Raw genomic sequence first — 72,089 nt, forward strand, 5'->3', positions numbered from 1 at the left:
TATCAGGAAAGTGGATTGTATCAGCACGCCTTCTGAAGTCAGCTGAAGGCTCTGGTTCTGCCTTTTCCCCTTCCATGACCCCCGTCTCAAATATCACTAATCACCACTGCAGAGGGAAAGAGCTTTGGAGAGTCTCCTCCAGCAATTAAACCCTTCACCCACAAGAGACTATGGTTCTGCCCACTCACACTGATTGGCCAGAACTAATCACCTGACCCAACTGCATAGGAGTCAGAAAGCCCAACTACATGCACCGCGTTCTGAGCAGCAGCCGGAGATAGGACCACAAGGCTTATACTGTGTAAAGTGCAATGGGCCTGGCACCGCTGTACCTTGGCTTCATTTGGATTAATATTATTGTGAGTTATTTACGCATCCTTTTCTTTGGCTGCCTGTGAGCTCCTTAAGGGCCAAGAACGTGACTCACTCCTCTCTGTAGTAGCCAAGTCTTGCATTGATCTGGGTGCCCGTTGCATAGGCAGGAAATTCATCAAGCAGTGCACTTTTGCTATGTGTACACTGTATTTCTTTTGTGTGTGTGTCTTTATTTTTTATTGATATATAATCAACATATAACATTGTATTAGTTTGCACTATAATATGTAATGACTTGATATCTATGTATATATTGTAAAATGATCACCACCATAAGTTTAGCTGTATTTCAATTAAAAACTTAATTTTTAAAAAGTCAGGACTCACTTGCTCCAACAAGGTTGTTCTTGTTCAGTCCCCAAGTCGTGTCCGACTCTTTATGACCCCATGAGCTGCAGCATGCCAGGCTTCCCTGTCCTTCACTAATTTCCAGAGTTTGCCCAAGTTCATGTTCATTGAATTGGGGATGCCATCCAACCATTTCAACCTCTCTCAGCCTCTTCTCATTCTGCCTTCAATCTTTCCCAGCATCAGGGTCTTTTCCAATGAGTTGGCTGTCACTAAAGCTAATGCAGATGATGGGATTCCAGCAGAGGTATTTCAAATCCTAAAAGATGATGCTAATAAAGTGTTGCACTCAATATGCCAGCAAATTTGGAAAACCCGGGAGTAGCCACAGAACTGGAAAAGGTCAATCTTCATCCCAATTCCCAAGAAGGTTAGTATTAAAGAATGTTCAAACTACTGGACAATTGCACTCATTTTCCATGCTAGTAAGGTTATGCTCAAAATCCAACAGAGTAGAAACCCTCTTATGCCAGATTCTCAGAAACTCGGGATGCCCCACTCACCCCTCATCACCATCTCTCAGGGGATCAGAAAGCTGATCTTCAGGCTAACAGCCATCAGTCAAGAGAACTGAATCAGACCAGCCCCCACCCTCATTCATCCTCCCTGGGGGTCTCTCTGCTTTCCAGCTAAGGTCAAACAGAGGCATCGAGGGGTTTAAATGTGTGCATAGGCAGCATGAGCCTCTCGGATGTACAGAGTCCATTAGCTGGAAACCTGGGCGAGGAGATACTGCTGGTCTCCCGGCCCGCGCTCTTGGGACCTGGCAAACATCTGACCCGTCCTGGATGACTTTTCCAGGGTCAGCTTATTAGGAACGAATCCTGATTAATTCGGTCACCCTCCCATTTCTCAAGTATGATTTGTGGCTTAATTGCAGCAGGAAAAAAATAATGAAAAGTGCACAGCCCAGGCCGTATCCATAATTCATAACTGCAATAAAACCTTCGACGTGCCGTCGTGACTTATGGCAGTCTCAGGGGTGTGCACCCTGGGGCCAGCAGAGGGCCCAGATGTTTCCGTTACAGAACTTTTTAGAGTTCACAGGCTGGAGAATCCAGGCTTCCCAACTATTACCGCCAAGCTCAGCCTAGATGGAGGCGAAAGCCAGAGCCTCGGCCCTGCGTCCTGGGGCCCAGGTAGGGGTCCGTGTTCAGGCTTCCCTGGCAAGCGGAGTGTATCACAGTCTCAGAGGTTGCAGCCAGCATCTTGGAGGAAACTTCAAAACATCTCAAGCTTCCAGAAGGCTCTCATCATGCAGGAGGCTGGCCTGTGTGGGCCCCAAGAGAGCATGTATCAGATAGGGGATTAGACTATGAGTGACAGAAGACCCAGGTCAAACAGCTTAAGCCATAAAGGGAATTTATTGGGTCACATAAATGGAAAGTCCAAAGGTTGTCAGGCTTCAGGACAGGTTTGATCCAGAGGCTCAAATGAAGTCACCAGGAGGAAGGGGTCCTCCATCATTTTTCTCTGCCTTCCACTTTAGGCCCACTAGAATTTTTCCCTCAAGAAGCAAAACAGCTGCACCTGCTCCAGACCTCACAGCCTCAGGGGAAGAAAGATCATCTCTGTTCCCCAAGCACTGAACAAAAGCTGCGACTCTCACTGCCTCCATTGGGTCAGGTTTTCATTCTTGAACTAACTGGTATTTGAGGGGTAAGGAAGAGGGCAGAACATGCGGATCAACTTGAGTCAAGTGGACAACGGTAGGCCAAGCTCACATACTCCATACTTTTGAAAATGAGAGAAGAGTAGCTTTCAAAGGGGAGAAGTGTTTTTACCCACAGAATCAGCAATAGATATGCAGGGCAGGCAAAGGACAGATGTCTGCTCTGTAGAGCAGGGGTGGATAAATGAGACCTGGGAGCCCCACATGCGGGGCCCTAGCCCAACATGCGTTTTAGTAAATAAAGGGTTATTGAGCACAACCACATGCATACATGTATCTGAGACTGCTTGCACACCAGCAACAGCTGATTAATTGCAGCAGAGCCTGACTGGCTTGTAAAGCCCAAAGAAGTTACTAACTGGCCCTTGACAGAAAATGTTTTCTGACCCTTGACATAGAGGAAGGTTCATTTTAACAGGAGACTACTGAAGCGATGGCTAAACACAAACAGTGGACATTTCCAGCGTCCAGACACTTTGAAATAATAGTTGGCGCCCACTCCTGCCTTCTGCTGGCACTCTGGCTGGGGCAGGAGGTGGGGGAAGGAGAGACGGGGGCCAGGTGAGGTGTGAGGTGGTGAGCACAGCAAGGTCGTGAGAAGGGCGCCTGGCACAGATCCCCTGGCTGATGCCCAGGTGGCTTTGGTCAGGCAGACACGATGGCCCTGAGGATCTCACATCTAACAGTCCATGTCCTTTAGGGGTATGACTAGGGGGAGAACCTCTCCCCTGCTCTTTCCCAAACCCGTCCTCAGGAGGGGGAACCCTTCAACAGGGGGTGCTAAGAGGAACCTGGTGATCCTCCTAGGGCTTCCCTGGTGGCTCAGATGGTAAAGAATCTGCCTGCAATGCGGGAGGCCTGAGTTCAATCCCTGGGTTGGGAAGATCCCCTGGAGGAGGGCATGGCAACCCACTCCAGTATTCTTGCCTGGAGAATCCCCACGGACAGAGAGCTACAGTCCATGGGGTCGCAAAGAGTCAGACACAACTGAGCGACTTAGCACACACACCTCCTGCAGGCCTTAGTTCCCAGCTGTAACGGTAATTACCTGCTGGAACAATCCTCTTGCCTCTCTCTCCGTTATGTTCATCCTTTATTGGCTGATCGGAAGCTTCAGATCTTCCCAGTCCCAGCAGTCTGGAACACCCAGTTCTGGCAGGATGAGATGGCCGATGCTCATTTACCACCGTTATCTTCATGTTCAAGACTACATCCGTGTTCCCTGGTCCCTGTGTTTGGACTAGAGCATGAATGAGGCTGAACACAAACCTTTAGAATCTTTTAACACATTCTAATAATTCAGTTCTTGCCTTTTTACTCTGGCAGCTAAAAGATGGTGGCTGAGTTATAAAAGATTTCTTCATTATAGGCAGAAAAGCATGTATCCACATGTGTGTGTGTGTGTGTGTGTGTGTGTGTGTGTGTGTGTGCGCTAAGTCACTTCAGCCATGTCCAAATCTTTGGGACCCTATGGACTATAGCCCTCCAGGTTCCTCTGTCCATGGGGTCCCTCAGGCAAAAATACTGGAGTGTGTAGCTGTGCCCTCCTCCAGGGGATCTTCCTGACCCAGGGATCAAACCTGCGTCTCTTTTTGTCTCCTGAATTGGCAGGCGGGCTTCCCAGGAGGCACTAGTGGTAAAGAACCTAGCTGCCAATGCAGGAGACATAAGAGATGCAGGTTCAATGCCATGGCAACCCACGCCAGTATTCTTGCCTGGAGAATCCCATGGACAGATGAGCCTCGTGGGCCCCAGTCCACGGGATCACACGGAGTCAGACATGACTGAAGCAACTTAGCACGCACACGCATTGGCAGGCAGCTTCCTTACCACTAGCACCATCTGGGAAGTCCCACATTTATCCACAAAAATCCCATCAGTGCCTTCAGGGATGTCCAGGTAAACACAGCCATACATAGGAGCCCTTGCGTCTGCCTGTACCACATGTGTGCACACGCATGCACACCCACCCAACTGCATGCACAGATTCCTGCAGACAGAAACCCATGGCAGCCCCTTAAACGTACATCGCATGCATTCACTGCAGCCTCAGGTATTAGCACCTGGGTGTGCCAAGATCTCCTTTAAGAGGCTCTTGACACAGAAAAGCTCATGGAATTACGGCATGGAATTTAAAAGAAAAAGTTATGCTTTAGAAATGTCAGAAAACAAAATGTGCCCTCAAAATGAAGTGGATTCTTTTATAACTTTTCCGATTAGAATTTTAAACTATTTTCTCTGCACCTACTTGTTGGTTCATTTATTCACTCACCATTTATTTCAGTTCCGCTGTTTTGTTGGATTCCCCAGACATGTGTGTGCATAACTCTGCCTTCGGGATGACCCGGCACGGTTGTGTACACACATTCACACGGCTGCAAACCCTGACGCCTGGTGAGTACTCATCCGTGGTCACACCAGTGCTCCCCACACGTGCACTTAGGCACGCACACACACACACAGACACACACACAGAGCCCATTGGAGCTCCGAGCCAGAAGCCCCAAGAAGGAATCGGGGCTGGCAGCCGCGCGGTCAGACACAGCCAGCGCTTCTGTAAGACCCCTCCCCTCCCCCTTGGTGTTTTGACCACCGAGGGTTCCAAGCCCAGCAGGAAACCTCAGCATGTGTTCGCAGAGAGTGAGCCCTGCAGTCCTCGGAGGTGGGCAGGAGTCTGGTTCAGGGGGGAGAGAAAGAGGGCAGGGGGTTGGGTGGAAGGAGGGCACACTCCATCGGGGATGGCCCCGGGGACGGCCCAGGAGGGCCAAAGGACCCCAGACAGGGGCCAACGCGTGCCCCGGGTGTCTGGATGTCAGGGAAGGACCCATAGACGCCAGTCCGACCCTCTTCAAATTAAGAGATCACCCAGCCCCCAGACTCAGACTTTAGTCCAATTCAGGATTTCCATTTATAGCTTTCATAACTGTTGGGTGGGCCCCACTCCCAAAGTTCTGATTTAGTTGGCCTGGGGTGGGATCTGGGCATCCAGATGTATAAAACCTTCCCAGGTGATTCTAACGTGCAGCCAAGGTTGGGAACCTTTAGTCTACAGGAGCCCAGGTGAGTTCCTGGGACCGGTAATTCACTACCTGTCCTGGGAGCCTCCTTGCTTTGGAGGCAAGTTGAGAGTTAAGAATATCCTCCACAGTTCACTCGATACCAAATTCCCAGAAAAGTGATAGCAAGCTACCACCATCACCATGGTTCTTGCGTCCACCTCTCTGGAGGTCCATTTCCAGTAAGACCTGCCTCCTCCAGAAAGCCTGCCATGACTGCTGGTTCCTGCACGTCCCTCTCCAGGCTCTGAGCACCAGAGCCCACGTGCGGAGTCCTAGCTTCCTGTCCCAAGTGTCCAGCTCATGAAGGCACGTTGGAGGCTGCAGGATGGGGCCGAGGGAGCACAGGGCATCGTCTGACAGATGATTGCATGATGCGTGATGCCCAGCAGTTCCCTCCACTTTTCAGAGACTGCTTGCTTGGCCACAAGGCAGCCGGGGGATCAACTGCCCGAGATAGAGCTGAGAGAGTTTGTGGACCATGAAAGCGCCCACAGGGGTCCTCCCCGAATCCCCGCCTGGAGCACCTCCCACCTGGAGCAGATGTCTGTTGGGCAGGACCAACCTCTCTGCTTGGCAGACTCAGTGCCTGGAGCCCGCCATACATTTTAGAAAGTCACCAAAAAAGTCTTCATTTCTATTAAAATCAGAAGAAAAAAAGCTTGAATATCATCCAGGCTGGGTCATATTTTTTTTCTCACCAATGCCATTGTAACATATAATTTTAAATTTTTATGGAGGAAGGAGGCCCTCAAAAACCATCCTGCAACCCCATCGATGGGGGTGATATTCAGCCCTAAAAGAGTAACCTGGGGTGGTGGGGGTGGGGGGACTCCCCCACTGCCCAGGGCACCCATGTCAGTGTCTCAGAAAGCAAAGCCTGCACCCAGCAAAGCCAAATTCAATCAGCTGAGCTTCTCCTGGAAACCAAGACAGGCTCTGGGGTTATATGGTTCAAACGCAAGCTGTGTGTCTTAGGCAAGTTACTTTACCTCTCTGTGCCTCCATTTCTGCTTCTGTAAAACGGGAGTGCTGAGACCCTTGGAAGGTTGTCCTAGGGATTTGGGGAATGATGTATTTGGAGACCCAGGCACCTGGAAGATCTGAGTTTCAGCTTCAGAGAAAATGGGAATCTTGTGCAGGGGGTCTTCTCAACCTGCTCCCCCTTCTCCTGCTCACTTCCAGATGATCTTGGATCAGCCACTTCCCCACTGTCTCCTCTGTCAGACATTCATCTGAAGACGCCTGGGGCGCTAAGCCGCCTCCTTTCTTTCAGTTTTAATCAAAGAATAGGCACCCTGGAGGGAGGGTCTAGATCAATTCCCCTGTCCCAGCTGATCTGCAGTCAAGCCAAAAGGGTGAGCCTGTGGGAGGGCCCTTGCCTGGGGGACCCAAGAGCCCTGGGATGAGGTTGACCTTCAGCGCTGTTTTGGTGTGAGAGGTGATGAGGCTTAGCGCACTGGCTCTGAGCGTGTGGGTCGTGGCTATCCGCTTACAGCCACATGGCCCTGCGTGGGCCTCGGTCTGTGAAATGGCCACGTCCATCTTCCAGGGCTGTGTGAGGACGCATTAGCTCTCACTTGGCTCCTGGCTCCTGTGGGTGCTCAGCCAACCAGGAGACGCCCCTCTGCTGTTCCTACTTCTGGTCCTGGCTGAAACCCAGAAATCCCAGCAAGTGGCTCTGCTCCCCTATGGCCACCGGCCCTCGATAGGTGCCCAGTGAACGCTCACACAGAGAACCTTCCCGAAGCACACCTCGAACCTGATAGCTTTCAGAACGCTCTGCGCCTTACAAAGCGCAGAGACTCATACTGTTTGTGTCTCCTAAGCCCTGAGATGAGACATCTTTTTTAAAGATGATTTTTCTGATCATAAACAGAGCATCCAAAAGAAGGAAACACAGCACCATACACAAAGAAGGAAGGTGACCCACAAGCCCTCTCCCCAGAAGCACCTACCTTGATTAACATGTTGGCAGGTTTTTTCTAATAATATTTCCTTTGCTACTTTTTAAAAGACTTTCTGTCGGAGAAGAGCATCCAAAATCTGTGTCCAGGGCTTGCCTCCATCCCTGTGGACGACTATCCGAGAACCCTGCAGACCGGGCAGCTCATAGACCACAGAACCTTACTTCTCACAGGCAGCCCTGGGGCTGGAGGTCCGAGCTGACGGGGCTGCAGCTGGACATCTCCCCTGCCTGCTCACGGGGCAGGAAGAGGGAGAACCCTCTGGGGTCCCTTTTATAAGGGCACAGATAAATCTCATTGACTTCGCCTCAAGGCCTTATCACTTCCCCAAGGCCCCACCTCCGGATACCCTCACCTTGATTTCAAACAGGACTTTGAGGGGGATACACACATTCAGCCCATGACAGTGCGTCATGCGACGTGTTGTGTGTGCCGGTATGGGCTCAGTCGCTCAGTCGTGTCTGACTCTTTGCGACCCCATGGACTGTAGCCCACCAGCTCCTCCATCCATGAGATTCTTCAGGCAAGAATACTGGAGTGGGTGGGTTGCCGTCCATCTACCCCCCGTCTAAGAGAGGGGCGATTCTAACCTCTATCTCCATAGATGAGTGTTGCTTGTTTTAGGATTTTATATGCATGACGTTGTTTGTAGCTCCCTTCTTTCAGTATAACAACTGGGAGGCCTTTGTGTTTCTGCCTGTCTGGGTTTGTGCCTTTTCATGCACAGTTGTTAGTTTATCCATTTTCTGTGGATGGACATTTGAGCTGTTTCTAGTCTGGGGCTATTATGAGTAAAGCTGCTGGAACATTCACACCCTTTGGTGAATTTCACACAATACGTTATCATTATCATCATGTATATTATACTTGCATATTACTTGGCATATCACATAAATAATAAATGCATTAAATAATAGTAATACATTAATGAAAACTAATATGTTTGCCACAGTCAAGATTTAACTACGTGGTCCCTAAGGTTACAACATGAGTTTTTCCCCACATCATTAAGACACCTCTATAGTCATTATGCTTCAAGGTTATTTTTTTTTTTTTTTAAAGAGAGAAACCTCGATTTTACTTTTCTATTTTATAGATGGGGAAACTGAGGCTCAGAGAGACTGGCAGTGAACTCACCCCTCAAACACTGGCCCTGAGCTCCTTCCCCTCATTAGAGTTTGACTGTGAGGAAGGAAAACACATACAACAGAGAAACGAAACGTTTGGGGATGATGAAAGGAGTTTGGTGGGCTGGCTTGTACAAACAGGAAGCAGAAAGAACTGAGAGCGCCTGGGAAGACCCCTCCACCCGACCCCGGTGGGTCCCCCAGGGGGAGTCCAGGGCGCCTCCACAACAGGATTTAATGGGGCGCTCGCCGCGCCCACCGCCCACCACTAGGCGGCGCCAGAGCAGCGTCTATGCCCCGCTGGCCGGGCCAGGCTGGAACCTCAGAAGCGGCCCAGGGATGCAACCCAGGGCCTCTGACCAAGATTTCTGGGAACCACCAGGAAGCAGAATGCTCTGACCAGTGGACTGGAAGCTTTTCAGAGGACACCCTGCCTCCGCATCCCGAAGAGTCCGGAGTTACTTTCAGCACCCTGAACTTTCCTGACATCATTTGTCAGCCAGGAAGATGGAATGAGGCGGTGGGGAGGCACGATCAGACACAAAGGAGGGAAAGGGGCGATTCCTGCTGTCCCCCGCACCTGTTCCCCGAAACCCTCACCAGCTTGGGCTTTGGATGTAGACCCTCCCTGCCAGGCAGGAGCCAGAGCCCAGCCCTTCACCTTTGCCCCGCACCCCAGCTCAGAGGCCATCAGTTGAGCCCGAAACCACACAATCACGGGTCTGCAGTCTTCACCCGGCTCCTCTGCACCTTGCTGCCACCGTGGTCTGGGGTTTGGAGGGGAGGGCAAACAGAGAGACGGCCAGTCCTGGAGCGGAGGTTTCCTTCTGCACAGATTCCACCCGCTCCCACTGCCAAACACTTAGAATAACTGGAGTCTCCTGCGGCATGTACGAAGTGACTTTTCCAGCTACTCTTCTAGACGCGTGTATGCCTCGGGGTGAAAGAGGGACTGAAAAAGCTTTAAGCCAAGAGTCATGCGGATGTCAGACGTGTATGTGGGTCATCTCCCCTCGGAGACACCCGGCCCTACAGTTCATTCTGTAGGGATGCAAGAGGTGTGACTGCTCAGGGCCACACGGCGGACCTGGGGTCACTTAGCGCTGAAACTCCCCTGGGGTGGGGTGGGGGCGTCTCTCAGTCCAGGGTCTGTGCTGTGGGGTTGCAGGAAGGACTCGAGCCACCCTTTCCCTACCAAGAAGCCTGAGAGACAAAATGATGGAAAATAGAGGAGTGAATTCAATGGGGCATAAGCAAGACCCTCCTCCCCAGGCCAGAGGAGCCACATTTCAGAAGGGAGGGCCACCTCTCTGGTGCCCGCTCCACCTGGGTCCAGTCCCTTCTCACATGTGAGCAGTGAACCAAGGCTGATACACACACACCTGTGCGTGTAGAACACTGATTCTGTGCTCAGCCCCTCAGCCATGCCCGACTCTTTGTGACCCCATGGACTGTAGCCCACCAGGCTCCTCTGTCCATGGGATTCTCCAGGCAAGAACACTAGAGTGGGTAGCCATCTCCTCCTCTAGGGGATCTTCCCAACCCAGGGATCTAACCCAGGTCTCCTGCATTGCAGGCAGATTCTTTACCAGCTGAGCCACAAGGGAAACCCAAGAATGCTGGAGTGGGTAGCCCTTCTCCAGCAGATCTTCCTTGACCCAAGAATCAAACTGGAGTCTCCTGCATTGCAGGTGGATTCTTTACTAACTGAGCTATCTTGAGTGGCTGGAAATTCTCAGTCTCCCCTGGCTCACTGACATGATCCCTGGCCAGCCTTCTTTCAGTGACCCCCCACACTGGGTCTGTCTGTCTGTCTTTCTGCTGGGCTCCATGATCCTTAAGGGCAGGACTGACATTTATCTTCCATCCCCAGCATCAGTCCTAGGCTTGGCACAGGAGAGAGGGCCCATACCTCTGACTCAGGAAGCCCTCAAACATGTCTCTGTTGCATGGTAGAGGTCTCAGAAATAGAGATGGCCTCATCTAAGCTATGATGCCAAGTTTGGACAATAAACTTCTTATATTTTTCTAGAATCTCCAACACTACCTACTATTACAGACTCATGGTTACCCCAGACTCTGAGCTGTGGATCTCCTAAGTGAAAAGACTATATATCACATGACTAAACACACCTCATATTATGCATCAAAACAAACTCCAAGTGCAACAAATATTTAGGTGCAAAACAAAAATAAAACACCAAATTCTAAAAATGTTAGAAGAAAGCATAGCATTTTATACAAACTTCCAGAATGGACAAGTGCTTTCTCTAAGCATGACATGCAACTCAAACACCTTAAAATTCCTTTGAATTCTCATAAATAAAATTTTTGAAAGTGCAGGGGGAAAAATCAAATAAGCAAAATCAAAAGGAAAGCAACAAACAGAGGGGAGATTTTGCAACTCATGTCACAGGTAAAGAGACCCTTTCTTTGGTATTTAAAGATCTCTTGCAAATCAGTAAGACTGAAAGTCCAGTAAAAAAAGAATTGGACCCGGGACACGAACTGTCTGGGTTCAAATTCCAGCTCTGTCAGTTACTAGCTGTGTGTCTGTGGGCAACTTACTCGACCTCTCTGAATCTTGGTTTTCTAGTCTGTATAAGCATCCTTTCCTTGTGCAGATTATTATGAACATTAAATACCATACATGACCGTTCCCTAGAATTGCTACTGTTTTCTTGTCTGCCGCCTCTAAGATTTGGAGCTCCCTGGGGCCAGGGGCTGTGACAGGCACGGACTCTCTGGTCACGTAGCTCAGTTTGATGAATCAGAGGCTGTCTGCCTCGAACTTGCCAGGAATAGCAAGGTGAGTCAGAATATCAAGGGTCCAATCTCTGGTTTTAGCCTAAGACTCAGATAACCCTGCTAAGGTCCCCATTCTGCATTCACATTAAAAGAAAGGGAGAAAAAAATACACCGTGGACCTTGAATGGCAAATGCAGGCCTCCACCAAACAACAGTTAGAGCTACGCGGGCCCTGGGTGAAAGTTAAAATTCATAGACTGTTAATTAGCACGTGAAACAGGAAGTTTCTAAATAGCTGTGCAGCCAGGCAATTCAGCAGGCTGAGGGCCAGAGCTTAAAAGCCTGGTTTAAAAGAGGGAGAGGGGGAAAGGGAGGGTGAAACCCCAAGACATCCTGGTTCATTTTACATCACAGCAACCCACGTGGTCATTTCTGCCAGCACCTCTGGGAAACACAGCCGCCTGTCCTCCTGGTAGGCTTCGGAAGGACTGAGGGACCCACGGGCTGGGAGGGAGGAGAGGAGAGTGAGGAGTGTGTGTATGTGTGTGTCCACCTTCACAGGCCCCAAAAGGCTGTTCCTGCCTGCTTTTCAAGCCACCCCTGCAGTCTTGATGAACCAGGATTCAGTGTCAGGCGTCATGGTGACATGACACCATGAGATCTGGAGATGATGGCTGCCTTGATTCAGTGAAATTGAATGCCTTTGCATTGAAGGGAACATTTCTGGGGACCTTGAGTCCCCAGTTTGCAGCTGAGTGATCCCCTTCCCTCCCTGGGCCTCAGTTTCCCCCAGGGAGGCCCAGACTGCATAGCCTGCCAAGGCCAGGTAGCCCCTCAGGTGGGGCTCAGACCCTGAGTCCCTCCCCATGGGGCTAGCTGCTCTGCAAGTGACTCTAGTTCCAGAGGGCAGCATCCCCCAGGCATCCTGGTTAGTGAGCTGACTCTGTCGGCACCAGCCTGCTTGTGGGCCAGGCCAGCCCCCTGCCCAGTACCCTCAGCGAACTGCCCTCGGTGTCTGCCAGGGCATCGGGCATCTGAGCCCACTTTGCTTGGAGAGATCCCCGGAAGTGTCCACTGCTCTCGATGCCATGTACCCGCAGGGCTCCTATCCTGTATCTCAGCCTGTGGAATAGGATCGTCCCAGCAAGGGTCCAAGAAATGACCTTTGTTGAGTCTGACAGATTCTCAAGGAACCTGTCTCCTGGCGTTGAAGCTGTTTCCAGTCTGTCCCAGCCCCTCGAGGTCTAGCCAATAGGTGCTGCCTCCAGGAAGCCCTCCCTGAATTTACCAGCCTTTGCAGGCTCCTCCTGACCAGCGCTGGCTGATCATCTACACCACGGCAGTCTCTTTAGAGAGCCAGGGGACTGTGAAATTTCCCTCTCCGATCGCTGACTTCATTGCCCTATGGCTTCTCTTAGATCGCTGTCTACGCTTTCTCATCTTCGTCTCACCCTTAGAATACACCTAGCTTAGTGCTCAAGAGACAGATGGCCTGGGTCCAAACCCTGCCTCTGACGCTTCTGTGTGGCCTTGGACAACTTATCAACCTTTCTGCCCTTCAATTTCCTCCTTTTGTAAAGCTCTTAGAACAGCATCTGACCCGGAGCAAGCACCATGTAAGGGTTTTGTTTTAAGTGAATAAGGCATTAGTAGGATCGTATCCTCAGGGTCACAAACTCACATACCCTGAGACATCAGACGAGCGAGAGGGCTGGGTGAGGAGTGGGGAAAAAGGGAACCCCAATGCTGCCAGAGGGCGGGCAGCAGCTGTTCATCTCCTGTACTTGCTCTTCTGCAGGAAGGAGACACCAGGGCTTTTCATTTTCAAGAGAAGCTAGAAGTTCTGTTTGAGTGTTGGTTTTTTAAATGTAGAATCTCTCAAAGTTTAAGTATTGGCAGTTACTTTAGGAAAAAACTGTCAAAGCATTGAAAACTTCTGTCCACACAAAAACACACAGAGAGATGTTTACAGCAGGTTTACGCATATTGCTAAAAACCAAGATGCCCTTTAGTAGGTGATGGATAAAAAACTGGGGCACATCTAGATGATGGAGTATTATTCAGTGCTAAAATGAGCTATCGAGATGTGAGAAGATGCGGAGACATCTTGAATGCATATAACTAAGGTGAAAGAAGCCAATCTGAAAAGGCTACATATGTAGAATCCCAACTATGTGACATTCTGGAAAAGGCAAAACTATGGAGACAGTTAAAAAAAAAATCAGTTTCCAGAGATGGAGGGAAGGGAGAAGGACAAGCAGGCAGAGCACAGAGGATTTTGTCATACAAACTACTCTGTATGACACTGTAACAGTGGATACATGCCATGATCCGTTTGTACAGGCCCATAGAATACATAGGGTTTCCCTGGTGGCTCAGATGGTAAAGAATCTGCCTGCACTGCGGGAGACCCAGATTCAATCCCTGGGTCAGGAAGATCCCCTGGTGAAGAGAATGGCAACCCACTCTGGTATTCTTGCCTGGAGAATTCCATGTACAGCAGCAGGCTACAGTCCATGGGATCAGAAAGGATCGGACACGACTAAGTGATTAACACTTTCAATTTCTTTCACAGAATACACAACATGAAGGGTGAACTCTAATGCAGCTATCGACTTTGGGTGATCATGACATGGCAGTGCAGGTTTGTTGATTATAACACACGTGCCACGTGCTGGGGGATGCTGGTGGTGGAGGAGGCTGTGGGTGTGTTGGGGCAGGAGGTCGAGGGGAGCTCTGTACCTTCTGCTCAGTGGTGCTATGAACCTTAAACTGCCATAAAAACAGAGTCTGTTTTGTGAAAAAGTCAGTACATTGCTGACCAAGCAAAACACATATACAGGCTGGATAAAGAAGACCCATCTGTTATCTTAGACATGTTTTTGTTCAACAACCAGATTGTAAACTCCATGAAGGCAGGGCCCTGCTGTTCTTGTTCACTGCTGTGCCCCAGGCAGGCAGGGTAGGCAGAGGGGTGACTAGCACAATGCTGGCCAAGAGTGAATGAAGGAAAGAATGAATGAATTGCCTGTACTTAACAATAAACTTCAATCATGAAATTAAAAGACGCTTACTCCTTGGAAGGAAAGTTATGACCAACCTAGACAGCATATTAAAAAGCAGAGACATTATTTTGCCAAAAAAGGTCCATCTGGTCAAGGCTATGGTTTTTCCAGTGGTCATGTATGGATATGAGAGTTGGACTGTGAAGAAAGATGAGAGCCGAAAAATTGATGCTTTTGAACTATGGTGTTGGAGAAGACTCTTGAGAGTCCCTTGGACTGCAAGAAGATCCAGCCAGTTCATCCTAAAGGAGATGAGTCCTGGCTGTTTATTGGAAGGACTGATGCTGAAGCTGAAACTCCAATACTTTGGCGACCTCATGAGAAGAGTTAAGTCATTGGAAAAGACCCTGATGCTGGGAGGGACTCGGGGCAGGAGGAGAAGGGGACGACAGAGGATGAGATGGCTGGATGACATCACTGACTCGATGGGCATGAGTTTGAGTAAACTCCCGGAGTTTGTGATGGACAGGGAGGCCTGGTGTGCTGCGATTCATGGGGTCGCAAAGAGTCAGACACGACTGAGCGACTGAACTGAACTGAACTAAACTGAACAAGAAGGATGATGGAAAACAAGGTTTACTAAGTGTCAACTATGTAGCAAGCACCACACCAGGCATATAATGAACTTTGCCACGTACATGTCACTTTAACACTCTCATGATGGAGGTGTTATCAGCTCTGCTTTGCAGGTGTGGAAACAGAGGCTCAGGTGGGTTATACTGTTTGCCCGGTATCACACAGCCGAGCCTGGAAAAGTTCCCAGGACTTCCAGAATCCAGTGATGAAAGCTCCTTCTACAACCAGCCTTGGTAGGGGTGGAGGTTAGATGGATGGTTAGATGGTAGATGAATGGATGGATGGAGGGACAAATGGATGGGTGCTGGATGGATGGATGATGGATAGATGGATAGATAAATGACTGGCTAGATGGCTAAAAAAAATAATCTGTTCAGTCACGTCCGACTCTTTGTGACCCCATGGACTGTAGCCCGCCAGGCTCCTCTGTCCATGGGATTCTCCAGGCAAGAATGCTGGAGTGGGTTGCCATTTCATACTCTAGGGGGATCTTTCCCACCCAGGGATCGAACCCATGTCTCCTTTGTCTTCTGCACTGCAGGTGGATTCTTTACCGCTGAGCCATTGGGGAATCCCAGTGGGTGGATGGATTGAAGAATGGATGAACTGATGGGGAGATGGATGAATGGACAGACAGATGGTGACTGGATCTGAAGGACCCTGTCCTTCATGAAACTTTCAGCTTTATCATTCTTCCCTTTCCCACTTCCCATCCTTGCACAGACTCCAGATGTTTCCATTAAGCAGTTAAATGAGATGCCCAAACAGGGTTAGTTTAGAAGTTAGCAACAAAACCAGTTTAAACTGGTTGTGTGTGCTGGGAAAGGGGAGTGGGGGGGAGTTACCTTTCTTTTCCCCTCACACCTTGGCCACGTATAGACATTGTAATTAAGTTAATCACAGGGCCATCCCCCAAGTCCTGCTGCAGAATCCACATTTCCTAAATGACAACCTCCCTTCCCCTGTGAGGATCAGGAAGGGCTACCTCCCTCCTTCCCTCTCTCCTCCACCGCCTCTAACTCCCACGATAATGGGAACATACTGGGGGAAGGGGCTGAGATGCACCCGTTCCACTCCTATGTGTTATCTGGGGCAAGGGACTGATCCTAGCTGACCCTCTGTCTTCTCAACTGCCCAAAGAGGTATGATCATGCCTGTATAGTACCTAGCACAGAGTAGGTGCTCAATTTTGGTTTCCTTCCGCCCCCATTGCTCAGTCCCTTTGTCGTGTCCAATTCTTTGCAACCCCATGGACTGCAGTACGCCAGGCTTCCTATCCTTCACCATCTCCTGAAGCTTACTCAAACTCATGTCCATTGAGTCAGTGATGCCATCCAACCGTCTCATCCTCTGTCGTCTGCTTCTCCTTCTGCCCTCAAACTTTCCCAGCATCAGGGTCTTTTCCAGTGAGTTGGCTGGAAAAGGTGGCTAAAGTACTGAAGCTTCAGTTTCAACATCAGTCCTTCTAATGCTAATCAGTCTATCCCCATGCTCAGCCCTTTATCACACGGTTCATCCAGGTCCAGGCTAAGAAACTGCAGGGACTGGACCGTTTCCTTTGATAAAGCTGGGCATTTATGCACTCTCCTTGCACGAGGTGGGTAAGTACCCCACTTGGGTCTTGTACTCCTGACCTCCTGGCTTGAATGGCAGGGATCTGGAATACTCCTTTCAGGCCGAGCCAAGCCGTGTGCTTAAGACTCTTTATGCCTCCCCAGGTGCCCACTTCATTGCAAGCACAGGTTCTAACCTCAGACACTCAGGATCAGTATTCATTCCCCGCTTAGGTGCCTGAACCAAGGGCTCGGCTAGTGTCAAGTGAAAGGGACATTTTGTTTGTCCCTAGGCCCTCCCTTCCAGGGCCTGCCTCTGCATTTTATGTGCCCGAGTAAAACCCCAAGCTCTTCTCCAGTTAATACGGTAATTATGGCTCCCAAGCCGGTGGAAAGACCAAGTTTTCCCAGAGTCTCCGAAAGGAAAATCTGAAACCTGGGCCATAAAAACCAGACCCCAGGGCCGTCAACTGGAATCCAGGAAGCAGTGTGGCATCATGGGGAAAGCCCGAGGCCCGGAGACCAGGAAGAACCTCGACTCTGGCTCCCGCCCGCGGCGTGACCCCGGGCAAAGCACCCTCACTCCGTGAGACGGGGTCTCGGCGTCCTCATCCATGTGAGGGGGTCGCCGCTCACGAGGGCAGGGAGCCGGAGACCCTGGGGGCACCGTGTTCACATCTGCCTTCATTCAACCTGCGTTTGTTAGAGATCTGCTCTGAGCTAAGTGGCCTGGGAACTTATTTACTTCTCAAACAGATCTCCTGAGGAAGGTACCTTTATCTCCGTTAGAAAACATGAGGCTCGAAGAACCATGGGCGACTTAACCAAGGCCAATAGGAAACAGCAGGGGTCAAACCTATGTCTCTGGGGTGCTAAAATCTGTGTGCCCGCCGCTAAGCCACAGAGGGCCCCACCAGATGCCGGGGTCAGAGCTGGAGTGGTGTCAGGGGCATCCAAGGAGAAAGCTAAAGGCTCAGAGAGACGAACTAGCCCTGGGCCCTAACTATCGCATTTCTGATCACTCCAAAGTGAGAGCCCAGCATTGCCACAGACGAGTCCCTGGTCTCCTGTAAGACACCCCTTTGCCAGTGAAATGCTCAAGGTACCCAGGACCGTCCAGGACAGAGTTACCCAGAGGCGGGACCTGACACCACCTTAAAGAACAGAGGGTCACACAGTGGGACAGTTACTCCCTCCACAATTCTTTTCCAGTCTTGCTGATGATGTCAAGGGCAAGAAAGGCTCGATTCGGTGGCTGATGTTCTGACGCCTCCCTACACCCTGCTTTCCAACTGGGAGAAAGCATATCCTTCAACACATAAAAGACAAAAGTACACAGCTAGGACGATAAGTCTTGCTTTCCTTTTGTTTGTTTTGAAGATTACTTTCTACTTATTGCAGGGGATATGATTTTCTGTTTCTATAGGCAGTTTCCTCTGGAAGGAAATTTACTTGACTAAAAAGAGGATTGAGTTAAGAGCAAATATTAGTAACTGTGGATTTAAAATTACAATTTTTCCTACTGTGTAGCACAGAGAACTATATTCAGTATCTATGATAAACTATAATGGAAAAGAAGCTTAAAAAATGAATATATATATATATATATATATTTATATGTGTAAGTGGGGCTTCCCTGGTGGATCAGTGATAGAGAATCTGCCTGCAATGCAGGAGACCCAGGTTCAATCCCTGTATCTATGATAAACTATAATGGAAAAGAAGCTTAAAAAATGAATATATATATATATATATATATATATATATATATATATATATATATATTTATATGTGTAAGTGGGGCTTCCCTGGTGGATCAGCGGTAGAGAATCTGCCTGCAATGCAGGAGACCCAGGTTCAATCCCTGGGTCGGGAAGATCCTGCGGAGGAGGGCACGGCGATCCATTCCAGGATTCTTGCCTGGAGAATCCCATGAAGGGAGGAGCCTGGTGGGCTACAGTCCTTGGGTCACAGAGTCGGACACAACTGAAGCAATGGAGCACACATGCATGTCTAAGTGAATCATTTTGCTACAAGCAGAGATTAACACAACATTGTAAATCAACCATACTCAATTAGAAAATAAAGTAAAATTTTAATTTTAATTTATTTAAATGCAATTTTACCTATTTTTAAACATTTTTTTAAATTCATTTATTTTAATTGGAGGCTAATTACTTTACAATATTGTGGTGGTTTTCGCCATTCATCAACATGAATCAGCCACGGGTGTCCTTTTAAATTGTTAAACAACAGCTCAGGGACTTTGCAGCCGCGGCTCCTGCCGGCATCGTGGTGAGCGAGTCCGGTTCAGCCGCACAGCTCTGGTTCAGACCGCACTGGATCCAGGCGAGGGAGGCACGCGCTGGGGCCACCACTGCATGTCCTGCTGTCCCCACACCGATGCTGCCTTGTGATGAATCCGAGGACCAGCGCCTCCTCTTTACCGCATTCCTAGCACATGCACAGTCAAAGCAAGTCTCCGGTGTCTCATGATTCTGCGGTTGGACAGGAAGGGGTACCCGACCCTCCAGTCCTCTCAGCCAAGGACCTGGGGGCAGGAACCCCATGCTGACTTCTCTGTCCATCCAGGAGAACATAGCTGATCCCTCTGACCTCTCTGCTGTGTCGTGACAGTGCTGACGTCCCCCTGTATGAGGGGTACCCAAACTCCAGGAGACTCACTTTCTGGGTCTGGGTCTGGCCTCTCCTCCAGATGAGCTACCATGTATTTATTCAATAAACAGTAACGGAATGCTTCGTATGTGTCCCGGGGTTCTTCAGGTACATGACTCAGTTAATCCTCACCACCCCAGGGGGAGGTCCTATTGGTCTACCCATTTTACAGATGTGGAGACTGAGGAAGGGTGAGCCACACGGGACAACTAGAAGCAGTAGATCAGGATTTGATTGCTGTCGGAGTCAGTCCCACTCCAGCCAGGGCGCCCTTCTCTGTTAATGGCATAACAACACCTTCCTCTCAGAAGCAGACTTACAAGAAACATATCACAACCGGTGCTGGGGTGGGAATCCAACTTCTGGCTGAACTGCTTGCCCTGGCTCCCCCACTGCCTGCTGTGTTACATTGGTCTAGTCCCTGCCTTCTCTTGGCCCCAGTATTTTCATCAGTAAACACGTAGATGCTATTCCAGATCAGGGGTCAGACTACTACAGCCTTGGGACTGAATCCGGACACTTTGCTAAAGACTTTTAGGAACAGAGCCGCACCTCTTCACTCGTATATCATCCGTGGCCACCTGAGCCCTGCGGCGGCACAGATGAATACTTGTGATAACCTAAAGCATGGTGGCTCAGAGGTTAAAGTGTCTAACTGCAATGTGGGAGCCCTGGGTTCGATCCCTGGGTCAGGAAGACCTCCTGGAGAAGGAAATGGCAACCCACTCCAGCATTCTTGCCTGGAGAATCCCATGGTGGGGGAAGCCTGGTGGGCTATAGTTCACGGGGTCGCAAAGAATTGGACACGACTGAATGACTTAACTTTCAACTTTCAAAGCATTTACTCTCTGGCCTTTAAAAGCTTCCTGCCCCTGTCCTAGCAGATCTGGGCAGACTTGACTTTGTCCACAGCTATTGCCCCAGAGCCTAGAACAGGAAATCTAGTAAGTTTTCCCTTTTGTTGTTCAGTTACTAAGTTGTATCCAACTCTTTGTGACTCCATGGACTGCAGCACGCCAGGCTTCCCTGTCCTTCACTATCTCCCAGAGTTTGCTTACACTCACGTCCATTGAGTCGGTGATGCCATCAACCATCTCATCCTTTGTCACCCTCTTCTCCTCTTGCCCTCAATCTTTCCCAGCATCAAGGTCTTTTCCAAAGAGTCAGCTCTTGGCATCAGGTGGTCAAAGTATTGGAGCTTCAGCTTAAGCATCAGTCCTTCCAATAAATAATCAGGGTTGATTTCCTACAATTGACTGGTTGGATCTCCTTACTGTCCAAGGGACTCTTCAAGTTTTCCTAGATGCTAGTTGAAAGAATGAATGCCTGAATCCCTGAAGGCCCTGCCTGCTGTTATGGCTGATCATGGCTGGTGGAATGGGGTCACCTCAAGACCCATGACTCACAAGTCTTTGACTGTCATTAAGCAGATTGCCCAGTGACTGGGGGTCATGAAAATGTGCCATTCGGCTCTGTCTTCAAGACAGAATTTGCTCAAGTAAAGACAAACCTCATGATATTGCTTATATGTGGATACTATAAAACAATATGAATGAACTTATTTACAGAACATTAATAGACTTACAGACATAAAAGACAAATCTATGTTTACCAAAGGGGAATTGGAAGAGAGGAGTTTGGGGTTATTATTAATGTATACACACTACTAGAGATAAAATACATAACCAACAATGACTTACTCTATAGCACAGGGAACTCTACTCAATTCTTGCAATAACCTATAGTGGAAAAGCAACTGAAAAAGATTAAATATATATATATGTATGTATAACCAAATCTGTCTGCCATACACCTAAAACTAACACAATGTTGTAAATCAACTATATTTCAATTAAAAAAGAAGTAATTTTCAGTTCAGCTGCAAGAGTGATTCAGCTATGGGTACTCCTCAGCTCCACCAGGCATTTCCGGGCCAATCCCCAGCCAGTAAGTGGTCTTAGGGCCAACAAGGGGTCTCAGGGCCTGGTCACTGGTGGCCGGCACAGGACGCCTTAACGTGCAGTATTTGTTCTGGAGCTCTGCGCTGGGCTGGTCAAGACTGCCAGACACTCTTAGGGGTCTGAGGGTCCCCCACCACACTTGTTTCTCCTCCCTTCATTTTTCACAGGGGTTACCTGAACTGCCATGCGGACCTATACCTCAGCAAGCATTTATCAAGCACCTCCCATATAACGAACATTGGGCTAGGAGCTGGGGGTGGGGACCCATCTGTCTCAAGATGAACAGATCTGGCCATAGTCTTGAGAGATTGTCTGAAAGGTGGGGCAGTCAAGTCCCTTCCTCATTCCAGATATCAAGTCCCACGGATTCCAATGTTCACAGACATGCAGAATATTCCAGCTGAGTGAGGTGAGTATTTGGTAGCACTCCTGCTATTTGTAGAGGAAGAGACTCATCCCAGACAGATGTTAAGGACGGATGTCCACCGCCCTTCTGGATTTGGAAGCAGCAGGAAGTAGGCACAAAATCATGTCAACGTAAATTGCAGCGTCAGGTTTATTGGAAGAGCTGATTGAGGAGTGAGGCTTAGATGTGTGGCCAAACCGAAATCCCTAAGACTTCCTGCACGGAGTTAAATTCAACCACACAACCGCAGGCCTCTTTCCTCCCCAAAGGAAGGGCTGGGTGGTGTCCCCTTGGTTCCCCATTCCAAAGTCACCATCGGCTAAGTTACTCCTTCCCCCCAAAGAAACGGCTGAGTCAGGGGCTGGCGGGGGGCCAACTGTTGACCTCTCACTGGTTAATTCTGCAGAGGGGAGGGCAGAAAGTCTCCCCTCTGCAGCCACTTGAGGAGAGCAGAGTTACAGAAGAGACTTGTCTCAGATCACAAGTGGGCTGTCGGCAGCAGAGTTGGAATGAGAAGAACTGACCTTGTCAAGCACAACATATATTGAGAGACCTGGCAGGAGACAGCTCGGTCCACACTGGAATCTGGGGAGAGGGTCATGAAGGGGCTGGTCACAGAATGTGGGCAAGACGAGGGGACCTGCAAAAGAGGATGAATTACTGCTCTTTAGGGCTGAAGCCATGAAATTAAAAGATGCTTGCTCCTTGAAAAAAAACCTATGACAAACCTAGGCAGTGTATTAAAAAGCAGACATTGCTTGGCCAACAAAGGTCCATCTAGTCAAAGCTATGGCTTTTCCAGTAGTCATGTATGGATGTGAGAGCTGGACCATAAAGAAGGCTGAGCACTGAAGAATTGATGCTTTTGAACTGTGGTGTTGAAGACTCTTGAGAGTCCCTTAGACTGCAAGGAGATCAAGCCAGTGCATCCTAAAGGAAATCAGTCCTGAATATGCATTGGAAGGACTGGTGCTGAAGCTGAAGCTCCAATACTTTGGCCACCTGATGCAAAGAACTTGACTCATTGGAAAAGACCCTGATGCTGGGAAAGATTGAAGGCAGGAGGAGAAGGGGAAAATAGAGGACAAGATGGTAGGATGGCATCACCGACTTAATGGATATGAGTTTAAGCAAGCTCCTTGAGTTGGTGAAGGACAGGGAAGCCTGGCGTGCTGCAGCCCATGGGGTCACAAAGAGTTGGACACAACTGAGCGACTGAACAACAAGAAGGGGCTAAAGCAGGACAGATGTGAAGAAAATTCTGCTCCTGGAGCCCAATGGACTACTGGAGCCTGGCGGAGGGGCTGCCTGGTGGGAATAGTTCTAGAGAGACTGGCCCCCTGGGTGCTAGCCATGAAGCAAGAAGAGACTGGGGAACAAATACTCCAGCCTCTCTCTGCTCCCACCCTCAGAGCTCCTACTGGTCCTCCCACTGGTTGATGCTACAGAGCAAGGGAAGCTAGGAAATGAAGTCCAGGCACAGAGCAACAGGCAATGGGTCTGGAGCGTGCTGTGGGCATGGGAAGGAGACAAGATGACAAAAAGAAAAAAAAAAAGAAAATGAAGAGCTTAAAAGCTGACTACAGCGTGTGCTTTATGTACAATTGTTAAGTCGCTAAGTCATGCCCAATTTTTTTTTGCGACTCCCAAGGACTGTAGCCCGCCAGGCTCCTCTGTCCATGGGATTTCCCAGGCTAGAATACTGGAGTGGGTTGCCATTTCCTTCTCCAGGGGACCTTCCCGACCCAGGGGTGGAGCTGGAGTCTCCTGCTCCCCACGTGGATTCTTTACCACTGCGCCACCTGGGAAGACGGTCAGTGTTTCATTTAATTCTCCCAGCACGCTTTGAGGGAGGAGACAGCTGCTCTTTTATATGAAGAAGCTGAAGCTGAAGCTCAGAGAGATCTGGAAACGTGGACAAAAGGATCACGGGAAAGGGTTGCTGAGGCCAATACTGGAATTTCCATCTCCAGAATCGTTCCTCTCTCTCACAGTAGACCCCCACGGGGGGTCACCACGCTTCCCAGGGCTCTGTCTGGGTCCCTGCCAGGCGGGGGAAAGGCTGGCTTTTCCTGACCGGCTGTTCCAACCGTTCTATAAATTCGCCCTGCGTTCGCTCCAAGTTTCACCGTGTTATTTTGCCAATTCTGCAGCAAAGTGCGAGGCCGTGCTAATCAAGCCCAAAGGCCGCTGACTCCAAGCGCTTTCGGCCTCATTACTCAAGTGCACCCCTCACTGCGTTTCTCCAGACGTTCAGGTGCATCTGCTCAGCCCTGGGCCCATGAGGCCTTCAGAGGCGCCCCTCCAGGAGCGCTCGATGAATGTACCAACGGACCGCGGCGAGCCAGAGAGAGCGAGCTGGCTGGGAACAGGGCCGTCCCTGACACCGAGGCTACAAAATCCTCTGCCGCCAGGGGGCGCAGTGAGGAGGGGTGGGAGGGACTCTGCTCGCAGCTTCCGCGCAGTGGGTGCTTCGTGCATTAATCCCCAGTGGGTGTGCACCTGCCCCGGGCCTGTGGGTGTAACGCCCCCAGGGAAGGCGCCGGGCCCAGAGCCGGGTCTTCACACCGCAGAGCAGATGACGAATGCCGCGGGCTCCCGCAGACAGGACCCAGGTTCCAACCCTGGCTTCCCTGCTCACTGGCTCTGTGCCAGTGGACAAGGACGGACCTATTAAGCCTTCTTTTCTAAATTTGTAAAATAAGTATCATAAACATGAACAAAAAAGACTAATCCTTACCTCATGGGACTGGTAAAAAAAAAAAAAATGAAATGATGTAAGAGTTGGAAAAGAGTTAACCCTCTATTTGGTATATAAAAAGCATACAAGAAATGATACCTGAGGCTGTTTTAATGAGCTGTGTGATCCTGGACAAGTTACTTACCCGCTCTGTGCTCCTGTTTCTTCATCTGTAACTGCAGATAATATCGTGCCTACTTAATCAGTTTTCTTGTGCAGATTATATAAGACAACCCATGTGAGGCACTAACAGAGAAGCCTGGCAGACAGTATGAAAGAAAAAAAAAAGAAGTGTTGGTAGTCATTCAGTCCTGCCCAACTCTGTGACCCCATGGAGCCCACCAGGCTCCTCTGTCCATGGGATTCTCCAGGCAAGAATATGGGAGTAGGTTGCCATTTTCTTCTCCAAGGAATCTTCCCAACCCAGAGATCGAACCTGGGTCTCCCGTATTGCTGGCAGATTCTTCACCATCTGAGCTACCAGGGAAGCCAGTATAGATTCCCTAAATGCTAGCTCTCTGATCAGCAACCATTATCATCCTCAAAAGCAACACTGGTCTCTTTCCCCTGCACAACTCCTATTCATCCTGCAAGGGCCACCTCCTTCAGGAAGTCCTCCTGGATCTTGCTCTGGGATCTCAAAGAAGTTGCATAGCATTAATCTTCCCTCTATCATTGTATTCAGTGACCACCTCCTAGGCTGGTCTCCACCTACACGCTTCTTCCCTGGGGTCAGAGTCTGCTTCCTCTCCTCTCTCCTCCTGGTGCCTAAACAGAGGCCACCCCTCAATAAGCTTTCTACCATTGTGGAATAGATGAAAGGAATTAAACTGACTTAATAGGTGTTACCTGAAACCGAGTCAGAATATAAGTGGTAAGGGAAACAAAAGAGAAATACAAGAAAGATATAGGTACTTCCCTGGTGGCGCAGGGGATAAGAATCCACCTGTCAATGCAGGGGACACAGGTTCAGTCCCTGGTCTGGAAAGATTCCACATGCTGTGGAACAAGAAAGCCCATGTGTCCCAACTATTGAAGCCTGTATGCTCTAGAGCCCATGCTCCGCAACAAGAGAAGCCACCGCCGTGAGAAGCCTGTGCACTGGAACTAGAGAGTAGTCCCCACTTTCCGCAGCTAGAGAAATCCCATGTGCAGCAACAAAGAGCCAGCACAGGCAAATAAATAAATATAGCAACAGTGTGTACATGTCAAAAAAAAATTTTTTTTAAGAAAAAAGAAAAGATACAATCCCTGTTTACCACGAGGTAAGATTCTGCGTGTGGAGAGAGATAAACCAAAACTTGACAAAAGATTACTCTCCCCATTTTTCAGGTTATGAAACTGAGGCTTCAAGAGCTTAGGTCACCTGCCCCAGATCACCCAGCAAGAAGTGGCAGGGTCTAATTGGAATGCAGGCTTGGGATGGCTTCCCTGCGGCCAAGCTGCATCGCTTCTTTTTTTCTACTTTTACCCTGCGGTTCCTTCTCAACCAACCCCAGCTAAGATGCATTTCACCAGCATTTCCTTCTGCCTACAGCCAAATTCCTGGGTCAGCCAGTCCCCAGGGCGCCTACCCAGTCGATATCAAAGTCAGAGAGGAAATGTTTGATGTCTGGCAAATTGTGCATTAAAAGTCAAGGATTTCACCACATTTCACACCGTATGGAAAGCTGGAGAGTTCACACTGAACCAAGAATCCCACTTCCCTGCCTTCAGAGGACTTAAAGTGTTTGCACATGTGTGTACACACACACACACACACATACACTCACACACACAGGAAGAGGAAACAGGGAAATAAAAGAAGGCTGGGCCTTGGAGAATGTGCCAGGTGAGTATTTCTCTGGCTGAGACTTCAGACCCTCTGCCACCCCCTCCCTTGGTACTCACCCCTGGGATGGTCACAGTCCTGCCTGGGCAGCCTGGCCCAGTCAGCAGGGTGCGCACCAGGTCCTTGTGTTGGTGTGTACCTAGGGGGTCTAGATCCACGGGCCCCAGTGAGCTCTGCATCCTTCCAAGCTCCTGGACGAGGCTGGCAATTCTGATCTACAGGAACTTACTGGCCCTGTGACCTTGGGCAAGTTGCCTGTCCTCACTTCTCAGTGTCCTCATCTATAAAACGGGCATCACGGCGTACATCTACTTCCCCAGACTGTGATGGGGTTAAACGAGAGACTGTCGGGAAAGCACTTAGAGGAGTACAGCACGTTGTCAGTGCCTCGTTTAAGGTCCGCTAGATGATTAATTACCTCCCACCTCATTCCGGAGAAACCCACAACCCATTCACGGCCACTGCTCTTGGCAAGAGGCATGTGCCTGTCTCTTTTGCGGGCTATGCCCTTGGCTTCAGGTACAGTATGTGCCCGGGTCTCTGGAAGGCAGCACCCTGGTGTTCCTTGGCACGCAGGGTGGCAAAATCCTATTCCTCAAGTCATCACTTGGGTGGCTTGGGGTGAAGTGCCTGCGTACCACTTACTTCTCCTTGCAGGGATCTTGCTCGTGTATCTGTTCAGTCACTCCGTGTCTGTAAGCTCCATGGGGCTCAGGACAAGGACATTTCCCCAGTGCCGAGTATAAGACCTAGCAAATAGTGGGTCCATGTTTGCTGATGGACTGAGTGATCCTCTGAAAGGCACCGTGCCTTGGGGGAGGATTCGAACCCTCATCTATACTGGCTCCAATTCCACGGGATCATGTGACCTGCTAGACCAAGCTGGGATCCATACTAGGCCTCAGCTGAGGTCACCAACCTTGAAGAGGGAAATAAAAGCCTTGTAGGACAGTCACACCCAGGCTGGGAGTCAGACCCTCTGTTTCAAAGCCTGACTCAACGACCTAAAATTAGGGGAACCTAACAATTCCTCTAAGCTTCAGTTTTTTTTCATCTGAAATAAAATAGTATCTACTTAATTAGGTGTTTATGAGGACAAGGTATCATTGGGCTACTATCAGCCTATTAGAAGGGAAATCACACCAAGGTCATGGATTCCTGGAATCCCAGTCTTGGAAGATAAGCAGACATTGCTCACAAAAACAATGATGAACTTGAAATTAACATTTACTCCTGTGATCAGTAGGCTTCTTTCTCCAAGAGCTCAGACTGCTACCCATCCTTTTCTCCTGCTTCCGACACGCCCAGCCCAGGGTCTCAATCTCTCCCCACCTCTGTCCCCTACCCCAGGTTCCCCGGTCCTGACAAAAGGTGACTTTAGGCAAAGCTCTTCATCCCTCTGAGAATCTGTTTCTGCCTCTGTAAAATGGAAAGGGGAGAATTAAATGAGATTATGGCCTATTAAGTGCCTAGAGAGCAGGCAGACATCAACCCAACCTATTGGGTTGGCCAAAAGGATCATTCAGGTTTTTTTTTTTTTTCTGTAAGATGATTCTAATAGTGCTTAGCTGTCTTCATTCAAAACAATTTTGCTAGGTTGTATTGTGACAGCTGTCATATCAGGGTTTCATTTTAAAAAAAATCTATCAAAAAAAAAAACTATCAAAATTAGTGAGCTTGTGTGCTGTTGTTGTTCAGTTACTCAGTGATGCCCAACTCTTTGTGACGCCAGGCTTCCCTGTCCTTCACCAGCTTGCTCAGACTCTTGTCCATTGAGTTGGTGATGCCATCCAACCATCTCATCCTCTGTCGTCCCCTTCTCCTCCTGCCTTCAAACTTCCCCATCATCAGGGTCTTTTCTAATGAGTCAGTTCTTCGCATCAGGTGGCCAAAATATTGGCTTCTGTGTAGCCATTTCAATACTGAAGATGGAAGAAAAAGAGCAACACTGTTGGCATATTCTGCTTTATTATTTTAAAAAAGATTTAAAAAAAAGAAACTGAAATGCAATAAAAGATTTGTGCTGTGTATGGAGAAGGTGCTGTCAAACATGTCAAAGTGGTTTGCAAAGTTTCATACTGGAGATTTCTTGCTGGACCATGTTCCACGGTCGGGCAGACCAGTTGAAGTTGATAGCGATCAAATTAAGACATTCATTGAAAACAATCAATTTTATACCTCATGGGAGATAGCCAAAATACTCAAAATATCCAACTCAAGCAGTGAAAATCATTTGCACCAGCTTATTACATTAATCGCTTTGATTTTGGGTTCCCCATAAGTTAATCAAGAGAAAAATCCTCTTTGACTATTTCCACATGCAATTCTCCACTTAAACATAACAAAAATGTTCTGTTTTTAAAACAAATTGTAACAGCCAATGAAAAGTGGATACTGTACAATAATGTGAAATGGAAGAGTTCACTGGGCAAGCAAAATGAACCACAGTCAACCACACCAAAGTCCAGTCTTCATCCAAAGAAGGTGATGCTGTATGTATGGTGGAACTGGGAGGGAGTTCTCTATCAAGAACTCCTTCTGGAAAGCCAAACAATTAATTCCTATGATATTCCATCGGGATACAGCAAGACTGCATGCTTCTTTGATGACCAGGTAAAAACTGTTGGAGCTTGGCTGGGAAGTTCTGATTCATTCACCATATTCACCAGACATCGCAGCTTTGGATGTCCGTTTATTTTGGTCTTTACAATATTCTCTTAGTGGAAAAAAATTTCAATTCCCTGAAAGACTGTAAAAGGCACCTGGAACAGTTCTCCGCTCAAAAGGATAAAAAGCTTGAGGAAGATGGAATTATGAAGTTGCCTGAAAATTGACAGAAGGAAAGAAATGGCAACCCACTCTAGTATCCTTGCCTGGAGAACTCCATGGACAGAGGAGCCTGGTGGGCTACAGACCATGGGGTCACAAAGAACTGGACATGACTGAGTGACTAACACTTCAAGTTCAGTGGAACAGAACAGTGAAGACATTGCTCAATAAAGTTCTTGGTGAAAATTAAAACAATGTCCTAAATTTTTCCTTGAAAAAAAGAAATTTTTGGCCAACCCAGGAGACAAAGGACAGGTGGCTTCTTCCTGGAATCACTTTCTTTCCACCACCCAAAGTTCCCAGGATATTCTCTGGTGAGGTGGGGGATATACGGGGTGTCTTGACCCCATTTCATCATTCATTCAATAAAGTACACACCATGTAAAGGGTGGGAAAGAAAAGCCTGTGCGATCCTCATCACTGAAAATCACTGTCCTCCGGGCCAGAGCTAAAGTGACTAAAGTCCCTGCCTTGAAGAGAAGCTCCTACTGGGAAGACAGACCTGAACAGGAAAGGCAATAAGCTGCAAGCAGAGCTCTGGCCTCAGGCCTCTCCTGGCCTGAGGGATGCCCGCAGGAGAAGGGAACATTCTCCAGAGGCTCCAAGTTTCCCAGGGGTTTTTGGAGCCTATGAGAGCATTTTAGATAAAGGGGAAGACATTATAAAGACACGATGGGTTCAGATAGAGGCCTGTATACATCTCAGCATCATGCAGAGTCATAAACATTGGGGTGATGTGGAAGGGATTGTTTGCTAGTTTAGAGAAGGGAGGAGGATCAAAAATAGGTGTGGGAGAGAGTGAAGGATCAAGGAAGTGTATGCTAGAGAGTGGAGGATGAAGGATGGGTATCCTGGAGAGTGAGGGATCGAGAGTGCAGGCAAAGGGGGTCTAGGCTGTCAGATCCTGCAGGCTTTGGCTGTCTGACGCAGACCCATCGCTTTATCATACACTCTTCTTTCTCACATCTCTCTTCTATCTCCTGCTGCCTGTTTGAAAATCTGGAAGCCAATTTGCAAGCGCCACGGTGAAAAAAAAAACAAATACGCATTAACGGCAAGCTTTGCGCTCATCAGAGTCCTAATTTCTCCTGGCTTTTGGTTTTCAGCTCTATAAATCCTAAATGTGCCTTTCATTTCATTTTTCTCCCCTTTGAGGACATCTGTTTGGCATTTGCCTTGTGGGATTGGGAAGGTGGGCAGGGGCACTGAGTAAGCTCCTTTTCAACTTCTTTGCGTTGCAGTGAGGGGCCACAACTGTGCCCGCAGGCAGGAGGCAGCAGGCTCTCCCTCACCCAGAGCCCGAGGGCTGGCGCTCACCTTCCATCCTCAGGTGCTCTATGAAGATGGCTCAATTTCAAGATGATGTATTAAATATGCGATCTATAGGCCAATATAGGGCTACTTCACATGTTTCCAATTTATAGTTTCCAGCCCAGCATGTTGTAATATGGATTTTATATACATGTATAGTCAGGTTTTTTTCATTTCTTTTTTTTTTTTCTTTCTTTCAATGAGACTTACTTTTGCCTGTATATTTCCATTGTAATTTATCCAAACATTGCTGACCTGAACCTGTGGGCTTTCAGCAGGGGACAGATTCTCATATAAATTTCAAACTTGCTTCTTGGGACTGACGGGATCAAGAGGCCCCATGGGCAGAACATCATGTACTGAGCAGCTATGCTGTGATGGTCACTCTCATGCTGAACCTGTGTTCTCTTGGTTTTTTTTTTTTGTAAACCAAACTGGAATACTTTTTGTTCTGATTATAAAATTAATGCAGGATATATCTTTTTAAAAAATCATACACTATAAAATGGATTTAGTAGATTGCAAACAGTCCCCATACGCTTATCCCAAAGGGATAAACACTGTTGACAATTCAGTTGGTATGTACTTTCAGATTTATCTGTGTCTACTTAGAAAATATATAAGTCAATACAAAAATCAAATACCCTCCACAGTGTTCCATAATCTGTTGTGCACCTGTGTGTGTATGTTAACTTAGATTTCACTCCTGGTCACTGAATGTAGATTTACCTGATTTTCTTCACAGAGCACAGGCAGTTTTTCTTGGTTTGTTTGTTTTGAGGGGTGCGTACATTCTTTCTTGAACCTGCCCTCCATCAGTGGCTGGGTATTTGTCAGTTTCTATACACAGTGAGGCTTCCCAGGTGGTGCTAGTGGTAAAGTACCCGCCTGCCAGTGAAGGTAGATGTAAGAGACGTGGGTTCGATCCCCAGGTCAGGAAGATCCCCTGGAGGAGGGCATGGCAACCCACTCCAGTATTCTTGCCTAGAGAACCTCCTGCACAGAGGAGCCTGGCAGAGTGTAGTCCTTAGGGTTGCATACTACTGAAGCATCTTAGCAACACTTAGACAGGGTGGTCCTGAACCTCCTCCTCCACACACCTTTGCCCTTTGTTCAAGTTACTCTCCAGGCCCAATTCCACAACTTGAATCACTGAGTCAAAAGATATAAAGGTTGATTCGAAGTCGGATCACTGAACCAATTTCCACAGCCACTGTGTGTGTAGGAGGGGACCTCTTCCCCAGTCCCTGACGTCATCGCCTCATTTAAACCTCAGCTAGCCCTGCAAGAGAGAGCTTGATTTCCTCCATATCTAGAGGAAAGGGAAAGTGTTGGTGACTCAGTCCTGTCCCACTCTTTGAGCCTCCAGGGACTGTAGCCAGCCAGCCTCCTCTGTCCACTGAATTTTCCAGGCGAGAATACTGGAGTAGGTTGAGAATACTGGAGTGGGTTGAGAATATTGGAGTGGGTTGCCGTTCCCTTCTCCAGGGGATCTTCCTAACTCAGGGACTGAACCAGGGTCTCCCGCATTGCAAGTAAATCCTTTACCGTTTGAGTCAGCAGGAAAGCCGCTGGTCCAGAGGAAACTGGGGCTAAATCCTTACCTGCTGAGAGTTGACCAAGCCCACAACCCACCCAAGACCATCTGTCTGCAGGAGAAAGCTTGCACGACGGGACAAACGGTGTTCTGGGCTCTAAGTGAGACACGGCGCCCCCTGCAGGCGGAGGCCGCCCCGCACCAGGGAGCAGGCTCGGGACGCCCAGCATCGACTGGCCGCCCACCCCACCCCACCTCCTCCCGGAAACCTGCCCCGCAGCACGCAGAAGCCCTGCCTGACGCCCGCCCCCGACCTCGGTTTCCCCATCCGTCAGAGACGAGGGCGGTCTGTCCAGGTGCCCCTCCGGCCTGTTGCTTATCGCCTGTCTTGAGGATAAATCCCATCGAGGACGTTGAAGCCGCCTTTTCTGGCTTTTTTTCCCCCCCATCCCATTCAAGGATTCTGAACCTGAAGATTGCCCGCCCCCTCCCACCCAGCGCCACCCACCCAACCCCCGCCTGACAATCCCCCTCCCCCTAATTCGGGGACCGATCACTTCCCCCATCTGCCCCTAGGCCTGCGCGGCCGCCTGCTCTGCTCTGCATGAAAGCTCTTGAGTCCTTTTTATTGAGTTATAAAACCAGAATTGTTTTTGGATTGGGTTGGTAAAAAAAGGCCTGGAAACTTGGTAATCTGAACTTCTCAGGTTTGTAGACAGATCTGGTTGCCCGGAGAGATATTGAGGGCTGCGTTTGCAAGTATTAAATTATTTTCTTTTTTCTTTCTTTTTTTTTAGACGGTGCTGGAAGTGATGGGCTCTGCTCCCTCTGTGGCCACAGTGATGCTGGGTGGGGCTGTTTAGGGGTACCCAGCAGACAGGGGCCCAGTAAGTCACCCCTCCAGGAGGGAGTAGGCAGGATGTTTGGGGGCTGATGAAGGGGAGGGGTTTGAGGAGGGACCTGGGCTGGGAACCCAAGGCTGCGTGGGACAGATGCAGGTGGCCCTGAGTCTGTAGTCTGCTGATTCTGCTACACCTCCTGTGTGACCTTGGGCAAGTCTCAGGCCAGTTCTGGAGCCCCAGTCTCCACATCTATAAAATGGGAACCAAGGGCCCTCCCATCCTTCTTTACAGGGTCTCACAGGCTGGACTCCTCTCCTGCAGGGAGACCACAATTCTGTGTCCAGACTCCTCTAACTATAACCCCAATCATAATACAGAAGCTAAGAATAGCTCCGGAAAAAACTGGTACCAACTGCTATTTGTGAACATATCTGGGGTCCATGTCCATTGATATGAACTTGGGCAAACTCCAGGAGATAGTGAGGGACAGGGAGGCCTGGCGTGCTGCAGCCCATGGGGTCACAAAGAGTCAGACATGACTTAGTGACTGAACAGAACAACCTGGATCTCAGCTTCGCCAGCCTCAGGGCTCAGAAGGCTATGTGTGTTTCCTCTTGTGTTCACAGTGATCATTCAAAATCCCAAGAACTAATATTTCCCAAATGCTCATGCTACGCCCAGCACACCCCCTAGGTTGTTGCCAAGGTGACGACGTGAAGAGCATATACAAGTGTGCTTGTCCACCATCATCCAACAGGGTCAAGCCGTTTCCCCAAGGCTTGAGGACTTGAGTGGCAGAGGAGAGATTGCAATCTCACAGTTCTGCCTCTTTCAGGTGATGAAGAGGGACTCAGTCCCCACACCCTTGTCCTTTGACCATGTTGCATGGCTCCTGGAAGGGAAGGGGGTATGCAGAGGGGGCAGCTCTGTTATTAAGAGAGGAGATGAGGGAATTCCCTGGCAGTCCAATGGTTAGGACTCGGTGGTTTCACTGCCCTGCTGCATCCAGTTCCCGGTCTGGGAACTAAGATCCTGCAAGCTGCTCAGGGTTGATCACACACACACACACACACACACACACACACACACACACACACACACACACACACACACACAAAACAGCCTGGAGAAGCAGGGTCACTCCAGCTGTGCCCAATCCCAGTGTTTCCAATCTGCAGGGGGCGCCAGTGGTAAAGAATCCGCCTGCCTGTTCCTGGAGACAAAAGAGACCTGGGTTCAGTCCCTGGGTTGGGAAGATCCCCTGGAGCCTGACTGTATTTCCAGTGTCTTGCCTGGAAAATCCCATGGACAGAGGAGCCTGGTGGGCTGCAGTCCATGGGGTTGCAAAGAGTCAGGCATGACTGAGCGACTGCATAGGCGAGCATGCAGAAAGGCAGGCCTCTTTCCCCCCGGGCAGAGTGCTAACACTGGGGCTAATCTGAAAGTTCCAGAAGCCCCCGCCCTCCCAGGCCCCCTGTGCCAGTCTGAGAGTGCTCGTTATGCCAGGGCCTCTTAGCCTCGCAGCCAGCAGTCCCCTCGCCTGCGACGGTCGGCGTCGGCCCCGGGACCGCGTTCTATTTCACATCTCTGGCGTGACGGCCCAGAAACTAAACAGCATCCCCGGGGCAGGGCTCCTGCTAGACAGCAGCTCCGTTATGAAATAGGGTGCCTCTCTCCGAGCCAGGCTCTGGATCCCGTCAAAACGACGTGTGTCTTTCCTTTCCTTCCTTGAGAAGGTGAAATACAAGCCTATAATAACACCATGCCCCTGTTCTCCTCTGGACAAAAGTCAAAACTCGAATCTGATAAATCTGAAATCAACGTTAATTTTTCTAATTGGACTTCACGGGGCCTGGACATGGTGTCAGAACCCGTGGTATTTCACGTCGTATGTTATTGTTGGTGCCGACAGAGGAAATGAATCTTTCAGGAGATTCAAGGAGAAATTAGTATTTCCCTGATTCCAGGGAACTAAATGCCCACCTATTCTCCTTATTACAAAGGGGCCTATGTCCAGCCCTTCAAACCTTGCAGTGACCCCAGTGGCAGACACTGCTTAGTCACAGCCCAAGGGCCTTCCCCTCATTCTCATTCCAACCCACAAAACTCCTACTCAACCTCCAAGACTGAGTTCAGAATGCCCATCTCTGAGCATCCTTCTCGACTCCGCTCATCAATTACTTGCTGCTTCTTCCTCGGTAACCAAGGGTCTGATAATGCCCTGATAGGTCTTCCCAGCGTGCTTACCAACCTCACCTGGTTCCTTTGTCACTCGGGAAGCAACCCCAGGGCAGGAAGAATACATTCCTCCATTCTTCCTACAGTCCCCCGAGCAAGCCCACAGATCCCAGGAGGTGCCCTCTGAATGCTTGTTGACTGAATAATGATTCCTTTTACAGCATACAGTACTTAGTACTTATGCATGCATGTGTGATAAGTTGCTTTAGTCATGTCCAGCTATTTACAACCCTATGGACTGTAGCTCACTGCGCTCCTCTGTCCGTGGGATTGTCCAGATAAGAATACTGGAGTAGGTTGCCACAACCTCCTCCAGGGGATCTTCCTGACCCAGGAACAAATCTGGGTCTCCTGCATTGCAGGCAGAGTCTTTACCACCTGAGCCACCAGGGAAGCCCAGTTTGTGCATTACCTCCCCCTAAATCTGGACACCTGGCCTTAATTTTTTGGTTGCATTTGATTTTTTAGAGACATTCTTGATTGCATCATTGGAAAGGGGAATTCTCTTGGCATCTAGTGGTTAGAGGCACAGTTATACAGCAAGACTTCTCTGAGCCCTACACATTTTCTCCATCATGAACCCTTTCCTCCATAAAAGATACAATAAAAATTACATTTTAAAACTAAGTTGGTATGAAGAGAACTATAATCCAGGCTAGATTCATTAGTATATATTCTTTATTATTGCATTCATTTTTTTCTTCTGATTTTAAAATTAAGTTAAAACATTTTTGTAAGCCCCTAAAAGTTCCCATGTACCTAAGGCACTGATTCTGCTCTGGCTAATGAGCAAACGGGTCCTGAGTAGAGACCAGGGAGCCTGCTAAACATCCTACAATGCACAGAAAAGCCCCTAACAGCAGCAAATCATCCAGTCTCGATAGTCTGGAGGTTGAGAAACCTGTTATAAAGGAAAACTAGAAAGTCAAAGCCTAGAAACTTAGTGTCTGAGCTCCCAAAGCAACACTGTAATACAAACTGGGAGAACATAACTTTTGGTAATTAGCAAGACTTTGGGGTGGAGGAGAAGCCGGGGAACACAGCACACACTTTCATGAGAGCATTCATTAAAAAACCCACGTGCGTTTTCTCTCGTTTTCCCAATGGTGGATAGCGCACGGAATGTAGGTTTTGTCCCTAGTCAGCTATGCAGGCCGTGGGCAGCACTTCATTAGTCAGACAAATTGGGGAAATTCCCATGATGCCCCCCGTCTTGTGCTCAGCTTCTCAGTATCAAGACCCAGATACTGTTCGCTGCTCAGCAAAGCTGCTCAGAGACCCCAGCTTCACCTGCCTTCCAAGGTGTCCAGGGCAAACCTGCCCCAAATCCCTTTCAGGTCTGACTCTCTCAAAAGAGAGGCATGGGGTAACACAGAGTTTTGACTTGGGGATCTGTTTACGGGTTCTTCCAAGAAACAGAACCACCAGTGTGTGTGTGTGTGTGTGTGTGTGTGTGTGCGTGAATATGTGTGTGTGTGTGTGTGTTAGTCACTCAGTCATGTTCGACTCTTTGCAACCCCATGGACTGTAGCCCGCCAGGCTCCTCTGTCCATGAAATTCTCCAGGCGAGGATACTGGAGTGGATTACCGCTCCCTTCTCCAGGGGATCTTCCTGACCCAGGGATTGAACCCGGGTCTCCTACATCACAGGCAGATTTTTTACCATCTGAGCCACCTTTAATATATGTGTGTATATATATGTGTGTGTGTGTATGTGTTATATGTATACACACACACGCACATACATACAGAGAGACTTATTTTAAGGAATTGTCTTGAACAAAATTTGCAGGGTAGGCTGACAGGAGGAGACACGGGAAAGAGTTGCAGTTTGAGCCTGAAGGTTGTCTGCTTGCAGGACTCCTTGCTTGAGGGAGGGCAGTCTTTGTTCTGTTCAGGCCTTCAAGTGATTAGACATGGCCCACTCACACTATGGAAGGTAATCTGCTTTACTGAGAGCCCGCCAATTGAATTCTTTTTATTTATTTATTTTTAATTGAAGAATAATTTCTTTACAATGTTGTGTTGGTAACTGCAATGGAAATTTTAATCTCATCCCCAAGCAAAACAAAATAACTTCACAGACAAATATCTGGGTACTGTAGTCCGGCCAAGATGACACATAAAATTAACCATCACAAGGTCTATTTTTTTTTCAATTTCTTTTTTCTCTCTGTGAAAGATCAATGAACAAACATGCTGGGAAGGAAGATCTACAAGGTTTCACGTCAAAAGGAGGCAATTAGCATTCATTGACTGCTTTTTGTGCACCAGGATCTTTGCAGCGACAATCTCACGTTACCCTCACTTGACTCCTGTGCGATATTGATGTACTCATCTGACAATTATGTCACTTAATCAGGGTCCCACAGCTAACTTTTGGCAGAACCAGGACTCAAACTCAGGTCTCTCCTGACCCCAAAGCTGAGCTCTGTCGACTCCCTGGAAGACACTAGAGAAAGGATCGAGGCCACCCAGAGAGAGGGACCAGCACAGAATCAGAGTCATGAGAGTCCTGCAGGCTCTGTTCCTCCTCCCCAACACTCTCACACCAACCCCCCTCTTGCTTTCTTACACACCCACACCCACATACACTCACACACACACACATACACTCACACACACACACACTCACACACACTCACACATGCACTCACACACACTCACACACACACACACATACACTCACACACACTCACACATGCACTCACACTCACACACATACACATGCACTCACACACTCACACATGCACTCACACACACACATATACTCACACACACTCACACATGCACTCACACACACACACACACACTCACACACGCTCACACATGCACTCACACACACACACATACACTCACACACACTCACACACATACACATACACTCACACACACTCACACATGCACTCACACACACACATACACTCACACACACTCACACACATACACATACACTCACACACACTCACACATGCACTCACACACACACATACACTCACACACACTCACACACATACACATACACTCACACACACTCACACATGCACTCACACACACACACACACACACTCACACACACTCACACATGCACTGGGAATATTTAGATAATGCACACAAGGGGCCCACAGAGTACGTGTCTATTTCATGCATATTGGAACAATGGTGGTTGTTATAATAATAACTATAAATGATGTGTTTATGATAGTGAAGTGGTCATATGTCAAAGGTGAAGGAGGAGGCACATAGGACATAAGAGGGTAGGAGGGAGTGGTTTAAAAGGAATGAAGCTATGGAGGTAAGCCCATGTGATGCCACAAAGCCTGGAAGAAAATTATTCACAGCTTCCTTCATTCAAACACTTTGCAAGCCCCTGTGTGACCCTCCCAACAGCCCGCTGAGGTGGTCAGGGCAGGGACTCTATGCCGATTACATAGGTGAGAAGTCTGTGGCTTAGACAGGCTGAGTACCTTGTCCAAGGACACACACCTGCCTGCTTTAGGAATAGGAGTCAGAGCTCCTGCCCTGTCCACTGAGAGGAGATGCCTTCGGGAAGGGTGAGTCTGGAGAATCTTTAAAGATGGAATGAATTGGGAGTCTGGGATTGACATACATACACTACTGATGCTGTGTATAAAATAGAGCGCTGATGAGGACCTACTGTAGAGCGCAGGGAACTCTACCCAGCGCTTTGTGGTGACCTGAATGCGAAGGAAATCCAAAAAAGAGGTGGTATCTGCAGATGCACAGTGGTAAAGAATCCGCCTGCCAATGCAGGAGATGCAAGAGATGAGGGTTCAGTCCCTAGGTTGAGAAGATCCCCTGGAGTGGGAAATGGCAACCCGCTTCAGTATTTTTTCCTGGGAAATTCCATGGACAGACGAGCTTGGCAGGCTATAGTCCATAGGTTCACAAAGACTTGGACACAGCCAAATGACTGAGCACTCACACGTGTATCGCTGATACACTTTGATGCCCAGTAGAAGCTAACACAACATTGCAAAGCAACTCTACTCCAATAAAAATTAAAATAAATAAATCCTATTATTATTGGAATGATGACTATGAAGAAAAAAATTTGTACTTGCAGGAGGTGACAAAGCTTTTGCCAGATGTTGGTGGTAAAAAGAGCATTTTTATGAGAATTTTAAAAGTTCCAGCTAAAAAATACAAATAGATAGCCAACCTGCTTTATAGCACAGGGAACTCTGCTCAGTATTCTGTGGTGACCTAAATGACAAAGCAATTTGAAGAAGAATAGACCCATGTATACGTGTAACCGTGTAACTCAGTCACTTCGCTGTACGCCCGAAATTAACAGTATTGTTCATCAACTATACTCCAATACGAAATACATTTTTAAAATGACCTCAGGAACCTGCTGTACCTCTTAGGTCAAAATGGGACCCAAACGCCTTCTCCACATAGGGAGTCATAAGAATCAGCAATAACCTGCATGATGGACAGCCTGGTGTTTGTCACAAAGTGTATAATAAATACACTATAATAAATAGCAGGGTAATAAATACATAAGTAGTAAATAAATAGCAGTTGCTGTTAGTATCATTGTCATCATAGCTTCCATGCTCAGCGGTCTGCACTGCAGCACATGGAGGCCCTCAATAGAGAGAGAATAAAAAATATGCAAGTGCAAGTATGTCTTATAGTTCTTTGTTCTACCCCATTCTCCCAAATGTCTCCCAGGACAAAAGTTTCCATGGTGGTTACATAGCGATTCCCTATTTTTCACCTCCAATGTTCCTATTTATGGTCTGCAAATGTTGGCAAGGATGTGAAGTGAGGACTTTTTCTCATTTTCGCCCAGAAGGGCCCATGACCATTACATCATTCTGAATTTCCTGAGCTTGTTCATGACAATACACCCTCCCTCCCTGTGCAGACACGGGGCTTGATTTTCTGCATGACATGCAAGGCTGGGAAAATTCAACATGATAGGCGTGATGTCGGAAGGGGCTGTGGTGGGAAGACACAAAATCAGGATCAGACCTTCAGCTGTGATGGAGAAAGTTGGCCTTGCAGACAACAAGGAGGCTGGGGAATCTGGCCAGCATAATGGCAGAGCACTTGGTTGCCTTTAAAAAAAATTTTTTAATGTTTTTTTAACTTTGGGGAAAGGCGCTGGTTGAGTTCATTGCACCCCTCATTTCATGGCTCACTCTCCACATTGGTCCATTCAAAGCAGCTGTCTTGATTCATTTCCTTATTCCTTCCCTTTTATCCTCATTTCCTACCCCATTCCCCTCTCTCATGGGCAATCATTCTAGCCCTGTGTCACTGCATACATAGTTGTGTGAAAGTCCTTAATTTATATAAATGGTCTTGGGCCATAAATCTCTTCCTTCTTACATTTTTACTCAGCACTATGTTTTTAAAGATCTATATTCATGCTGCTGACTACTGCCTAGTATTCCACAGGGTTTGTCCATCACGTTTCATGTACGCGTTCCTGGGGAGATGGACAAACACCAAGACAAAACACCCTATGATGAATAGCCCATGTGTATCACCCTCTGGAGGTGTGTAAGAGTTGCTTTGAGAAATAGTATCCAGGAAGGACTTGCTGGCTCATGGGGTACACATATACACCCCAGTTACACTAAAGCCAGCCAGGGGACTGTCCAGGTTGGCTGCATCCATCTAAACATTCCCACCAGCCCTGCACACAATTTTTTACCTCCCCACATCCCCGCCGACATTATGCTACTCTCCGTTTTTGTCACTTCCCCTACTCTATGGTTTTGCCTTTGCCCATGTGACAGGTGTAATTGCTAGCTCTTTGTTGTTTTAATCAGCATTTCTCTCTTGGTTTGAACAGCTCTTCATTGGCTTCCTTGTCTTTGGGGTTTCCTCTCCTGTGACCTGCCTGCTCGTATCTTTTGCCCAACTTTCCCTTGCAATTCTTGGTTTTATTTTCCCTGTTTGACAGAAGTTCCTTGGATATTTTCAATATGAGTCCCTTGTCCATTTCTGAGGGTGCAAGCATCTTTCAGTTTGCTATGCATCTGTGAATTTGCTCCAAAGTGTCCTCCACTGAACAGAAATCTTTTGTTGTATTATGATCAAATCCATCCCTTGTGTTGTTGTTGTTCTTACAGACTGTGCTTTTGGATCACACACATACACACACACACATACACACACCCCACAGGGTCCCATAAAAATGCACTTCTATATTATCTTCTATTGATATTCTAGCTTACCTTTCAAACTTAAGTCTCAGTCCATCAGGAACTTGCCTTTGTAAATAATATTAGACAGAGAATGACTTTTACCAACTTAAGAAAACTTCCGTTTTATTGCTCAGTGGTTTAATAACAACTTTTATCAGTTTATGATATATTTTCCTGCCTATATCTGAATTTTTTCAAGTATATTTGATTTTTTAATTAAATTATCTAATATAATACTGATATTATTGGGATAAGCTCTATTTGATTATGATGTTCTATTTATTTTAAAGGCTTTTGGATGCTTTTAGCTAATATTTTATTTTGGTTATCTGTATCTATATCTATTACGTTAAGTGACCTGCAATCTATTTTCTTACATTTATTTTTCTTGAGTGATTAGTTTTATGTATTTTTATATAGTTTTGGAACCAATATTATCCTGGCTTCATGAAGCAAGCCAAGCAGTTTTCTCTCTCATGTTTTCTATAATATCTTTCTGGAGATCTAGATGGTTCGTTCTTTTTAAAGTTTGTTAAAACTCACCTACAAAAACATTTGTGCCAGAAGCATTCTAGGAGGAAAGTCTTTGCTTAACATTTCAAATTCTTTAATACTATAAAGTCTATTAAAGTTTCTTTTGAAGTTTCTCTTGTCCAAAAACTTAGCATTTTATATTTCTTCAACATATATGTGCAGAGAATTCCATGATGGTCCAGTGGTTAAGGCTCAGCGCTTTCATTGCTGAGGGCCTGGATTCACTCCCTGAATGAAGATCCCACAGGCCATGCAGTGTGGCGCCACTCCCCCAAACATATGTACATGTCATCTAAATTTTCAAATTTATTAGTAACAGATATTTATAGCAGTCTTTTTATTTTTGGCCACGAGGCATGTAGGATCCTAATTACTTGACCAGGGACCAAACCTGAGCCCCTGCAGTGGAAGCACAAAGTCTTAACCTCTGGACAGCCAGGGAAGTCCCCAATCTTTTCTTCATTTATGTGTTATTGTGACTGTTGCTATTCATTCTATACCATTTATTTTGTTTATCTGCATCAATCCATCACCAGCCTTACAAAAATGTTTCTCCTATTGATCTTACTAATATATTAAAAACATCAACTTTTGGTGTCATTACTCTTCTCTATTTTTTGTTATTCTAAATTGTAGTTATTCTCTAGATATTTCCCCCTTATCTTTATTATTATCATTTCTCTTATCAAATATTTCTTTATTATCTTTTTCTAATCTCTCGATTTGAATGCTTAACATGCTTTTCAACATTAAAATTCTTTTTAGAAAGATATTTATTTATTTACTTGGCTGCACCAGGTCATAGTGGCATGCGAGATCTAGTTCCCTGACCAGGGATCGAACCTGGGCCTTCTGCATTGGGAGCAGGGAGTCTTAACCAATGGACCAGCAGAGAAGTCCCTGAAATTCTTAATATAATAAAAAAGTTCTATGACATAGATGTGCCGTAGATCACATCTTCCACGAATTGGCTGTGAGACCTGGATGACCCATTTCACTTTTCTGAGTGTCTGTATGCTAAACTGTGAAATGAGGTCGATGGCCCTCTCTCCCAGGCACCTGTGAGGATGTTAGGGGATAATCCACAGAAGGCACCTGCAGGATCCTCAGATATTAGTTCCCTTCCCTTGTTCCAAAGCTAATAAAAAGCCACTAATCCTAGATTCATGAAAATCTCAGACTTTTAAGAAGTGGTTCCCAACTGCAGATAGTCTTGATTCCCAGTGGACATCTGCCAATGTCTGGAGACAGTTTTGATCATCACAACTGGGAGAGGACAGGGGTGCTACTGGCATCTAGGGTAGGTCCCTAGGTAGAGGATGAGCACACTGCTAAACATCCTACATTCCTAAAATTCACAGGATCAGCCTCCACAACAAAGAACTATCCAGCCCCAAATATCAATGGTGTCAAAACTGAGAAACCACTTTTTTTTCTCCCCTTGGCTGCATCAGGTCTTTGTTGCGGCCTGAAGTATCTTTATTTTATTTACTCTCAATAACCAAGGGTAAGTAACGCACAGAAGACAAGCCTGTTGATTTATCTATTTTATTATTTATTTTTGCTCTGGGTCTTTGTGGCCGTGCAGGACTTTCTCTAGCTGTGCGGAGCAGGGACGGCCCTTCACTGCGGCGCACAGGCTTCCTCGCCGTGGAGCACGGGCTCTGGGCACACAGGCTCAGTAGCTGTGGCGCAAGGATTTAGTTTCCCCTCGGCATGTGGAATCTTCCTGGACCAGGAATCGAACCTGTGTCCCCTGCATTGGCACGTGGATTCCTAACCACTGGACCACCAGGGAAGTCTGTGTGTATATCTTTAGTTGCAGCACGTGTGATCTTTAGTCAGGGCATGCAAACTCCCAGTTGCAGCATGTGGGATCCAGTTCCCTGAGCAGAGATCATACCCAGGTCCCCTGCATTGGGAGCACAGTCTTAACCACTGAACTAGCTGGGAAGTCCCAAGAAACACTACCTTGAAGGAAACTCCAGCGGCATCTGGTCCTGTCTCTTTCCCAATGTAAGAATCTTTTCCCCAATTCCTCCTCTGCTTGGGTACACTCAGCGACGGGAGGCTCACTACATCAGAAAATAGGTAACAACAGTGGAAGGGACACAGGCATTGGAGTCAGGCACTCTCATACACTCATCCACAGTTTATTCTGACTTATCATCCGTAAACCTCAACTGCCTCATCTGTAAAATATGTAGCTATGATGACCATACAAGGTATATCCCAACACAAGGCCCAGAATATAACAAGTAGTCAATAAAAGTTAAATTTTGCAGTTAACCCTTACTGCATCCAAATTTGCTTGCAAGTGACTTTATAATTCTGCACTTCGATGATACAAATTCTTCTATCTGAAGGTCCCTGAACTGTTGGCAGACAGTGATCAATAATGGTTATTCCCCATTTTGATTCCACTTGTTTGACTTTGTATGAATAGAATGCTAGATTTCTAATTTGAAAAAAAATACATATGCAACAAGAAACAAAGGTTTACTGTATAGGACAGGGAACTATAGTCAATACCTTATAATAACCTATAATGGAAAATAATCTGAAAAATAATATATGTGTATCAGTTCAGTTCAGTCACTCAGTCATGTCCAACTCTTTGTGACCCCATGGACTGCAGCACGCCAGGCTTCCCTGTTCATCACCAATTTCCAGAGCTTGCTCAAACTTATGTCCATCGAGTTGGTGATGTCATCTAACCATCTCATCCTCTGTCATCCCCTTCTCCTCCTGCTTTCAGTCTTTCCCAGCATCGGGGTCTTTTCCAATGAGTCAGTTCTTCGCATTAGGTGGCCAAAGTATTGAAGCTTCAGCTTCAGCATCAGTCCTTCTAATGGATATTCAGGACTGACTTCCTTTAGGATGGACTGGTTGGATGTCCTTACAGTCCAAGGGACTCTCAAGAGCCCTCTCCAGCACCACAGTTCATATATATATATAGCTGAATCACCTTGCAGTGCACCAGAAACATTGTAAGTCAATTATACTTCAATAAAATGTATATATTAAGAAAAAAAAAATAATGGCCAGTCCCCCTTTCTGGGGCTTAGCTTCTGCATCTCTAAAATAGATGGTGCCACCAAATACAATCTCATAAATAGCTCTCCCTCAGCTGGTCAATCTGTAGATACATTTGGTGTTTGGCCTGCAGCTGTTTTTGTTTTGCCTCTTAGAATTCAAATCTATTTCTCACTTATAAAAACGGGGGTCTTCCCTAGCAGTCCAGTGGTTGGAACTTCTCTTTCCAATAAAGGGAGTGTGGGTACTGTCCCTGGTTAGAGCCCAAATGCCTGGTGGCCAAAAAAACCAAAACGTAAAAACAAAAGCTATATTGTAACAAATTTAATAAACATTTTTTTTAATGTCCACTTTTTTTTTTTTAAGTTTTTTTAGTAAAGTAAAAATGGGATACTTCATCTAAAAAATCTGCAGATCTCCTATCTCTTGAAGAAGAAAAGGTTTAGGAAACCTGGGCCTGTTTCCTTCATGGCAACAAGCTGGGGGCCAGTGAGCAGTATTTCTCCAAAGAGGGGACACGTGTTCTGTACTCCCCACAATCCCCACTACTCCCTATTGCCCTGTTTTCACTCACTCATATCACTTACAGCTTCTGAAGACATTTGACTTTACAATTCTTAAGATACATGGGCTCCGCGGCTCCTTTCATCTCTTCTGGTCTATGAATCCTGGAAACCATGAGCTGCTACTCAAAGAGGAAATTTCCTTGATAAATTACCAGAGGAGAATTTAACTACTGATGATTTGCTACAGCCTTTACTTAAAACAGAAGCCCTCCTGGACTCTGATTCCATTTTCCAACAAGGGAAGGAGTGTCTCTTTTGAAAAAAACTCCATAGCTAGCTTGTTGAAGTTCATTAAACGGATCCTTTGATTTGCAAAACTCATGAAGATAGTGGATAGGGCTGAAGAGGAAGGGCAATGGGATGCTTCTCAGGGACACAGTGGTCTCCAAGTGTGCCTGGGTACAAGCACGTTAGGAAGCAGTATGAATCTGACCTTCCTGGGGAACCCCCGACTTTTTTCACCAAGCATAAGCAGACCTTCAGGAAGTAGGTGGTCTGAAGCGATGATTCGGGGGTGTCAGGCAGACACACACACACACACACACACACACACACAATCATACTTTGGCCCATCCTGGAGATGAAATTGGCCCCTTCTCAATTAATCTCTGCAAGACTTCTACATTTGCTGACAAAATTCTCTCCCCAGAGTGGAACTTCTCTGATGGTCCAGTGGCTAAGACTCCGTGCTCCCAATGCACGGGGTCCAGGTTTGATCCCTGGCCCAGAATCTGTATCCCACATGCAGCAAATAAATAAAAATAAATACTTTAAAAAATTCTCTCCCCAGAGTATCTTGGAGTATCAATCATGCAGTATGGTGAAGAATCCATGAGGTGGAGCTGACTCTTAACCACACACACATCTTAGGATAAGTCACCCAATGTCACCAAGCCTCAGTTTTCATGTCATAAAAATGGGATAATGACAACACTTCTTTCCCAGGGTGGCTACACAGGAGTTAATGGGCCTCTATTCCCCTTTGTTCTCTGGACGACAAAACTGAAGCTTGGGTAGGAGAACTGATTTGCAGCACAATGCTGCTTTGGGAGGTTCCTCTGGTTGGCTAAGATATAAGCCCATTAATCAAATCCAAGGGGAAACTTATTAAAAACAGATCTCTAGTCCAAACCAGAGGATATTATTTAACTAGGAAAAGAAACAAACACAACAATATGTATGCTGGCCTAGCTGTAGTAAAACAAAACACATTCAAAGTGATGGGTCAGTCTTGTCACTACAGGTGAGAAAGGATGCCTTGTGTGGACTCCCCACGCATGTTTGCTGAACTGCTGAGCTTAGAGCAATTTGCCAATTGCCTGGAGGCCCATTAAAAATGTTCATTATCCTTGTTACTTTTTGATGTCGCTCCTGGGAATTTTTCTAAGGACCCAATCTTGTAGGAAATAAAAATTATAAGAAATAATATATTGAATTCACTGTGTACATTGTAAAACAAATGTTTTACAAAGGTTTTCTAGAATTATAGGAAGTAATGGATTGGACAATGAAGTCTATGGGTTGGGATGCCGCTTGATGCCCACTGGAGTGGTCGATGGAGCTTGAATAATTGAAGATAGTCTCCAGGCCTAGCCATCAGGACACATAGAGAAATGCTGCTGCTGCTGCTGCTAACTCACTTCAGTCGCGTCTGACTCTGTGTGACCCCATAGACGGCAGCCCACCAGGCTCCCCCGTCCCTGGGATTCTCCAGGCAAGAACACTGGAGTGGGTTGCCATTTCCTTCTCCAATGCACAAAAGTGAAACGTGAAAGTAAAGTCGCTCAGTCGTGTCCGACTCCTAGCGACCCCATGGACTGCAGCCCGCCAGGCTCCTCCATCCATGGGATTTTCCAGGCAAGAGTACTGGAGTGGGGTGCCATTGCCTTCTCCAATAGAGAAATGAGGAACCCTCAACTCAGTGGTATTCGGGAGAATGAACGTGAAAGTCACTCAGTCTTGTCTGACTCTTGGTGACCACATGGACTATACAGTCCATGGAATTCTCCAGGCCAGAATACTGGAGTAAGTAGCCTTTCCCTTCTCCAGGGGATCTTCCCAACCCAGGGATCGAACCCAGGTCTTCCGCATTGCAGGTGGATTATTTACCAGTTGAGCCACAAGGGAAGCCCAGCAATAATGGAGTGGGTAGCCTATCACTTCTCCAGCGGATCTTCTTGACTCAGGAATCTAACCTGGGTTTCCTGCGTTGCAGGTGGATCGTTTACCAACTAAGCTACCAGGGAGAGACTGGGAGGCAGAAGGGGAAACAGTCACACTACAGTGTTAAGTCTAAAAAGCAATGTTATGAAAGCAATGAGGGATCAAGAGGAGGATGAAAATGGCTCTGCCAGAATTGTAAGGTTAAGGTTGACTTTAAATTTCCTTCTCTGTGATGTTTACGATACACTCACATCAGAGGGAAAGGCCTCGTTCTGCACACTGGGTGCAATTCAGATTGGAGTCTGTCCAGTCAGGGACCGCCGGATCTTTTTACAGGTGAAGGCACCTACTAAGCACCTACTATGTGCTAATAGGCACCGTGCCAGGCACATTCTACTGTGATCACAGGAACCTCCAATCCCTGCTGAACAAGTCTCAAAGGGAGGACTCAGTATCAGAGCCGCTGGAAAAGGGAGACTGAGCGAGCAGGGAGCTTGCCTGTGGTCACGTGGCTAAGAAGAGCCAGTTGGGGGACTTCCCACCTGCAGCTGCGCTCCCAGCGGAGGGGCTTGGGTTCAATCCCTGGGAAGGGAACTACATCCCACGTGCCCAACTAAAGATTCCAAGTTCCGTAACTAAGACCTGATGCAGCCAAATAAATACATTTTTTTTTTTTTTAAAGAAAAGCCAAGTTGGGGCTGGAATCCAGCGTGATTTGTGGACAAAGTCTAGCCTCTTTCTAGCACTCAGTGTTGCCCAAAGAATTGGGACATGGGAGAGGGCATTAAACAGCAACGGTCCTCCTTGTTCAACCCCCTACAGTACTTCTGATGATCTCTGGAAGAAAGATCATCTTTGTTAACAAAGGGAATGCAGTCCTGGGGCCGAAAACCCTTCCCTGATGAGCTAAAACTGAGCAATTGCAGAGTTTTCACTGGTCATGTCCATCGTGTGGCTGCTTCTATACCTCTGTGGGAAGCCATACCTGTTTTCCATTGATGGTAGTGATGTAAAGAAGCCTTTGCATTTCCTCTTCCATTCCTATGAATTTCAGAAGGTGACTCTGTAAATGTGTATTTCAGGATTCGTGCTTCTGGGACCTTGAGTTTAACCATACCTCGATCACAGTGTTCTCTATTACAAACACCCAGAAGCCCTGCCATAACACGGCAGGTAGGATCCAAACATTCAGTCACAGAAGAGGCATTGCATCACTCTTAGATTAACAAAAGCCCATTTTATAGGTTGTCTACAGAGTCCCAAAAATCACTAAAGTATAGAAAATTATACTATACCCTGAACTGAGAATGTCTCAAGTGATGCCGAGGTGGTCACTTCCTAGCCTTCCACACCTCTATGTCACCCCCTCCCCAGCATAAGATGAGAATCTCAGCATACTCCCCACTCCCTCCTCCACAGACTGGAGTCCTTCCTTGGCCCAGTTTTACCTGGTCCACTGGATTGCACATTATCACAGATGTTTGTATCCATCACTAATATGAAGCCATCCAAACTTTTTACTGGAGCAGACCTTCACCCAACTCATTGAATAAAGGTATCAGGGTAATCGCCTGGAAAAGAAGCTTCATTTAGGCAGTTTTACTTCTCAGGTTTGCAGAAATGGATCCGTGCACCCTTTTCCTTCCACCCTCAGTCATTTTTATAAAGTCTCCTTTTAAAGTACCAAAAGCAGCATCACCCATTAATGTCAAAAAAGGTATCACTGTCTTTCCTTGCAAGGCTTCTGTGAGTCAGCCCAGCCTCATACTTTCACGAGCAAAATACAGCAGGGGTTGTTTTGAGGGGTCTGATATTCGGAGCCCACCTCCTCTATATCCAGGGCCTGGAAAATGCCAGGATCACACCCGATGTCTTCCAATGTCCACCCAAAAACACCGCTGTAGCCTGCTCTGTTTACAATCCTGTGTACATTCTTGGCTGCAAAATTGCTGCTGGGACAATGTCTCTGAATTCAAGATGATTTCATCTCAAACTTGTTCTCTACTATTAACAAACGGTTCAGGAAGAAATGAAGGAAGCTGAATCCCCCTGGGGACATACTCAGTTTTGCCCCAGTGGGAACTTAGCAGCATCTGAGAGGCCTGTGCTTTGACAAGACCACCATCAAACTCCCCAAAGAGAGAGTTTACCTGCAGGCTTCTGAAGTGGCGGAGTGGTAAAGAATCTGCCTGCGAAGGCAGGAGATGCAAGAGACATGGATTTGATCCCTGGGTTGGAGAAGGAAATGGCAACCCGCTCCAGTATTCTTGCCTGGAAATCCCGTGGACAGAGGAGCCTGGCAGGCTATAGTCCCTGGGATCGCAAAGAGTCAGACATGACCGAGCACACACATACACATGCACTGCAGGAATCCGGTCAGGTGAGGGTGACCTTCCCAAGGCAGCCTTGTAGGATGGAGGCAGCTGTGGTCTCCATCATATACCACCCTGCCTCACCCCAGGTTTGGAAAATTCTAATGGACTTGCAGAGAGTGGAATCAGGGAGACAGGTTTGACAGCTCTTTTTTTCAAATGTGGTGGAGGGGGCCCATGTCTTTTCCACAGGCCGGCTTCCAGCACTGCCCACCCTCCATTACCGCAAGTTCACCTGCTTTCTAACGATCTGTTCCCCTCCCTGGTCCCTGAGTCTGGGGCCGCTGTGCAAGCCTGGGTGTGGGAAATTGCGACATGGTCCCATGGAGAAATGACAGGGCTACTGCCTAGGCTCAGCAGACTTGGCCTCTCCCGTGCCTTCCCTCTGGACCCCCTCTGGGCTCTGACAGGCCCCGGACTTCATAGCCACATCCATCCTTTGTTAGTGAAGGCCTTCTAGCTTCACACTCAATGCCCCCATGGAGCTGAGAGGGCCTACAGCCACGACTGATCAGGCCCAGTTCAATTCAGTCTCTGAGTCATGTCCAGCTCTTTGTGACCCCATGGTCTGCAGCATGCCAGGCCTCCCTGTCCGTCACCAACTCCCCAAGTTTACTCAAACCCATGTCCATTGAGTCGGTGATGCCATCCAACAATCTCATCCTCTATTGTCCCCTTTTCTCCCTGACTTCAATCTTTCCCAGCATGAGGGTCTTTTCAAATGAGTCAGCTCTTTACATCAGGTGGCCTAAGCATTGGAATTTCAGCTTCAGCATCAGTCCTTCCAATGAATACTCAGGACTGATTTCCTTGAATATTGACTAGTTTGATCTTGCAGTACAAGAAATTCTCAAGAGTCTCCTCTAACACCACAGTTCAAAAGCATCAATTCTCCAGTGCTCAGCTTTCTTTATAGACCAACTCTCACATCCATACATGACTACTGGAAAAACCATAGCTTTGACTAGATGGACCTTTGTTGGCAAAGTAATGTCCCTGCTTTGTAATATGCTGTCTAGGTTGGTCATAGCTTTTCTTCCAAGGAGCAAGCATCTTTTAATTTCATGTCTACAGTCACCATCTGAAGTGATTTTGGAGCCCAAGAATATAAAGTCTGTCACTGTTTCCATTGTTTCCCCATCTATTTGACATGAAGTGATGAAACCAGACGCCACGATCTTGGTTTTTTGAATGTTGAGTTCTAAGTCAGCTCTTTCACTCTCCTCTTTCACTTTCATCAAGAGGCTCTTTAGTTATTCTTTGCTTTCTGCCATAAGGGTTGTATCATCTGCATATCTGAGGTTATTGATATTTCTCCCAACAATCTTGATTCCAGCTTGTGCTTCATCCAGCCCGGCATTTTGTGTGATGTACTCTGCATATAAGTTAAATAAATAGGGTGACCATATACAGTTTGACCTACTCCTTTCCCAGTTTGGAATCAATCTGTTGTTCCATGTCTGATTCTAACTGTTGCTTCTTGACCTGCACACACATTTCTCAGGAGGCAGCTCAGGTGGTCTGGTATTCCCATCTCTTTCAGAATTTTTCAAGTTTGTTGTGATCCACACAGTCAGAGGCTTTGGCATAATCAACAAAGCAGAAGTAGATGTTTTTCTGGAATTCTCTTGCTTTTTCAATGATCCAATGCATGTTGGCAATTTGATCTCTGGTTCCTCTGCCTTTTCTAAATCCAGTTTGAACGTCTGGAAGTTCATGGTTCACAAACTGTTGAAGCCTGGCTTGGAGAATTTTAAGCATTACTTTGCTAGCGTGTGAAATGAGTGCAATTGTGTGGTCGTTTGAACATTCTTTGGCATTACCTTTCTTTGGGATTGGAATGAAGTGAACTTTTCCAGGCCTGTGGCCACTGCTGAGTTTTCCAGATTTGCTGACATATTGAAGGCAGCACTTTCACAGCATCATCTTTCAGGATTTGAAATAGTTCAACTGGAATTCCATCACATCCACTAGCTTTGTTCCTAGTGTTGCTTCCTAAGGCCTACTTGACTTCACCCTCCAGGATGTCTGGCTCTAGGTGACTGATCACACCATCATAGTTATCTGGGTCATGAAGATCTTTTTTGTATAGTTTTTCTGTGTATTCTTGCCACCTCTTCTTAATATCTTCTGGTTGTTAGGTCCATACAATTTCTGTCCTTTATTGTGCCCATCTTCACATGAAATGTTCCCTTGGTATCTCTAATTTTCTTGAAGAGATCTCTACTCTTTCCCATTCTATTGTTTTCCTCTATTTCTTTGCACTGATCACCGAGGAAGGCTTTCTTATCTCTCCTTGCTATTCTTTGGAATTCTGCATTCAATCTTTCCTTTTCTCCTTTGCTTTTAGCTTCTCTTCTTTTCTCAGCTATTTGTAAGTCCTCCTCAGACAACCATTTTTCCCTTTTGCATTTCTTTTTTCTTGGGGATGGTCTTGATCACTGCCTCCTGTACAATGCCATGAACCTCCATCCATAGTTCATCAGGCACTCTGTCTATCAGATCTAATCCTTGAGTCTATTGGTCACTTCCACTGTATAATGGTAAGGGATTTGGTTTAGGTCATATCTGAATAGTCTAGTGGTTTTCCCTACTTTCTTCAATTTAAGTCTGAATTTTGCAATAAGGGTCAGGATCAGGAGGTGTCAGATTGAAATAAACATACTTAAGTTTTAAAACACAAAGTGACTTGAAGAAGTATCAAGTAAACCGTCCTACCGGTGTTAAGCTGCTGGCTGTGTGGCATATGGCTGGTCCACATTTTGCCCACACTGATCTAAATCAGGCCTCCAAGTGTTTTGAACAAACCATTCCTCCAAGGCCGGGGTCCAGGATACTATTTGGGGTTCCTTCCAAGCTACCAGCCTCCCTGGGGGCTGGAATTCCTGTGTTCTAATGGAGCGATGGGATTCAAAGTCTTTCACTTAGGCTAATCCGCCCTGCTTTAAACCCTCCAGCACTACAGAAACTCAATGACAAAAGAGAGAGCTGGTTGGTGACGGGAAAATACCATCAGAAGGTAAGAAGCAGCCCAACCCTCGGTAAGCGGATTAACTCACTTAGCTGTTGGAAGGTAAACCTTCTGGAGGTGGCATCCAAGTCAGGGGGCGTGCCAGCCCGAGGTCAGGCGGGCTCTTGGAGGCAAACAAAATGTTGGTTTGGAGGTCTGATGTAGATCCAGAGAGGCCAGGCAGGGAATGCCCAGAAGTCAGTTTTAGCCCCAAAATGCCAAGGCACAGCACATCTGAAGCTACAAGGAAGGGGAAAGCAACAAGAATGAAAGCAAATATCTGCGAGGGGATATTTTTTCTTTCTTTCTTTCTTTTGCTGTGTTGTGGGATCTTAGTTCCCCTACCAGGGCTAGAACCTGGGCCCTCGGCAGTGAAAGCACAGAGTCCCAACCACTGGACTGCCCAGGAACTCCTTAGGAGGGGGTTTCCATTGGGGAAACAATGACTGATTTTATTTTCTTGGGCTTCAAATTCACTGTGGAGAGTGACTGCCACCATGAAATTTAAAGTCATTTGCTCCTTGGAAGAAAAGCTATGACAAACCTAAACAGCATATTAAAAAGCAGAGGCATCACTTCGCTGACAAAGGTCCATGGAGTCAAAGATATGGTTTTTCCAGTACTCATGTATGGATGTGAGAGTTGGACCATAAAGAAGGCTGAGCACCGAAGAATTGATGCTTTCAAATTATGGCGCCAGAGAAAATTCTTGAGAGTCCCTTGAATAGCAAGGAGATCAAACCAGTCCATCCTAAAGGAAATCAATCCTGAATATTCATCGGAAGGACTGATGCTGAAGCTGAAGCTCCAATACTTCGACCACCTGATATGAAGAGCTGACTCATTGAAAAAGACCCCGATGCTAGGGAAGATTGAGGGCAGGAGGAGAAGGGGGTGACAGAGGATAAGATGGTTGGATAGCATCACCGACTCAATGGACATGAGTTTGAGTAAGCTCTGAGAGATGGTGAAATACAGGAAAACCTGGCATGCTGCAGTCCATGAGTTTGCAAAGAGCTGAACATGACTTAGAGGCTAAACAACAACAACACTTCTCCTTGCACTCAAGCGTACTAACCTTAGTGAGTTAGGAGCACTTTCTTCAGGAAGAATCCCACTAAAACTGCAATAAAGTTAGAAGGAGTTTGTTGGGCTGATAGATAGAGAAATAGATACAAAATTCACTAGTATCAGTGGAAATTGCAATGTTAACTCAGGTCAAATACTAGAGTTGGAATCCTGACCTAGAAATTTCTACACTCCAAGTAATACATGTGTGTTAAGTGTGTGTATTATTTTAAAGAAATATTTTGGCTGTTATCCTCCAAATATCTAAGGGTATCTGGAAAAGGTAGTCTAAGACAATTGATCTATTCCTGAAGTTTCCTAAGTGCTAGATGTGTATCAAGTTTACAGCATTAAAAAGCTGGTTTCTAAGGCACAAGAATTTAACTTCTTACAGAAACGTCTTTACTAAATTGCACTGCATTAACAAGGTTTTTGCTTTTATATTGGAATGTTATGGCATCTTTGGAAAAATCTTTATGTTGCTTAAGCGACGCTAGTGATAAAGAGTCCACCTGCCAATGCAGGAGTCAAAGGTTTGATCCTTGGGTCAGGAAGAGCGCATGGAGCAGGAAATGGCAACCCTCTCCAGTGTTCTTGCCTGGAAAATTCCATGGACAGAGGAGGCCGGTGGGCTTCATTCCATGCGGTCACAAGAAGCGGACACAACTAAGAGGCTGTGTGCGCACGCACTCACACGCTCACACGCTGCTTAAATTCTCACGAGTAAGGATTCTCAAGAGAAAGTATTTGTGATGGGATAACTTTATCTCTCTTAAGAGATTGGTATGTTTCCTTTAATCAGAGAAATGTTATACAACTCACCACATTTCTAGTTTTGGCTTCCAGGAAACTCAAAGTTCAATTCTCTAAGACCAGTAACTCTACTGGCCTAAATTTGGGAAATGATCATTTTTCTACTAAGTTTAATATTTGCTTAATAATCCTCAATAATAATTATAATACTCATATTGTATCTGAGTCTGGTATATAGTATATCTGTTATATAGCATATCTGTTATATAGCAGATATATATAGTATCTATTATATCAGATCACTTTTTGCTTGCCATTGGTGGATATACAACTCAACTAGGTTAAGCAATAAAAAGTGGGAAGGGGATTCTTACTGACTCATATATATGAAAAGTTGAAAAGTTGAAAAATTCAGGGTAGATATAATCATAAAACTTTAGAATAGGGATGAGTCAAGGGGGCACGGGAACCCATCTGGAAGTATTCCCAGTGACCAACGATAGAACACTCTGAACAGCAAAGTAAATAACATAGAGTTGAATTATAATACAAAGTATAAAATACATATACATGCATATATCATTATATAATATAAGCAAATGATGGAATAAATAGGAACAAGAAACAAATCTTCCTTACAAAAAAGTTAAAATAATATTATATATATATATACATATATGTAAGTTGTTCCATATATATATATATATACATACATATACACACACACATACATATATGTAGGTGTTCCTTCTCTAAGAGATAAGGGGTTAATTCCTACGAGGCTAGGCTAGATTTAGTAACTGGCTTCCATAGAGAAGAGCATAAAGAGGGGAAACATCACCTTTACAGTGGAGAAGCCTGGCAAACACCACCTGATTTAACCAAGTGATAAAGGTCAGCGTCACCAGTGATGAGTCATGTGGGTGTCTTGAACCCCCTGATACGATGTGATGAGAAAGTTACTTCACATCCATGGTAGTCTTTCCAAGACTTCAAAAACCTAGTCTAAGCATGAGAAAAACATCAGACAAGTCCAAGTTGGAAAATATTCTACGGGATACCTGACCAGAACTCCTCTGAACTGTCAATCAAGGTCACGGAAAACAAGGAAAGGCTGAGAAACTGCCCCAGACCGAAGCCCACTGAGAAGGCATAATGACAATAACATGTCATAATGACAATAACGTGGCACCCTGGATTGGAAGGAGGGACATTAGTGGAAATACTGGCGGAATTCAAGTGAAGTCTGAAGTTCAGTTTACAGTAACGTGCCAGTGTGGGTTTCTCGCTTGTGACAAATGTATCAGGGTAAGGTAGTGTGTGAGATTTTAACACTAAGGGGAACACGAACTCTCTCTACTAGTGTGTCCGTCTGCTATAACTGAACACCGTAGACTGCGGGACTTACACCCAATAGAAACCAACTTCTCACATTTCTGGAAGCTGAAAGTCCAAGATCAGAGTGCCGGCTGTCATGAAACATCCCATCTGTAGCTATCTTTGTAGCTTCTCTGTAAGCTTAAAATCACTCTTAGTAATTAGTTTAAAAGTAGCAATGGGACAAACAGAAAACACATAATAAATAAATCCAATCCTATTAATAATCCTATTAAATGTCAATGGTCTCAATACTCCAATTAAAAAGTTGAAAGCTGAGGACTTCCCTGGAGGTCCAGGGGTTCAGAATTCCCCTCCCAATGCAGGGGACATGGGTTCGATCCCTGGTCCGGGAAGATTCCGCATGCCATAGGACAATTGAGCCTGTGCTCCACAACTGCTGAGCCTGCACTCTAGAGCCTCCGCCCTGTAACAAGAGAAGCCAGTTCAATGAGAAGCCTGCGCACTGCAACTAGAGAGGAGCCCTCAGTCACCGCAACCAGAGGAAATTATTGTGCAGCAACAAAGACCCAGCACAGCCTAAAATAAATAAATGTTGTTGTTCAGTCACTGAGGCGTGTCCTATTCTGCAACCCCATGGACTGCAGCACACCAGGCTTCCCTCTCCTTTACTGTCTCCTGGAGTTTGCTCAAATTCATGTCCACTGAGTCCGTGATGCTATCTCACCAAATAAATAAATGAACACATTTAAAAACAAAAATCAGTATGTTCAGAATGGGTAAAAGAGACCCAACTATATATTGTCTACAAGTGATGCACCTTAATTATAAAGACAGATTGAAAGTAAATGAAAAAAAAGAGAAGAAAGTGAATGGCTGGAAATTAATTTCTCATACAAAAAGTAAACCTAAGAAGGATGAAATGTCTATATTAATAATAAGCTAAATATACCTCAAAGTAAAGAATATTCATAATGATAAATTACATATAAACATACATACATAGCCTCGATTGATGATTTAAGAAAGATAATCATCAAATGATGCTAGATCTGTGTTTGGCCCACTCTTATATCTGCCTTTTTCTCTTTATGTGTCTCCCTGTCCAATTCCTCACCCCAACCCACCCCACTTAACCACTTTTAGCAACCTGGCATTGACTTTTTCCATATTTCCTGATGCTTGCAAAGTCATTTCTAAACATATAATAAGAACCCACATATGCGTATATATACATACACAAGATGTTTGTCATTATTTTAGGGGAAAAGTGGGTGCAAGTCATACACAATCTGCTCCAGCTTCTCTTTTAATAGCTCATGCAGATTGCTCTAGGCTCTCAGATATTGTGCTAATTCACTATTTTTAATGAACTATTTAGAATGATACATTACTATGAATTATTCACAATTTATTCAACATTGAACATGTATCCATACATCATTAATATAATGATTCCTGGGAGTGAGGTTCTGGGTCAAAGGGCATGCATGCCTATTTTTAATACCTTTTGCCAAGTTACTCCCGGAGAGGGTGTAGCAATTGCGTGTCCACCAACCATGAACGTGCGTATCCTCTTCCCCGCCCAGGAAGCAGATGCCACCCGTTCAACATGAAGAAGTCTGCACCCCCAGCTCCCATGATGGGTGTAGCGCTCACGCCTATCACCACGGTCTCCTGGCTCCCTTTGTGGGGGCAGCAGCACCCATGCTCAGAGCTCCCCCAGCTTCTGCTCAACTTGTCTGTCAGGGTCCCAACTCCTGGGTCCTTTATGTGAGTGAACCTGTTCGTGTCCACCTGGGCCTTGTGCTTCTGTGGGGAAGCACCAGCTCTTCTGTGGCTCACTTTAAGACCATGGTCTCCAACCTTTTGGCACCAGGGACAGGGTTCATGAAAGAGTATTTTCTATGAATGGGGAGCAGGGGATGGTTTCAGGATGATTCAAGCACAGTATATTTATTGTGCACTTTATTTCTATTATTATTACAACAGCTTCCCCTCAGATCATCGAGCATTAGATACTGGAAATTGACGACTCGGCTATTAGATACTGGAAGTTGGGGACGCGTGTCTTAAGGCCATCAGGGTCATAGGCTTGGAGGAAATAAAAGACCAGCTGGAGATCCAATAAGACGCAGCCTCCTTGGAGTTCCAGCCTATCCTTCTGGCTTCCAGATTGACCTTGTTCTCCCCATTGCAAAGTCATCTTCTTTTCCTGCCACCAGCCCTGCTGGCCTCAGACCCACAGCGGACTTGGGGACAACACATTGTTGTAGAAGGTTAATTGATTCTCAAAATGTGTAAGGTTAAACGCCTATAATAAATCTCCTGTGCTTCCCAGGTAGCACTAGTGGTAAAGAATCCACCGGCTAATGCAGGAGATAAGAGACGTGGGTTCGATCCCTGGGTCAGTAAAATCCCCTGGAGGAGGGCATGGCAACCCACTCCAGTGAGCTTGGCGGGCTACAGTCCATAGGGTTGCAAAGAATCGGACACAACTGACACGACTTAGCACACATGCATGCGTGACACTCAGGGCTATTGAGCTTCTCTGAAGGAACTCTAGTATTAATACACTATAATTATTCTCAATCCGGCTCTATGATAAAGCAGACTTTGAGACTTAAGGACCAGCTGTTTCTATGGGCATCACTTAAACAACGTCTGCTTCACTATAGATTGGAATTCACTGACGCTGTTTTACAGCACGTCAATTCAGCAGACATGTATTGAGCACCTACTGTGTGCTCTCTGTGAAGTCTGTCCTCACACTAGTAATCGTCCTCTTTTATAATGACAAAAAAAAAAAAGAGAGAAAAACTTGAGATAAGGTAAAAAACAAAAAGTGTATGCTTGTAGTTGTAGCAATTTCATATTAGATTAATCCTTGAAGTGTTTTCAATAAAATTAGACCTTTCACTGAGTGGTAAAAATGACCCATGAGTACCAATTACAATACATAACTCTGTGTGTGTGTCTGATAGTTTCCTTAGAGCTTGTGTGCGCTTAGTCACTCAGTCATGTCCAACTCTTTGTGACCCCATAGACTGTATCCCGCCAGGCTCCTCTGTCCATGGGGATTCTCCAGGCAAGAATACTGGAGGGGGTTGCCATGCCCTCCTCCAGGGGATCTTCCCAACCCAGGGATCGAACCTAAGTCTCCCATATTGCAAGTGGATTCTTTACCATCTGAGCCAGCAGAGAAACCTCCTTGGAGGTTAAGATCTAACTTATTGCCCAATTCTGATTTTCTTGAAAAAAAAAAAAAAAAGAATCCAGCATGCTAACATGGATCAGCATCTTTAAAATTTCAATAATAGCTTAATTTATACCCAATGCTTGGATTTGGAATTGCTTAAGAAGTGTTATTGTCACCTTTTTCTAAAATTAAAAAATAAGATAGCAACCCCCCATCTACTCCATGAAGGTTGTAAAACATGTCTGTCAATTCTCTGATGCTTTTCTCATTAAAAGGCAGGTCTGGGGACTTCCCTAGCAATCCAGTGGTTAAGACTCTGTGCGTGCACCCCAGTGTTCATTGCAGCACTATTTACAGTAGCCAGGATATGGAAGCAACATAGATGTCCATTGACAGGTGAATGGGTAACGTTGTGGTATGTATATCCAATGGAATATTGCTGAGCCATAAAAAAGAACAAATTTGAGTCAGTTGTAGTGAGGCGAATGAACCTAGAGCCTGGTTATACAGAGTGAAGGCAGAAAGAGAAAAACAAACATGATATATATGGAATCCAGGAAAATGGTACCGATGAACCTATTTTCAGGAAAGGAATGGAGCTGCATAGAGAACAGACTTGTGGGCACAGTCGGGGAAGGAGAGGGTGGGACGAATTGAGAAAGTAGCACTGACATATATACACTATCGTGTGTAAAAATAGATGCCAGTGGAAGCTGCTATATACCGCAGGCAGCCCAGCCTGGTGCTCTGCGACAACCTAGAGGGGTGGGATGCTAGTGGGGTAGGAGGGAGGCCCAAGGGAAGGGGGAAATATATATATACATATAGTCATGACTGATTTACGTTGTTGTAGGCAGAAACCAACGCAACATTGTAAAGCAATTATCCTCCAATTAAAAATAAAGACTCTGTCCTTCCATTGCAGAGGTACGGGTCAGATCCCTGGTTGGGGAACGAAGATTCTGCATGCTGTGTGGCATGCAGCATGGTCAAGAAATAAATAAATAAAAATAAATAAAAGGCCTGATTGCCTTCTTGACTGTGGGCCGGCCTCTTTGACTCTCTTAGAAGGAACCCAGTTGACCTTGGAAGCCCATTCATAAAAGTAACACAGACTCGCTTGGCTCTCTCTTGCAGGCATGTTCTTTGGGGGCCTGAGTTACCAAAGGACTTCAGCTACCCTGAAGTCGCCATGCAGGAGAAACCACATGGTGAGTTCACATAGAGATGGAAATGCCCACAGCGTCCCAGATGCCCAGCCCACGTATCTGAGCCTCCCAGGCAGACATGGGAGTGGGTGACCTCCAGATGAATCCAGTCCCAGCCTTCCTCCCATCACGACTGTGTTGAGTGAACACTGCCCAGTGGAGCCCACTCAGTCCCCAGGACCTTAGAGATAATTGCATGTTATTTTAAACCACTAAGTTTTAGTGTGGTTTGTTATACAGCAATAAATAACTGGAACATTCTGGGTAGGGAAATAAATAGCACCGTCACCCTGCTCTCAGGGCTCACAGTTTATGGGGAGGCAGAGTCACAGATTTTCAATACCACCTCACTGCCCTATAGGATGTATTGAAGGCTCAGGGGGAGCACAGAGGCAGGACTGACTTCCAGATCTGAATAATGAGGGATCTTACCTCTTTCATTTTTCAAAAGCCCTTTATTTAGTCACATCTTTATGTGCACAGATGTTAGCAGACTAAAGAACTCCGGAAGCACGCTGAATGCAGTGGGTTCCTATGTCCTCTGCAACAAGTGGATGGATGGTTGTCAGTTTAGGATGACATTCAAGGACTGACTCTCTTTACCATCCAATCCACATGGCACTGTGCATTCCGAAAATGTAAGCATGGATTTTATCTGCAACAGAAACTCTTCCAAATTCTGTAAACTTTTCTCATTGGAAGCTTAAAAGACAAATATTTTCTATTGGGTTGGCCAAAAATTCACTCAGGTTTTTTGTACCATCATATGGAAAGACCCAAAAGAACTTTTTGGCCAACCCAATACCTCCCAATTTGGCCCGTAAGGAGACAGAAGCAACGCTATGGAGGAAAATTGAGACAGGGCAATTTACACCTTCTCACTTGATCGCAGACCAGTCCTGCCAGGCAGAGCCTGTTACAGTCATCGTCCAGAGACAGAAATTAAGTCTCAGGGAGAAAATCATCTGCCCACAGTCAGCAAAAGACATGTCTAGGATGTGAAACCAGATGTCCAGGCTCCAAACCTCTTTCTGTTATACGTAAAGCTGTGTCCCCTCAAATGATATGTTGAAGTTCTTCTCCAGGACCTCAGTGAGTGACCTTTCTGGAAATAGCATCATTGGAGATGTAATTAGCAAAGATGAAACCATAATGGAACAGGACAGACCTCTAATCCAATAGGACTGGTGTCCTTATAAGAAGAGGAGAGATGCAGAGGGAGACACACACAGGAGAGGACCACCAGAGGATGGAGGTAGAGATTAGAGGGCTGCGACTGTAAGCCAAGGGATGCTGAGGATTGTTGACCATCACCAGAAGCTAGCAGAGGCAACGACGGACACCACCACCCCACCCCACCCCAACCCAGAGCCGCTGAGAACACACCCCTGCCAACACCTTGATTTTGGACTTCCAGGCTCCAGAACTATGAGAGAACACCCTTCTGTTGTTTTAAGCCACCAGTTTGTGGTACTTTGTTACTGAAGCCCTAGGAAACTGATTTATACCAGGATCCCCCAGAGTTCTGACCTCCAAAGGGGCTCACATGGAAGGGAAATAAATAGCACTGCTACACTGCTCCTGATGATTTATCATGACCTTGACAATCTGAAGTAGGGGGAGCAGTTTCTAGAGAAACTTGTAACAGACTCACGCTGGGGGACTTGCCTGGTAATCCAGTGGTTAAGAATCTGCCTTGCAATGCAGGGAACATACCACACACTGCAACAAGATCCCGCCTGACACAACGAAATATCCCGTGTGCTGCAGCTGAGACCCAACAACTAAGATCTGACTCAGCCAAATAAATAAACAAGGACTCCCTCTGCACTTGCATCCCTCAGCGTCTGTGTGTGCTTGGCCAGGCTGAAAACGGTCTGGGATGGCCTGGGTGTCTGCAGGTCAGAAAACTTTTCTTTTTTTAAGGGAGTGGGATTTCTTGGTTGTGGTTGTTCTAGTGTGTACTGTATCACAAAATTCCTGTTTATCCAAAGGATTTTCTGTGTAAATAAAGACATTTGCAAATTGATTTAGATTCATCAGGTGTGACTGCTGGATAAACAGAGGGGAAAATTCTGTCACTGAGATCCGGGCACTGTAACAACCAGGATCCTGTGTATAGGTCTGCAATAGCGGCAGCAGTGGCCGAACTGTGGTAGAGGAGAGAAGAGGAAAACCAGAACGGGAAAGAAACCCGCAAATATGAAAACCAGCTTGGAGTATAATTCCCAAAGAGGCAGCTGAACTCAAAGGTCACCCAGGAGACGTGAGTTTAAGTGATGGGCTCCCCAAACCCAATTCTTGGGGATTTCTACCTTCTGACTGGTCCCTACTCCTTCTACCCTCCCACCTCCCACCACACTCACAAACAGACACACAGAAACACACCAAACACACACACTCTCAGGACTTCCCTGGCGGTCCAGTGGTTAAGACCCCGCACTTCCAATGCAGGGGGTGTGGATTCAATTCCTCATCAGGGAACTAAGATCCCACATGCTGTGTGGCATGGCCAAAAATTAAATAAAATAGAATTTTTTTAAAAAAGAAATGTACACAGCTTCACAAACACACAAACAGAAACATACATACACACACAAAGAGTCACTCTCCCTCGGGCACAGGGTTTATAGACAGCATACTGCGTGTATTCACCATCCAGTCACTCAGCTAGGTGTTTTCAGCTGCCGCACTATCTCATTTTCTTTTCACAGCAACCCATCAAGGCAGTCGTGGATAATTCCACTTTACAGACAGGAATACTGAGCCCCACGGGTATTAAGTGTCTGTCCAAATTTCCACAGTTGGCAAGCTAATCTCAGCAGGGTTGCTAATCTCTACTTCTGACTCCAGATCCTGCACCTCCCTTTCCACCAAAATATACCAACTGGCCTTGATTCCATCCACACGGTTTTAGGTGCTAAGGATAAAGCAATGGGCAACCAGACCAAACCCTTGAGAGGTGGGAGAAAAGGGGAGATGTTGGTTAGAGGTACAAACTTCCAGTTATAAGATGAATAAATTCTAGGGATGTGATGTACAGCATCGTAGGTAGAGTTAACACCACTGCATTACATACTTCAAAGTTGCTGCCAGAGCAGATCTCAAATATCTTCACCACAAAACTGAAAGGGTAATTAAGTGTTAGGATGGAGGTGTTAGCTAATAATGCTATGGGGCAATCATCTTGCAATATATAAACATATAAAATCAACACACTGTACATTTTAAGTTTACACAGTGTTATAGGTCAATTACATTTCAATAACGATGGCGAGGGAGGGGAAACAATACACATTGTATGGCTCCACCTATATGAAATGCCAAAAAAAGGTTAAGGAGATAGAAAGCGGATTCGTGTTTGCTTAAGGCTGGGAATACAAATGGGGAATGACCACATGAGCACAAGAATTCTTTAGGGGGACGATGGAAACATTCTAAAATTAGATTGTGGTGATGGTGACTCCGCTCTGTAAATATACTAAAAATCACTGAACTATATACTTAAAGTGAATGTATTTTATAATATGCAAACTATACTTCAATAAAGCTGTTAATAACAATACAAAACAGACCAGCCCCACCCTTGGGGAACTCACATTTCTCATCATCCAGGAGTCCCTATTCCTTTCCATGTGGGAGTCACCTGCTTCCTCCAGGACAGAACTTGAATGTGCATGGGCATCCTTGGGGATCTAGCATCTGACTCTGCGGGTCTCAGGTGGAAGCCCGTTTCTAACAAGCTCTGATGATGCTCTGACCCAGGGACCACGCCTCGAGTAGCAAGGCTACACTGCCTCTTGGAAAGAAGAGGAAAGGGTATATTTCACGCCTTGTCTCTGTTGTTGAATCTTTTTTGGCAGATCAGCCCTGGCTACCTGATTGGTGAGTTTGGGAAGTGGACTGGACAACAAGATGGGCAGTTCCCCGAAAAACCACCTTCCTGGGAAGCGCATCTCCCTCCCCAACAACCAGCCGCCCCTGGGACCCCCACCTCCTCTCTCCCAGCAGCCTGGACAGGAGGTCGAAATAAAGCTTCACCAGCAGAGCCCATGGCCTCTGACATCCTCAGCACAGTCAGGAGTAGGGGACCTTGTTGCCCAAGTCCAGGCCCCTGCAGGGTCTCCCACCAGTGGATGTCCCTAGAGTCTAAGTGGGTTATATTAAATCGGGTGGGTGCTCTTGGTAAAATAAAACGTCATAGAGCGATGGCAGAGTCTGGAGGTAAGAGGGAGGCAGGTGGAGCTTTGCCTTACAGGTGGGGAGGTTGAGTAGATGCATGTTGAGAGCCCGGGGGTGGGGGGCTGTTCTTCACCCCACACCCACCCAGCAGCAGTCCCTTGGCCCCCCAAAGGAACCTGGAAGGAGGGAGGGAGGAAAGCCCACAAAGGACGGGGAGGACAGTGTGAGATGTCCAGCCTGGTTTTGCCCTCACCTGCCTCCTTCAGTTTTGCTCTAAGATGTTGGGTCCCCGATGGTTCTACCTCTAAACACCCTTCACACTCAGTCCCCAGAGGAAGAAACACTTGGCACCAAGATGTCCCTTGAATGATTCTATTTCTGTTTTTAAAAAAGTGAATGTAGAGGGGGGAAAAAGGAAAGAAAAATTGAGGTCACAACCAGTTCATGACACAGTGCTAACAGCAGGATTCGGAGTGTTTTATTGTCTTCTTTTGGTGACAACTTTCCTTTTTTTTTCCCCACAATGAGAATGTACATTTTTCATTATAATGATGAGGAAACAAGTTACATTTTAGGAAGAAAGAGGAGGGGAAAGAAAAAAGCAGAAGAAATCAACACAGCAATTATGCAATTATGTAACCTTGGGACAAAAAATACTTTCATATTAAATAATACATGGCTTTCTCCCAATAGCCCCACAAGGAAGAAGCACAGACATTGTTAATGTATTGTTAAAAATGGGGAGAAGTGCTTATTCATATTAATTAAGATATGGAATCAACCTAAGTGTCTGTCAATACATGAATGGATAAAGAAAATGGTATGTGTATGTGATGGAATATTATTTACCCTTAAAAAAGAAGGAAATTTTGCCATTTGGGAAAACCTTGATAAGGACATTCGGCTTAGGGAAATAGGCCAGATGCAGACAAATAGTGCATGATTTTGCTGATAAATGGAATCCAAAATTGTCAAACTCATAGAAGCAGAAAGTAGAATGGTGGTTGGCAGGCACTAGGGGTCAGAAGGGGACGGGGAGATGTTAGTCAAAGGGCACAAAGTTTCAGTTATTCAGGAGGAGTAGTTCTGGAGACCTGAGGTACAGCACGGTGACTATAGTTAGTGATACTGTACTGTATGCGGGAAATTTGTTAAGAGAGTAGATCATATGTGTTTTCAACACTATTGTTGTTCAGTCACTCAGCCTTGTCTGACTCTGCAACCCCATAGACTGCAGCACACCAGGCTTCCCTGCCCTCCACTATCTCCCAGAGTTTGCTCAGATTCATGTCCACTGAGTCGGTGATGCCATCCAACCATCTCATCCGCTGCTGTGCCTTCTCTTCCAGCTCTCAAGCTTTCCCAGCATCAGGGTCTCTTCCAATGAATCAGTTCTTCCCATCAGGTGGCCAAAGTATTGGAGCTTCAGCTTCAGCATCAGTCCTTCCAATGAATATTCATGACTGATCTCCTTTAGGATGAACTGGTTGGATCTCCTTGCAGTCCAAGGGACTCTCAAGAGTCTTCTCCAACACCACAGTTCAAAAGCATCAATTCTTCACTGCTCAGCTTACTTTATAGTCCAACTCTCACATTCATACATGGCTACAGGAAAACCATAGCCTTGACTAGACGGACCTTTGTTGGCAAATGATGTCTCCTCTGTTTGTCATAGCTTTTCTTCCAAGGAGCAAGCGTCCTTTAATTTCATGGCTCCAGTCACCATCTGCAGTGATTTTGGAGCCCAAGAAAATAAAGTCGGCATTGTTTCCATTGTTTCCCCATCTATTTGTCATGAAGTGATGGGACCGGATGCCATGATCTTAGCTTTTAAATGCTGAGTTTTAAGCCAGCTTTTTCACTCTCCTCTTCACCTTCATCAAGAGGCTCTTCCTTTAGTTCCTCTTCACTTTCTGTCATTAGGGTGGTATCAACTTCTTATCTGAGGTTATTGATATTTCCCCCAGCAATCATGATCCCAACTTGTGATTCATCCAGTCCAGCATTTCACATGATTTACTCTGCATAGAAGTTAAATACGCAAGGCAACAATATACAGCCTTGACATACTCCTTTCCCAATTTGGAACCAGTCTGTTGTTCCTTGTATGGTTCTAACTGTTGGTTCTTGACCTGCATACAACTTTCTCAGGAGGCTGGTCTGGTATTCCCATTTCTTTAAGAATTTTCCACAGTTTGTTGTGATCCACACAGTCAAAGGCTTTGGCATAGTCAATAAAGCAGAAGTAGATGTTTTTCTGGAATTCCCTGGCTTTTTCAGTGATCTAATGGATGTTAGCAACTTGATCTCTGGCTCCTTTGCCTTTTCTAAATCCAACTTGTAAATGTGGAAGTTCTCGATCAGGTACTGTTGAAGACTAGCTTGGAGGATTTTGAGCACTACTTTGCTGGCATGTGAAATGAGTGCAATTGTGCAGTAGTTTGAACATTTTTTGGCATTGCCCTTCTTTGGGAATGGAATGCAAACTGACCTTTTACACTCTTGTGGCCACTGCTGAGTTTTCCAAATTTGCTGGCACGTTGAGTACAGCACTTAAATAGCATCATCTTTTGGATTTTAAAGAGCTCAGCTGGAATTCCATCACCTGCACTAGCTTTGTTCCTAGTGATGCTTTCTAAGGCCCACTTGACTTCACCCTCCAGGATGTCTGACTCTAGGTGAGTGATCACACCATTGTGGTTATCTGGGTCATGAAGATCTTTTTTGTATAGGTCTTCTATGTAATCTTGCCACCTCTTCTTAATCTCTTCTGCTTCTGTTAGGTCCTTGCAGTTTCTGTCCTTTATTGTGCCCATCTTTGCATGAAAACTTCCCTTGGTATCTCTAATTTTCTTGAAAAGATCTCTAGTCTTCCCCAATTTATTTTCTTCTATTTCTTTGCACTGTTCACTTAACAAGGCTTTCTTATCTCTCCTTGCTATTCTTTGGCACTCTGTATTCAGATGGGTATATCTTTCCCTTTTTCTTTTGCCAGTAGTCATGTATGGATGTGAGAGTTGGACCATAAAGAAGGCTGAGTGCCAAAAAATTGATGCTTTCAAATTGTGGTGTTGGAGAAGTCTCTTGAGAGTCCCTTGGACAGCAAGGATACAAGCCAGTCAATCCTAAAGGAAATCAACCCTGAATATTCATTGGAAGGACTGATGCTGAAACTCCAATACTTTGGCCATCTGATGCAAAGAGCAGACGCTTTGGAAAAGTCCCTGATGCTGGGAAAGACTGATGGCAAAAGGAGAAAGGAGCAGCAGAGGATGAGATGGTTAGATAGCATCACTGACTCAATGGACATGAGTTTGAGCAAAGTCCAGAAGACAGTGAAGGACAGAGGAGACTAGCATGCTGTCCTCCATGGGGTCATAAAGAGTTGGACACGACTTAGCAATGGAACAATAAGATGCGGAAACTATGAAAATGGTGCTGATGAACCTATGTGCAGAGCAGGAGTTGAGACACAGACATGGAGAACAGACATGTGAACCCAGCGGGGGAAGAGGAGGGTGGGGCAGACTGAGAGAGCCCCATTGACGTATATACACTGCTGTGTGTAAAACAGGCAGCTATTGGAAAGCTGCTGTTAGCACAGGGAGCCCCAACGGGTGCTGAGTGATGACCTAGAGGGGTGGGGGGGTGCTCAGGATGGAGGGGATATACGCACACATTCAGCTGATGAACTTCATTGTACAGCAGAAACTCACACAAGATTGTAAAGCAGTTATGTTACAATCTTTTAAAAAAAGGAAATTCACCGCCTTGAAAACCTAGGAGTGCTTCCCAAGTAACCTACAGAACTGTGTGTGTCCTAAACCATGAACAGAGCTGGCAGTAATTTAAGCACAGTCAACCTCATTAGTGGGATCCAGCAACATCTTTGTCTTAGGGAGGATGCAGGGAGCATCATTCCAAGGAGAAGAAACACTGAGGATGAGCCCCTGCTAATGAGCTTTGTCCCACCAAAGCCCCACTAATCCAACTTCTCTCCTGTGGTCCCTGCGCTCCCTCACACCAGACTCTCTAAATTCCACCTGGACACCCTTTGTGCCGAATGTGGTCCCTTGGGAACATCTTCAGGCATGACTCTTTAAAACCCCTGTTAAGCCTGAAGTCTTTCCTGATTCCATCTCTTTCCCTTCCCAGCTAGAATAACAATGATGGGGGTGACAGAGCAGCCGGCATGGGCTGGGCATGTGTCCTGCTCAGGGGCTGGGCTGGGGGCTCTATTTCTCTGTGACATCCAGTTCAGTCCTGGGCAACCCCTGGAGCAGCTGGTATCAATGGGTTCAGGACAAAGATGTGACAGCTGAGGAGGGGCCAAGGCTCCCAGGGAAGATGCCATTCCCCTGGTGGGTCCTCTTAGGTCCCCTGATGGGCCTTGCACCAACGGCTGGCTCGACCTCAATCACTGTCTGCATGGACTTCACGTTTCAGAGTCTGTGTCCTGCCTTGGCTGGAGCTCTGCCCTGTTCACCTTTGAAGCCCCAGCTCCTAGCAAAGAGCACAGGCTTTGGAGGAGGGGCAGGCATGAAAAGAGAAGCCAGAACAGAGTGTGGGAGAGACCAGGAAGGAGAGAGCTTCAAAAAGGACAGAGAGGACTTCCCTGGTAGCTCAGTGGTAAGGAATCTGCCTACCGATGTCAGAGACACGAGTTCAATCCCTGGTCCGGGAAGTTCCCACATGCAATGGAGCAACTAAGCCCATGATTATTGAACCTGTGCTCCAGAGCCCGGGAGCTGTAACTACTGAAGCTCATGCGTCCCAGAGCCCATGCTTCACAAGAGAAGCAGCCAGGATACTGCAGCGAAGAGTAGCCCCTGCTGCCCGCAACTAGAGAAAAGTTCGTGCAGCAGTGAAGATCCAGCACAGCCAAAAACAAATAAATAAAATTATTTTTTTAAAAAAAGGACAGAAGTGAGGGCACACTGTAGGGTCCTGGGAGCGAGGCTGAATGGCGCAGGAGGGTGCCCCCTGGGAGGGAACAGTCGCCGCAACGGTCAGGACCAGAAGTGGTCACATTTCATCAGGAACCTTCGTCCCACTGTCGGCTAAAAATAGCACGGTCCCCGCGGGGACTCCGCATTCACACAGCCCCCAGTGGAGTCTCCGCAGCACATGGATGTCAATCCAGGGCTCTCCATGTGCTTGCCCTAGTGCGTCTCAGGCCCGGAATCTCCCATCCGAAGGCCTGTCCCCAGCCCTGACTGCCGCAGGGGCTGGACACTGACCTCTCACCCAGCTCACATCGCCACCCCAAACCTCTGGCCCCGGTGCATTCCACACCCAGTGTGCAAAGCTGTTCCGGCCAGCTTGGTCCTGGACTGAAGGCCCATGTCCTGACAGCGGCCTCTCCGCCCCTCCCGACCTGGGGCTCCGGATCGCTTCTCAGCCCCGTCTGTCTGCCCAGCCCCTCTCCCCAGCTCTGGCCATGCCTGGGATGCCCCTGCCCTGGACTCTGAGCTCAGCTGCCCTCGCCTCACAGACACAGCCATTTCCAATGAGATCCCGGACCTGCCCCTTCTCCCCAAGCCTCCATTCCCTATCTGGAACATTCCTCACTGTATTTCAGCCACCGTCACCAGCACTAAATGGGAAAATGCCTTGCTCATACTTGCCAAGCCACGCAGGGTGGTGGTTTTGTTTTCAGGAATGCAGACCATGTTCCTACAGCTGCATCTGACCTCCCAGATGTTCCATGGTAAGCCTAGAAACACAGTACTTGGACGCAACAGTCTGCAGGCAAAAGTATGGACTGTTATCAACATCCTATTCTGCCACTTCACATCCAATTCATTTGAAGAGTCCACTCAGCCCTCCTTCTCAGAGGGAAGAGGGTGGGGGGGGGGGGTGAGTTGCTTTTGTGCTTCCAAGATTGCCGTATTCACCCTGGAAAGAACAAAGGCACGTGAGTCATTAGCTCTGCTTTCTGCTGGAGGTACCAATGCCCCTGAGAGGTTAAGATGCTTGCCTGTGACACCAGACTCAAGAGGCTTCGGGAAGCAGAGCCAGTCCGCCTGGCTCCCCATCCCCAGATGAGATCTCTTCCCACCACCTTGCCTTGCCCTGCCTGCTAAAGCACTCCTAGTGCCGTCTGTCAGCACGCACATCATTTGGACCAAATGTAGATCAGCCCCTCAAGACAGCAAAGAGAGCGGCGGCCTCAACAATTCAAATGAAGGGGATCAAAATGATTGAAAGTCATTCATTACCAGCGAGGATGCAAACAAAAACAAAAGCCAACCGGAGAGCATTCTGTCTTTCTGGCAACGGATGCTTCTGGGGACAAGCATGTGCACGAGGCTGCCGCACTGGATCTGAAAACATTTCACCTTTGCTCTGAAAACAAGCCGCTCTTCGTTACAGGCAAATGCATCTAGAGTTCCAGCGGCAGTGAAGAGAACGCCCCACGCGTTGGAAAGAATGAGCATCCTTGAGGTCAACCCCGCTTCGCTGCAAAGAGACACACCCACTCTTCATGGCCGGCTGGCTGGCTGGCTGGCGGTCACCTCCATCCCATGAAGATGCTGGTCAATATCCAAATGACCCCTCTACTTGGAAGCCCTCAGCTCAACTTGGCCTGGAAACCGTTGCTATGTGTGGGGAAGGTTTTTCCCTCAAGCACTGAACGTAATAGCAGGCAGTGAGAAGCCTGCTGGAGCCAGCGGACGTCCCCATGGAGCTGGATTTTGGATTATTGAAGACTGTGATTTATCTGGCCAGGCCTGCAGCCTTCCAAAGAGAGATGAAGACACTGCAGGATGGGGAAAAGCAGGCCTTTTGGGGGGTAAAAGGAAGGGTGGCGGTGCCCAAGTTGGGTGTTGAAGGTTCTTCTCTGAACCAAGAGAGGTAAGAAATAGCGGGGTGGGGAGAGGTAGGGAACACAGTCGCTGGAGTCAGATAGACATGGTTTCTTGGTGACTCCCCGATACTTCCTAGCTGGGAGATCTCCCATTTCTGAGTCTTAAGCTCCTCATCAATCAAATGGAATAATCTTCTCTGCTGATAGGGGGAGGGTGGCGTGAGGCCTGGACTTACGGAGCATAAATGTCCAGCACGGCCCCTGATTCTGACCTGCTTTCAGTGTTCAGTGTCTGGGGCTGTTACTAGGATGTTATTAAGCAGAAACCCGTGAAGATCTTAATGAAATGTCTACAGACGGCAGAAGTTCTGATGGGCAGTATTGATTAATAAAACTGGGAAGATACATAAATATGTACAACTAAATCATCTTTCTGTACACCTGAAGCTAACACAACATGACAAACCAACTCTGTGGCTGTTGTTTAGTCGCTCAGTCATGTCTGACTCTGTGACCCCATGGACTGTGGCCCGCCAGGCTCCTCTGTCCACGGAATTTCCCAGGCAAAAATACTGGAGAAGGTTGCCATTTCCTTCTCCAGGGGACCTTCCCGACCCAGAGATCAAACCCACGTCTCCTGCATTGGCAGGCAAATTCTTTACCACTGAGCCATCATACTCTAATATTTTAAAAATATTTTTACTATATTAAATATATTTAAATATATATAATATATATTAAACATTAAATAATATTGCAACATTAAAAAAAAACCTGGGAAAATTCATGTGTAACCTAGGAAA

This window comes from Muntiacus reevesi, chromosome 15, assembly GCF_963930625.1.
Source record: "Muntiacus reevesi chromosome 15, mMunRee1.1, whole genome shotgun sequence".
In the NCBI taxonomy this organism is placed as follows: domain Eukaryota; kingdom Metazoa; phylum Chordata; class Mammalia; order Artiodactyla; family Cervidae; genus Muntiacus; species Muntiacus reevesi.